Genomic DNA, 72089 nt, shown 5'->3' with positions numbered 1-72089 from the left:
TGCGTCTCTGCCATGAAACCTTTGTTTGTAATCAAAATATTAAATTTTCCCTTATTATTAATGAATTTTGAGTTACAGTTGGGAATGATTTCCTTCCCTAGATATAGAAAGAAAATCAAGTTTTACAAATAAATATGTGCCCAATTTTGAATAGTGGCAGGTAAATTATGAGGAATTAATGCAGTTCTTTTCCAGGTGGCTATCCAGCTATCTCAAAATCCCTTGTTAAAAAGCACTAATTGCCCCCTACTCATTTTAGAAACTTCACTTTTTATATACTTTATTTCCATGTGCAATTAAGCCTATTCCTTGGTTTTTAATTTTGTTTTTCTAATTGATTTTATATTAATTCATCAATATCATTTGTTTTATTTATGGCATTTTATAGCATGGTTTCATGCACTCTAGAACTCATCCTTTCCCATTGCTCTATTTTTTAAAATGTTTCCCTGGCTCCTCTTGCATGTTTGCATTTTATTTTTCCAAATGAATTTTGTAGTTAGTTTATCTAGATCAAAGAGGCCTGGTGTAATTTATATTTAAATTGCATTAACTCTATAAAATCATTTAAGGCAAACTGACATCTTTGTGATGTACATTCTAATTCAAGATCATGGTTTATGTTTCCATTTGTTCAAATCTATATTTTAGTCTTGTAGGAGGGCTTTAAACTTTTCCTCACATAGGTTCTGAACACTTCTTTTAAGAGTATGAATTTTTCTGGTCTCAAACAGGGAAACACATTCTCATTTATTTTTCAATGAACTGAGAGATTACATTTGTATCCCCCAAGCCAAATAATAGATCCTATTTGTCTTATCTTTGCTGTGGCCCAAGATAAGGATTCTCCCTTACATCTTTCCCATCATATTCACTCCATGTACAGAGAGCATTTAAGAATAATAATAACACTTTATGATCTATCTTTAACTCTAGACAAAACGTGTTGAATGTTCTAATAATTCCCATTGGAACTTGAATGAGTGTTAGTTCCTCCAGGGAGTAACTGGTTCTTTTCATGCCGTGAAATTTATTGAATCCAGTCATATCAGTACAGATGTTATAAATACAAAGGTCTCAAAGATTTGAGTCTCTTTTATTCAGAAATTAGGCAGCAGATTGATCTGAGGTCACTCTGGAGTGGTCGCCACTGCTTTCAGGGACTAGTTGAGTATTGGAAGGTTAATGTGTCTGTGGAAAGGATCCTAAAACCATCTAGATCAACCCACTTCATCATTATCATATGAAGAATCAGAGGTACCCGTTAATGCAGTGGATTATCTAATCTTACATGTCTAGGACAAGATTTGAATCCACATTTTCTCAATCCCAGGTCACTGCTCTTTCTGCTACACCAATTTAAGTGTAAGCTGTACTGGAGGCATCCTTTTCAATATCAGGTATGTGAGTGCAGAAGCAAACCTAGTTTCTGAAATGGGTAAAGTCAGAACAGTGTGGAGTTAGAGAAAGGGCACCAAACATCAAAACAGAAAGTCAAGAGAATGAGTACTTGCCTGTGTAGATTTGCTTAGTAATGGAACAATTTATTTAGAATACATACTTACAGCAGAGTTTTGAGAAAGAAAAGAGAAGAGAAAAACTTGGTTTGATGACAAGATGAAAGGACTTTGATGTGAATTCTAGCTATACATCATTTCAATTGACTTTCAGTGTATTTTGTAAAGTCTTCTTAGATCTCAGTGAGGATTTCCTAAGCAGTCTAGTTTTCATGTTTACAGCTTATTGTTTTACGTAACTTCTCCGTTCCGTTCCGTCGCTCAGTCGTGTCCGACTCTTTGCGACCCCGTGGACTGTAGCCTACCAGACTTCTCTGTCCATGGGATTTTCCAGGCAAGAATACTGGAGTGGGTTACCGTTTCCTTCTCCAGGGGATCTTCCCGACCCAGGGATCGAACCCGGGTCTCCCACATTGGAGGCAGATGCTTTAACCTCTGAGCCACCAGGGAAGTTCTCCATTATCTTGCTCTGTCTCTACATGAATTTGTTTCCTATTTTTCCTAAGTGAACTCTAGAAATAGGAAGTTTCCTGCTGCAAACTGCTTTGGTGAAAATCTATAAAATCCAGCGGTTAAAAAATAGCTGACTTCAGGCAGCAGAGTGTTTAACAGAGATTTTGTATTTACCATATACTTGGAACTATATGAAGGCTTCAGGCTTTAACCATATCACGTTCATGAGCCTTTGAGGTATATGGCATTGGTGGCATGGAACAGGATCATACATGCCTGCATAACTAAAATGGAGAACTAAGAATAAGAGGCTATTTCATTTTTATTCTGAACCATGGCTAATAGAAAATTGAAACAGACTGTTTCTCTGTATCCATTTTTTTCAGGTTGTATTCCCTTACCCCACTCATTGCAAAAACACCAGTGCCTACCCTCCTTTGCATCATTGTGTTACCACTAATAATCAATCATGATTCTCAAACATTGTTCACTCCAGTCTTTCTCTGGCATCATGATGTTTTGAAGAAGGTTGCCATTCCTTTCCCATTCAAAACTTGGCAGCTACCTATGAGATTTTTTTAAGTGTTTCACAAACTAAGGAGTAATATTCAAATAACTGAATTTTTATTTATTTTATAAAGATTGGCATCATACTTTAAGCAAATTGCAAAATCATAAGAATTAACCTGAACTGATATTTTAATTAGTTAGTTAAAATATCTGGAAAGGTCACGGAGGAAATATTTGAGCAATGTGAACAGAAGAATGATACAACAGAAAACTATTATTTGCTGGAGGGAAACCCCTATATTATTTTATGCAGAAAAATCTCACTTTGTATTTAATCACTGTGTTTTTCCTCATTCTCCTCCATCAAGAAGCCAGAGTCCTTCCTGACATCAAACTGAATGGCCTGGAATAATCAGTCGGTCATAACTGAATTCACACTACAGGGTCTTTCCAGTTCTTGGGAACTCCAGATCGTCTATTTCCTGTTTTTCTCTGTAGTCTATGCAGCCACTGTGCTGGGGAACCTCCTCACTGTGTCACCATTGTGTCAGAGCCACGCCTGCACTCCCCCATGTACTTTCTGCTGGGCAACCTCTCCTTCATTGACATGTCTCTGGCCTCATTTGCCACTCCCAAAATGATTGCAAATTTCTTCAGGGAGCCCAGAGTCATCTCTTTTGAAGGCTGCATCACCCAGATATTCTTCCTGCATCTCTTAGGGGGTGTTGAGATTGTGCTGCTGATATCCATGTCTTTTGATAGGTATGTAGCTATTTGTAAGCCTTTACGCTATTTAACCATCATGAACCGGAGAATGTGCCTTGGGCTTGTGACACTTTCCTGGATTGTCGGCATATTCCACGCTATGAGTCAGCTCGCATTTACTGTGAATCTGCCCTTCTGTGGGCCCAATGAAGTGGACAGTTTCTTCTGTGATCTTCCCTTAGTGATTAAACTTGCCTGCATAGACACATACATTCTAGGAGTGTTCATGATCTCAACCAGCAGCCTGATTGCCCTAGTGTGCTTCGTTCTCTTGGTGATTTCCTACTCTGTCATCTTGGTCACTATTAGGCAACGTTCTTCTGGTGGGTCCTCCAAAGCTCTCTCCACCTGCAGTGCCCACTTCACTGTGGTGACTCTTTTCTTTGGCCCATGCATTTTCATTTACGTGTGGCCTTTCACAAATGTCCCAATAGACAAAGTTCTCTCAGTATTTTATACCATTTTCACTCCCCTCTTAAATCCAGTCATCTACACCCTTAGAAATAAGGATGTCAAGGATTCCATGAGAAAACTTAGCAGCTGTGTCTTGAAGTCTAGCAAGACTGATCATAGCCCTTGATTTGCTTTTGCGTGTACAAAAATGAGCATTTACTTTGTTGGCCAACATTGTCATGCTAGTGCAAGAAGTCATATATTTCATGGCAGAACTGTTTTCATCATCAGTCTCATCAGTTACTGAGTTTTGGTCATATTAAGAGTTCCTCACACAGCATACTATTTACAATGGAACATTATCAAACCAATATCCAAAATTTTACCTCACAAGGACTCACTTTTTAGAATATTCAACCGTTGTCAGATGTAGGTATTTATTTGAGTATTAAGACATTCACATGTTTCAGGAAAGAGTGGATTTCCTTACAGGCTCTTATGATTAAGAAAAGGAACAAATGTGAAAGTACCAACACTTGTACACTGAAATAATAGTGGAATTCTTTATTGTTGATGAATAACATTTTAGTTCAAAGGTCAGAAAAAATACTGCAGTTTCTTGGTAAGTGAGGATGTTTACTATTTAATATTTTGTAACCTATCATCAATAATAATAATAATGTTCTTTATTTCAGTCCCTATCCCCTCTTGTGTGGATTAAACAATTTTAAAACAGTACAGTAAACACTAAGAAAATTCTTATAATCGTATTCATATAGAAAGACTCTGGAGTAATATATACCAAATCCCATCCACATTCTTGATCTCCAGAAGATGAAACTAAGATCCAAGGACATGGTAACTTTTCAAGGTCATGTTTTTTAAGGCAGAATTTAGGTCACTCAGGTTTCCCTGGTGGTTCAGAAGGTGAACAATCTGCCTGAACTGCAAGAGACCTGGGTTCGATCACTGGGTCAGGAAGATCCCCTGAAGAATGAAATGACAACTCATTCCAGTTTTCTTGCTGGGGAAAACCCATGGACAGAGGAACCTGGCAAGCTACAGACAATAGAGTCACGAAAAGTCTGACACGACTGAGCCACTAACACTTTCACTTTCTTTCTTTAGATCATTCACCTACAAACTGTTTGTTTTCTAACCAGTACGCTATTTTGGTACCATGATATTTACTGTATCATTTTGTAATCAAATGCCATATTGTAAACATTAATTTCCTAAAAGATCCTTATGCTTAAACACAGTATTGGGGGAACGCATGTACACCCAGGGGGGATTCATGTCAAAACCAATACAATATTGTAAAGTAAAAAAAAAAACAAAAAAAACAGTATTTGACTTAAGAAATCTATGAAACAATGCTCCTTCAACTTAGTTGATATACCTAATAACTAGAGACTTCAGAACATAGAAATAACCTAGTAATATCTATTCATTTTACTGATGATGAAACTAAGAATCAGGAAATAAGGTGACTTTCCCAAGTTTGTATACCTTTAAGATGATAGTGCATGGGGTCGCAAAGAGTCGGATACGACTGAGCAACTTGACTTTCACTTTTCACTTTCATGCATTGGAGAAGGAAATGGCAGCCCACTCCAGTGTTCTTGCCTGGAGAATCCCAGAGACAGCGGAGCCTGGTGGACTACCGTCTATGGGGTCGCACAGAGTCGGACACACTGAAGTGACTCAGCAGCAGCAGCAGCAAGATTATCGATAGAGTCCTACTAAGAAAGTGCCTCTTCTCTTTCTGTCTCTCTTCTCCTCTACCAATTGGACAACAGCTAAATTGCCTTTAAGAGCAATTTGACTATTGTCATTCTGAGAGTTATACATAGGAAAAATGTTAATGCTTAAAAATAAACACTTGCAACCATTTATAGTTTGTTTTCCAATTATCCAGTTGGCTGGCATTGTCAAAATTTGCCTAATATTGTATGTAATATTATATAGCTTGGGTTTAGATAAGGACAGATGTATATATTGATAGATAAATAGATTGTAAAGAGTTGAATATAAAGGTAAATAAATTATTAGGTGAATGGATGGGCAAATAGATGGATATATGTGTTTGGGTGGGTAGATGTATAGCAAGATATAGATGGATACTTACAATAATGAAGAAATGAATATACAGCTTAATATATTGACTCAAGTTTCTGTGTCTGTATGTTGAATGTATACAACTATAAATTGCAATTGTGTTATTTTTTTAAAAATCTATTTGAAAAGTTATTGGACCTGATAGAATTCAAAAGATATATTCTTACATATGTTTCTTATGATGAAGTAGAAAAAATTTATGAATAGGCTTAATGTCACTGGGGAGATGGACTAATGAATTATGTTAGTGAAAAAATATTTTTAAAACCCTGAAAATATTCTCTATGAACATTATAAATCTGTCTTCCCACCTTCTCAACTCTGTTACATCAAATCTACAAGTTGGATGAATATTCATATTTAATTCTGATCAATAGCATATGGTTTGCTAACCACAGTAAGGAATGCTCCATTAGTTGTTTTCTATGCCCAGGCTATGAATTTTGTTTTCCACTTTAACATCCTAACATGCACACTGCTAGAATTAATTATAGCCAAATAAATGTCATAGGTTCCATCACATGAAACTTTGCATGTGCTCTAGAATAAGATCCCAAGCATTAGGAATGCTACATGGAATATTAGCCCCAAAGACAAAATCTAGATAGTTGGCATAAGCACCAACCTAAGAAGTAAGAGTAAAGAATGATCCCAGTTCCCATTCTAAGCTCTCCACTGATGGTGGCTTCTCCCTCCTTGTCTCATATTTTCTATCACCAAATAGCTTTCTGAGGTGCTCTTCAATCTTTCAGTCTCATGACCATAGAGAAGAAATCTAACACTTAGTCCCAATAGTTCACTGTAAAAGATCAACCTAGCAAATGATTTCCAGAAATATTGAACCTAACGTATGATTCCATCTTCACCTCCAAGAGTCATTAGCCTGATTAAAACTGTCTACGGTGCTGTTCTATAGAGTCATGGAATGTCACTTTTTGTTTCTCTTATTTAATTAATTGGATTCCCTATTGTCTATTTACTTCCATTGAGTTTAAACTACTTCACATGTTCATTCCAATTATAGTCTAATAAATAAAATCAGAAGTAAATGTATTTTGAAATGTCAAAATACTTAATATTGTTCAGAAAAGTTAAACGTGTATATAAAATAAAATTGAGATTTGTGTTAGATTGGATGAGTGTCGAGCAATGAGCCATCAGCACCAAACTAGTTTCTTGGTCTCAAAATCCCTTTAGATGTGTTTTTCTCCCAGCAGAAAAGCCACTGCTCCTATTCAAAAGCCACACTTTCTAGTATTACTGTCAGAATTTAAGCAGATAAAATAGCATGTGAAAACAATCCAACAGAATAGAGTCTGGCACACTGGAGAAAAAGAAAAGTTAGTGTTCAAGATGGACAGGAATGCAAAATGGAACTGAAGACATAATCAGGATCCAGATGATTCATATCCTACTATACGCTGTAATTGTTGTATATTCCCCAACCATATTGGTTTTTCTTCTGTAACCCATTTAATGAAGCCTGTTATATTATAAGCTTTGGGGAATAAATATTTGAGAATAAATTCATATATTTAATCTTCATAAACAGTGGAATAACAATGTCAAAATCAACATCACCACTGGGGAGACAAGAGCTAAGTGGTATATGCCTCACCAGGGATGTCCAGGTTTCTTCTGTAATCCTTCTTGCTCCCCTCCAGGTATTATCTGACCTTAATGTAAAGATTTCACCAACTTCTGTGTTATTCCCTCAATGAACATGCACCAACATGTCATTCAGAGAGGCAAGTCTTTTCAGGGTATGGGAGCTAAAGAGATTTTGGGAAATAGCTTCAAGGTGCAAGGTGATGAAAAAAGAAGAGAATAAGAAGGAAAAGGGAATCTTCTTTCCGGAAATTGCTGGGCCAACTTACTAGTCATTGGCAAGTCAACTTACCACACAACATAAAGTTCAGTATACATGTCAAATAAGAAGATTCAAAGATACAGGAGAGATTGGAAAGAGACAAGAAAAACCAGGATATCTTTTCTTTTGCATCTACAACAAAGTATTCAAGCTTAGACTGTATATTTTACACATCCTTTTATATACCAAAATAAGTGAAAATAAGTAAACTTCCATCAAATGACTTGATAAAACTGTAAAAAGTTCTCAAAATAGAAACTGTATGAAAATTGGCCTGTTGCTTCTAGCCTTCTCTCAGTTACCCAGTGCTTCCCCATTGTCTCTGCCATATATATCTAGCATCCCAGAGTTGATAAAAAAAAGTTATAATCAATCGGTTAAGAAAGATATGGAACATTTTACCTTAGCCAAATTAAGAATTATAACCGTAATGTGTGTGTGTGTGTGTGTGTGTGTGTGTGTGTGTGTGTGTGTGAGTCACTCAGTCTTGTCTGACTCTTTGCAACCCCATGGACTGTAGCTCTGGAGAAGGCAATGGCACCCCACTCCAGTGCTCTTGCCTGGAAAATCCCATGGACAGAGGAGCCTGATGGGCTGCAGTCCATGGGGTGGCTAAGAGCCGGACACAACTGAGCGACTTCACTTTCACTTTTCACTTTCACACATTGGAGAAGGAAATGGCAACCCACTCCAGTGTTCTTGCCTGGAGAATCCCAGGGACGGGGGGGCCTGGTGGACTGCCGTCTGTGGGGTCACACAGAGTCGGACACGACTGAAGTGACTTAGCAGCAGCAGCAGCAGCAGCAGCAGCATGGAGTTGTCTTGTGGATTCTAGGAGAATATTGCTGTTTATGGTTAAGCAGGCCATTCTGCTGTTGGGGGAGGTTTGGTCGATACGCGACGCAGATACACAATGCACAGGAGAGGAGAGTAAGGAGACCAAAGAGCAAAGAAATTTTTTAATGTTTTTTCACAGTTTTCTTGCCTTGCTATAGAATGTGAATTTTATTTCACACCAAAGATGGTTGGATGGCATCACCAACTCAATGGACATGAGTTTGAGTAAACTCCGGGAGTTGGTGATGGACTGGGAGGCCTGGCATGCTTCAGTCCAAGGAATTGCAGACTCAGACATGACTGAGTGACTGAACTGAACTGAAGCTCTGGCTGCACAATCCCTTTCCACAACCACTAATATTACATCTTGTTCTCTTGAAATAGTAAACCACATTTAGCTCCTCGGTTCCCTGGCAATTTTTTAAATTAAATTTTTAAAAAAAATTTTGGCCATGCTGTGTGGCATGTGGGATCCTAATTCCCTTACCATGGATTGAACCCACACCCCCTGCATTGAAAATGTAGAATCTTAATTACTAGACCACCAGGAAAGTCTCCCCGCTAGGCACATTTATGCTTCTCTGCCTTTGCCTATGCTATTCCTTCCTTCTGACATACTTTCCTGCAACGTGGCCTTGAAATCTCAGATTCAGCACTACCTCTGCAAACCTTCACTTCATGGGAAATAGATGTGGAAACAGTGGCTGACTTTATTTTTTGGGCTCCAAAATCACTGCGGATGCTGATTGCAGCCATGAAGTTAAAAGACACTTACTCCTTGGAAGGAAAGTTATGACCAAACTGGATAGCATATTAAAAAGCAGAGACATTACTTTGCCAACAAAGGTCTGTCTAGTCAAGGCTATGGTTTTTCCAGTGGTCATGTATGGATGTGAGAGTTGGACTGTGAAGAAAGCTGATCGCCAAAGAATTGATGCTTTTGAACTGTGGTGTCGGAGAAGACTCTTGAGAATCCCTTGGACTGCAAGGAGATCCAACCAGTCAATCCTAAAGGAGATCAGTCCTGAATATTCATTGAAAGGACTGATGTTGAAGCTGAAATTCCAATACTTCGGCACCTGATGCAAAGAACTGACTCATTGGAAAAGCCCCTGATGCTGAGCATTGAAAGCAGGAGGAGAAGAGGACAACAAAGGATGAGATGGTTGGATGGCATCACCAACTCAATGGACATGAGTTTGAGCAAGCTCTGGGAGTTGGTGATGGACAGGGAAGCCTGGCATGCTGCAATCCATGGGATTCCAAAGAGTTGGAAACGACTCAGCAGTTGAACTGAACTGAATTTTAACAATTTCCTGAACAGTACCATATCTTCACACAAACAGTTCTGTCTTTGTAAATCTATCATATTGCTACATGAACAATTCCCTTATACTTTCATAAGTCTGGACAAAGTCTTTCTGTTGTTGAAACATTTAATAACATGCTATATATAAAATGAATAGATGATTGTCACCATTCATTCCCCAGTTAATATTTTAATACATCCATGTATATATGACTATAAAGCATTTCGCTATTTTTTGGACAAAAGTTCAAGAGATAAACATGTGAATGACATTGTATTGCTTTTTAATCATATACATTCTATTTAAAAACATTACAGGGCGGATTCATGTCAATGTATTGCAAAACCAACCAATATAATATTGTAAAATAATTAGCCTCCAATAAAAATAAAAATTAAAAAAAAAATTAAAAACACTCTGTTTAAAAAATCAAATACACTCTATTTAAAAACAACAGCACACTGGCCTATTGAACATTGTGTATTTATTATTTTTTCCCTTGCATGCAATCTTGGACTATGTTGCTGCTAAGTCACTTCAGTCGTGTCTGATTCTGTGTGACCCCATAGACGGAAGCCCACCAGGCTCCCCCATCCCTGGGATTCTCCAGGCAAGAACACCGGAGTGGGTTGCCATTTCCTTCTCCAATGTGTGAAAGTGAAAAGTGAAAGTGAAGTCGCTCAGTCGTGTCCGACCCTTAGTGACCCCATGGACTGCAGCCTACCAGGCTCCTCCATCCATGGGATTTTCTAGGCAAGAGTACTGGAGTGGCTTGCCATTGCCTTCTCCGAATCTTGGACTATATTTCAACTTAAATAAGAAAGCCCCAAAATATAATACCTCTTTTGAAAAACATAGATGTAAAGGGACAACTTTATTTACAGAAATACATCAAAGATTAATAATTGGCACAAATCCAATATTTTAACATTCGTTAATATTAAGTTATTTGACATATCCTATTACAGTATTAAAACCATGGCTTTAAGTTCAAGTAGGCACAACTATTTATATTTCAGTAACCCTGAAATTTTAATCATGTTTAAAACAACAGCAACAATAATAGTATAATTAGCTAGTATTCATAAACCCTTTCGAGTGCTAAGCACTCCTGGTTATATGTACATGTGTTTTGATTTTCACAACATCCCAAGTTGTTAAATATACCATAAAATGTCCACATTTTATGATGAAGAAATTGAGTTTTAGAAACATCAAAAATACATGCTCAGGGTTACACAAGAAATAAACTGGTGGGACTGGAATTCAACCTACAACAGATGGAACCTATCTATTGCTAAATACATGTCCCTCAAAGACAGAGAAACAGATCTTGTACTTTAATGGATCTCTAGCACCCAACAAGGGCCTTAAGCAGAGTAGAGATTCAGCAAATGATTATTGAATTAAAATGAAAGTTTTAGACCTGAGGTTTATATTTAAAAATAAAGATGATAATTTTTGCTAAAGAATGTATATGAGGCAAAAGTATATTTCTACCTTAACCGTTTTTCATTTGTCTAACTGACTTTGAAGCAAGAAGGAATAATTTATGATTTGGTTAAAATTAACAGTATTTCAAATTAAAAATGTGATTTCATACCTAGTCCAAATGCTACATTTTTCCCTAAAGTGCACATCAGTTAACTTCAGGTATTAAATATTTGGCTTGGTTTGTGTTGAAGCATGTCAAAACATTAAAAGTCTGAGATAAATGAAAGAAACTATTAATGCCACTTCTTTCTTTGCAAGGCAGGGGCTTGTGTTTTTCTCCTGGAACTTACAAACTGTCATAATCCACGATGACAGATTTCTTCCTGAACTCTTTTCATATACCTCAGTCAACTTAAGGAGATGCAACCTATCGGTATATTGTTATTCAGAGAAATCTCAAAGTATTAGGGAATTGTATCTAGTTTTTCCATGCCACCCCCTTTTAGCAGTGGAAAACTGGAAAGTGTTTTATTGTTTTTCTGCTGTACATCTTAAGCCACAATATTACAGACATCCTAAAACTGAATATCAAGTTTTGTGTTTGACAAATAGTGGTTGCTGCTGCTGCTGCTGCTGCTAAGTCACTTCAGTCGTGTCTGACTCTGTGTGACCCCACAGACGGCAGCCGACCAGGCTCCCCTGTCCCTGGGATTCTCCAGGCAAGAACACTGGAGTGGGTTGCCACCTCCTTCTCCAATGTGGTTAGACTTATACAATTGTTCTTCAAATGCATACTTATTAAAAATGAAGTACAGTTTAGATAGAAGTCTACCTTGGTGAGAAGAAAAAATGAAATGACATTTTGAGAAACCATTCCCATTCTGTCCATTTTTCACAAAATAGTTACAACGGGCAATTACATTTATTATCCTCATGTTACAGATTAAAAAAGGAATAAAGAGGTAAAATGACTCTCCAGAATAACACAACTAGGAAATGACAAATCCAAGATCTAATTCTAAGTCTCATGTATATTTAGAACAATGAGCTTTGCCCCTTAATGGTGATTCAGCCTCTGGCTTTATGGATTCTCTAGACTTTAGGTTCTCCAACTGTGAGGGAAATTGATTGACCAGCTGATTTTCAAAGACTTTCTTGTAATAAAAAAAATATATTCAACATAATATTTACTATACCAAATTAGGAAGAATTGTGCAATATATATCTTAAACAATTGCCATCTTTTCTTTCCACAGGCTACCTTATATTGTATACTCAAACTGAGACTAATAGTAATTGGGGAAAATTTATTTGGAAATGAAAAATTTATCATGAATTTAATAGTTTATAATTTTTCAAACATTTAGTCTGGGGTATTAATAAATTCATCAGATCTATGATAGCAAACCAGGTTTTGAAAGCCAGTCAGATTTGAGTAGTTTACTTTCTATGGTTTAAACTTTACAATTGATGTTTGATTAATTATTTGCTATATCAAGTGTGATAGTGATCTACATACTTATTGAGAAAGGTATTATTAAATCTTGTATCCTCTGAACTGTTCTCTTTTGTTCAAAATTGACTCAGAACTCAAACAGTTGTATCCACTGAATCAAGATTGTTCAACAATATTCGAAAGAGCTTCTTCATAATATAAATTTTCCACAAAAATATTCCAATGCCATGAAAAGACCTGTTATGTCCAACATTCTTAATTAAGTTCTGCAAGTGGACAACGTCAGAATACCATAACACTTTGAGTGAGAATGTTCTGGGTTAAAAGACAAAAGAGCAATATTTTATCTCAGGCTTCTCTAAGAACCTGGATCTATGTTTCTAGAATTCAGAAGTCTATGAATTCCTGAATTTATGTTCACAATTTTGATAATATGTGCATTTTTCCATAAAGATAACCTATACATTTCAACAGATTTTCAAATGGATCCATAATTGCAAAAGACTTACAAACGTTGCACTAACATTTAGGCATGATCCTTCACATCTCTCAATTTTAACTTCTGATTTTCATGAATTTAGACTAAATGACTTGAAAGATTCTAACTTTAATTTTCTATTGTTCTGAGAACAAAACTGATGATACTAAATCTCAAGTAGGAGATCTCTGCTCATTGTACTGAATATATTGGAGTAGTTTTCCCAAGAGTTAAATATTGGTTACTTAGTTTCTTCTTCACAGCTGTTTTCACTTCCTGGTTTCTCAGAGTATAGATAAGTGGATTCAGAAAAGGGGTAAAGATGGTGTAGAAAACAGAGAGAACTTTGTCCACCAGGAAGTCTGTGAAAGGCCACACATAGATAAAGATGCAGGGCCCAAAGAACATCAACACAACTATGAAATGTGCAGTGCAGGTAGAAAAAGCCTTAGATGATCCAGTGGAGGAGTGGTCCTTGATAGTGACCAGAAGAGTGATGTAGGAAGTGAGCAAAAGCAGAAAACTTACAAGAGCAATCACACCACTGGTTGAAATCATGAAGATTCCAAGAACATATATGTCTATACATGCCAGCTGGATGACCGAAGGTCACAGAAGAAACTGTCTACAACATTGGGACCACAAAAGGGTAAATAGAGGGTAAAAGCTAACTGGCTCATTGTATGCAAGAAGCCCACTGTCCAAGAAGTTGCCACAAGCCCAACACATACTCTTTGGCTCATAATTGATGAATAATGGAGAGGTTTGCATATGGCAATGTACCTGTCAAAAGACATGGAGATGAGCAGCACAATTTCAGTCCCAGTGAAGAGGTGCAAAAAGAAGATCTGAGAAATGCATCCCTCAAAGGAGATGGTCTTGTGCTGAGCAAAGAAGTCCACGATCATCTTTGGAGTGGCAAAGGAAGACAGACACATGTCGATGAGAGACAGGTTGCTGAGCAGGAAGTACATGGGGGAGTGAAGGTGTGGGGTGGACAGTACCGTGAGCAAAATCAGGCAATTGCCCAACATGGTCATTAAGCAGAAAACAGAAAACATCACAAAAAGGAAAATCTGGAGCTGAGGAGAATCAGTAAGTCCAAGTAACACAAATTCAGACACTCTGGAATGGTTGATTCCCGCCATTGATCTGCAGGCTCTGGTCTATAATGACAAAATGGTACACAATGACAGAGTTAGAAAATGCAGTACTTCTACAATTACACTTGAAGGAGTTATAATATCAGTTAATAATTAACTAGAATATTGATTGCCTAAAATCTAACTTCTAACTAGCACAGTAAATATTTTTCTTTTTGGAACCACTTAACAATCTGTGTCAGATGTCACTACAAATGGAAAACTTCTTGGTTTGATCACCATCAAGTACATGCTGGATTATACTCATCACATACCTATACAAAAATATTCTTTTCTGAATACTGGCTGAGGAGTTACATAATCCACAGAGGAAGAGTACACTCAGTAATTGGGTTCTACTTAGCAAGTAAGGTAAATAAAAATTTTCATGGGGGTGAACCTCTCAAAGTTTTCTGTTAAACCAAAAAAATGAAATTTATGTTTGATCCACTATTGTTAAAACCCTGGATTTAAATAAGAGTTTAATGTACTGATTTCAGGAAGCCTATTTCTTATCCTAGGAGAATGATAAATGATTTTTCCTTTAAGTAAATTTCTGTTTTCACAGCTACAAAAAATTCCACTTTCTTTCTAATTTCATTCATACGTTTTCAAATTGTTTTGCTAGGACTACTACTACTACCACTAAGTCACGTCAGTCGTGTCCGACTCTGTGGGACCCCACTGATGACAGCCCACCAGGCTCCCCCGTCCCTGGCATTCTCCAGGCAAGAACACTGGAGTGGGTTGCCATTTCCGTCTCCAATGTGTGAAAGTGAAGTTGCTCAGTCGTGTCTGACCCTTAGCGACCCCACGGACTGAAGCCTACCAGGCTCCTCCATCCATGGGATTTTCTAGGCAAGAGTACTGGAGCTGGCAAGTACTATTTTAACTATTAATATATAAATGATTAATTTCTTAATTCTGTAAAATTACAGATGATCAAAATGCATACCTGTAACATATGAGTTATCCTCAAGTTTTTTTCTTACGATCGCACAGAAACATTTGTTTTAAAGGAAGAGAAAACCCCTCCTCTATTTCTCCACATGTTACTCAAACAAAGCTAATTTTTTAGACTAGAAAAAGAAGAAAGAAAAATTCTAGGCCAAATCCAGGAAATACATGGATACAAGATGCGTATCAAGGCTTTTGTAGTACCAGCATGTAAGATCCTCAAAGCCAAACAAAGCAAGCAAACGAAAAAACCCACATTGATGATGGTATGTCAAAGTGATACCAGAGGCAACTGAAAGAAAAAAAAAAGATTATTTAAAGACTCAGACTCATTTTTCAAAATTGAATTTTTGATTTACAGCAGATTGCAAATTCTATCTCCTGTGACCTTCTGTTTTGCCATATTGGAAGAAAATCTGGCTTCATCCTCATTTACGTGCAAATATTCAAATTATCCTGTCAGTGTTGATAAATATTTTAGATTTGTCGGAGAACAATGTTCCACAAATCTGAAAACTGAACTATGGGAAAGTTGTTAAGAGGGTTAAAGTGTTCTTAACCTGCGGTGTGACTTTGCTCATACCTTAGTAGCCTTTCTAAGATTTTACCTCTTTACCTATGAGAATTCAATTAGTCTTTATAAAGCATTAAGCATATGTCCTGGGCTACATTCAATAACTGTCTAGTTTTCAAAATTCAATACTGCTCATAAATAATTAGCTTATTTTATTTCATGAATAGTAATAATAATAATTTCAGTAAAAATATTATCCTAGTATCAATTCAGTGATTTAGAAAGATATGGGCTTCCAAAATCATTTCATCTTTTTGAGGTTAAATTACTTCTTATAAAAATTATCTAAGTGTCTTGATAGATTAAAGACTAAAATTTCTCAATCTCAGATATTTGAATATTTCTTCTATTTCCCTGATTTAATGATGTAATTAGTCATGACAAACACAAAAATTATTATACTTAATTTAGATTTATATACATATATAATGAATATGTTATGTATTCATTGCCTGGGAAATCCCACGGACAGAGGAGCCTGATGGGCTCCGTTGGTCACAAAGAGTCGGACGTGACTGAAGCGACTAATACACACACATACACACACTGTAAGTAAATAAACAGTTGTCAGTTTTTTTCCTCCTTTATGTTCAGAAGGAACTCTAAAGTCCTCTCTAATACCTGACTGGGGGCTTCCCTTGTGGCTCAGTCACCCATCTTTATGTCTTCATATATATATATGTGTGTGTGTGTGTATTTCCTTTACTACTCTATTATTTTGACTTCAGTTCAGTTCAGTTCAGTCGCTCAGTCGTGTCCGACTCTCCGCGACCCCATGAATCACAGCACGCCAGGCCTCCCTGTCCATCTTACACAGTTATTAAATGAAAATTGTCTGCTACCTGAGGAACACGAATTACAATTGCTTCTCAAGGTCCTTATATTATTTCTGGCTTTTAATCTACCAGCCATGCATCAGAAACCAAAAATATCCTTCAAGATTCACAAACCTACTGAATCACCATAGTCCTTAGGAAACATGAAAAGCCTAGAAGTGTGTATATATATTTTCTCCAGTCCTGCTACAAAAGGCACTAAAAATCAGAGGCATCTAGGAAGATCACAGATTAGGCACTACAATCTGCTTGCAGTGGGAGTTATTAAAATGCTGAGCTGACTTTTCCCCATGTTGCAAGAAAAGCTGTGAAGTCTATCTTTGCTATTTAGTGTGGACTGACACTCATGATGAAGCAATTTTCATTAGAGAAAAAACACAACTGGGACTGGTCTTTAGAAGACCTTTGAGCAATCATTTAAGGAGCAAAACATTGCTCCTTTAATTACAGAAATATTCTCACCTTTATGCCCCAGTGTTCAACATCCCAATGTTGGAAAATCTCTCTTTTGAACTAAGGCACTTTGTCACCTGCATACACTTGCTTACTTGAAGAATCATATAAAGAAAGAATCCTGCTTAAAGTTTCTGACGGGACATTGAAAATTAGTCCAGGCTAATAATATAATGACAGCTGCTACTCAGGTGGATAAAATTTGGGGAAGGAGAAATTGGAAAGCTCAAAGTAACTGGAAGAAATGAAGGCAGGTACCTTGCAACAGCCTAGAAGAATGGTGTAAGAATTAAATTACACAAATAAACATAAAACATTCAGTAGAATGCCTGGCACAGAGAAAATGATGAATAATATACGGTGGTAAGAATAGCAGAGGTGATTATAATTATTAACATAATTTTTTGAAATGTTTATGACATAGAATTCAGGATGATACTAGCTGTGAATCTCAACCCTAAACTATAACTGAGGGTCTGGTTATATTTACTCGAAGGTCAATCTGTAGTTTGCTCTTCAAATACAATCATCTTCCCAAATTTCTTCAGTGATTTGAACTGTTCACAATTACCATAGCTAGCCTACATTCCTCCTAAGACAAGCAATGGAGCCCAAGAGAATCTTCCCTAGCTGACCATTTCCCTTTGAAATACAAAAAAAAGAAGAAGAAGAAACATTTTTTTAAAGATATTTTTATTCTATTTCTGTTCTGTAAAAAGAAATAAAGAAAATACTTAAAAAGAAAAAAAGCCAACCAACACAACAGTTGCAAAAATTCAGTAAATCCAAAATGTCTGCCCTAGTTTAAAACAAAAGTCAAGTGTATATAATAATTACTGGCTTTATCCTGGAAAGGATAAAAGGATTAACAGAAAAAATGATAGAAATAAAAGTTAGTTTAGGCCTTCCCAGACGGCGCTAGTGGTAAAGAACCCACCTGCCCATGCAGGAGATGTAAGAGACAAGGAGATCAATCCTGGGTGTTCACTGGAAGGTCTGATGCTAAAGCTGAAACTCCAATACTTTGGCCACCTCATGCGTCGAGTTGACTCACTGGAAAAGAGTCTGATGCTAGGAAGAATTGGGGGTGGGAGGAGACGGGGACAACAGAGAATGAGATGGCTGGATGGCATCACCGGCTGGATGGCATCACCATCTGGATGGACATGAGTTTGAGTGAACTCCGGGTTAATGGACAGGGAGGCCTGGCGTGCTGTGTGACACGACTGAGCGACTGAACTGAACTGAAGACACAAGGGTTCAATTCCTGTATAGGGAAGATCCCCTGGAGAAGGGTATGGCAACCAACTCCAGTATTTTTGCCTGGTGAATCTGATCAACAGAGGAGCCTGGCAGGCTATAGTTCATTGTGTGGCAAAGAGTCAGACACGACTGAAGAGACTTAGCATGCATGCCGAAAGAGCACTGGAGTTTGGGGGCATAATGAAAGTTTTCTGTATCTTGTTTTGGTGATTACATGAATTCATATCTGTTAAAACTCATAGAACTGCATACCAAAAGGGACAAAACCCAATTTTACTTTAAATCATTTGTAAAGTAGAATTTTGAAAAGCAAAACCAAATAATTCTGTACAATGACTAGTTACAAATAAAGAAAACCAGTATCTTTCTTATAAAACAATTACTTGTTAAAGTATGTCATTAAAAAAGAGTCTATTTAGATGAGCAATAGGATATATAAGGTAAATAGGAATAATGTTAATTAGAAATGCATCTCTATTGCAAGAGCCTGTGTTATTGGAAGGAGAAACTCAATACTCTTTAGTACATAAATTCCAAAAAACTCTTAAGTTTCTTTGACTTAAAATATTATTCAGAATTTTTCTAGAGGTAAATCAAGTGAAAGTACTCAGGAAGTAGAAATAGTATTTCTAACATGCAAAGTATGATAAAATGATGGTATTTAAATAACATAGAAAAAGCATAGAGTACAACAAATTAATGTAAAATATCTAAGAGTATAAAAAAGAGATAGAGACCTGAAGATATACAAGAATTCATAACATTATAATCTTTACAATATTATAACCTTTCTGGACAAAAGGGACTTTATATTTTACCTAAATTTTTAGAAAACATTTTAAGGAAAAAATGCATTTTATTAATAGACATTGATGGCAATAGTACACATGGAAAGCTATAATAAATATGATACTTTTGTTTCTTCCAAATAGTAAATCTGTAAAAGAAAGTGAGTCCTTTACTCTTAGAAACAGCAAAGAAATAATTCCATATTTTGTTGGCAGAAAATTAAATCAAAAGAATTTCACTACATATCCAAATTTATAACTTGTGACCTAGTAATTGTACTTCTATAAATCTATTCCCATAATATGCTCCATAAGAGTGAAAGGTAGTATTTAAAATATTTTTATAAAAAGTCAATTTGTAATAGCAAGATTCTAAATATACAAATGTAGAAGATTATTTAAATATTAACAAATGCTCAACATCCCTCATAATCAGAGAGGTGCAAATCAAAACCACAATGAGATATCATTTCACACCAGTCAGAATGGCTGCTATCCAAAAGTCTACATGCAATAAATGCTGGAGAGGATGTGGAGAGAAAGGAACCCTCTTACACTGTTGGTGGGAATGCAAACTAGTACAGCCACTATGGAGAACAGTGTGGAGATTCCTCAAAAAACTGGAACTAGAACTGCCATATGATCCAGCAATCGCATTCCTGGGCATACACACCGAGGAAACCAGAATTGAAAGAGACACATGTACTCCAATGTTCATTGCAGCACTGTTTATAATAGCCAGGACATGGAAGCAACCTAGATGTCCATCTGCAGACGAATGGATAAGAAAGCTTTGGTACATATACACAATGGAGTATTATTCAGCCATTAAAAAGAATACATTTGAATCAGTTCTAATGAGGTGGATGAAACTGGAGCCTATTATACAGAGTGAAGTAAGCCAGAAAGAAAAACACCAATACAGTATACTAACGCATATATATGGAATTTAGAAAGATGCAAATGATAACCCTGTATACGAGACAGCAAAAGAGACACAGATGTATAGAACAGTCTTTGGGACTCTGTGGGAGAGGGTGAGGGTGGGATGATTTGGGAGAATGGCATTGAAACACGTATGTTGTCATATGTGAAACGAATCACTAGTTCAGGGTCAATGCATGTTATAGGATGCTCAGGGCTGGCATGCAGGGATGACCCAGAGGGAGGATAAAGGGAGGAGGGAGGTGGGAGGGGGGTTCAGGAGGGGGAACTTATGTAAACCCGGGCCGAATTCATGTCAATGTATGGCAAAACCAACCAATATAATATTGTAAATTAATTTGCCTCCAATAAAAAATAAATTAATTACCAAAAAAATGGTAATTGAATAATTCACAGTTTTTGAGTATTGTAATCTATATTTACTTATTTAAAACATGCCTATAATGTTAAGAGAAAAGGACAAATTATAAACTATATATACAATATGACCCAATTTTTATAAAAATAATAATGTGTTTATACATGTAAAACTGACAAAATTTTAATATTAGATGTTTCTGCATAGTGGAATTACATGAATTTTTCATATTATTCTTTAATTTATTAGTTTGATATTTGCAAGCACCTTCTTTGTGCTAGTCAGTAGTCAAAGCAAACCAATTTTTGCTGTGATGGATGTTACATACCATAGAAGTAAAAGACAGACAATAAAATAAGCATGTGCAACATATGTCCTGTTAACAGGTAATAAGTACTACGAACAACAGTGATGCAGGAAAGATGGGCGGGGACTGTTCTGGGAGTGGGTGCTCAGGGAAGGTGTCACACAAAAGGTGGCCTTCAAATATGAGGAAATTATATTGGAAGGCTTGGCAGTATCTTGGAAAATTACATTCAAAAGCTTCTGCACAGCAAAGGAAACTATAAGCAAGGTGAAAAGACAGCCTTCAGAATGGGAGAAAATAATAGCAAATGAAGCAACTGATAAAGGATTAATCTCCAAAATATACAAGCAGCTCCTGCAGCTCAATTCCAGAAAAATAAATGACCCAATCAAAAAATGGGCCCAAGAACTAAAGAGACACTTCTCCAAAGAAGATATAAAGATGGCTAACAAACACATGAAAAAATGCTCAACATCCCTCATAATCAGAGAAATGCAAATCAAAACCACAATGAGATACCATTTCACACCAGTCAGAATGGGTGCTATCCAAAGTCTACATGCAATAAATACTGGAGAGGGTGTGGAGAGAAGGGAACCCTCTTACACTGTTGGTGGGAATGCAAACTAGTACAGCCACTATGGAGAACAGTGTGGAGATTCCTCAGAAAACTGGAACTAGAACCGCCATATGATCCAGCGATTGCACTCCTGGGCATACACACCGAGGAAACCAGAATTGAAAGAGACACATGTACTCCAATGTTCATTGCAGCACTGTTTATAATAGCCAGGACATGGAAGCAACCTAGATGTCCATCTGCAGATGAATGGATAAGAAAGCTTTGGTACATATACACAATGGAGTATTTTTCAGCCATCAAAAAGAATGCATTTGAGTCAGTTCTAATGAGGTGGATGAAATTGGAGCCTATTATACAGACTGAAGTAAACCAGAAAGAAAAACATCAATACAGTATACTAACGCATATATATGGAATTTAGAAAGATGGTAACCTTAACCCTGTATACGAGACTGCAAAAGAGACATAGGTGTATAGAACAGTCTTTGGGACTCTGTGGGAGAGGGTGAAGGTGGGATGATTGGGGAGAACGGCATTGTAGCATGTATATTATCATATGTGAAATGAATCACCAGTCCAGGTTCGACGCATGATACAGGATGCTTGGGGCTGGTGCACGGGGATGACCTGGAGGGAGGATATGGGGACAAGGGAGGTGGGAGGAGGGTTCAAGAAAGGGAACACATGTACACCCAGGGCGGATTCATGTCACTGTATGGCAAAACCAACCAATATATTAATGTAAGGTAATTTGCCTCCAATAAAATAAATTTTTAAAAAAAATAAATAAATAAAGAGGTTATCATTTAAAAAAAAAAAAAGAAAGAAAGAAAATTACATTCCAGACAGAGGAACCATCAAGTCGAAGTTACTGGGGTGGGACTGGGAAGGGTGGGCTGACATAGCCCAGGATCAGGAGGCCAGGACAACTGAACAGAAGGATTGAGATGGGATGCATTAGAATAAGGGGTCAGAGAGTAAAAAGGAGTGGGAGTTGGGGCTTATGGATAGGGTCCTATGGACTTTTATAGATCACAAGGAAAGACAGCTCTTCAACAGCGAAGTCATCGAGGGTTTTGAGAAGACAAAGATGTGACTATATTTTAACCAGATCATTCTGGATGTTCTGCTGACAATAAAATAAACTGGGACAAAAACAGAAGACCAATAAAGAGGCACAGCTATAATATAGGTAAGAGATGATGGTGGCTTGGGCGTAGGTGGTATAATTTGAGGGAGAGATGATGTCATCTGGCAGTTTCATGATGACAGCGCTAATCCAGGCTTGTTAATAGATTGGATGTGGAATATGAGAGAAAATATTTCTAAAATATTACAAATCTTAGATTTTTGGCCAGAGACTGGAAAAATGGAATTACAGTGAATTCCATTGGGTTGTGGGGTGGAGAGAGGGGTGCAGTGAACAGCAGGAGTCAGTCTGGGATGTCATGTATGAGGTGAAACAGGACTTGAAAGCAGAGCTGTGGCAGGGTCATGGGCTTCTGGGGAGAGGAGCCTAGCCATTCATGAGAAAGATAAATATAAAGATTATCAATAGATAGATGGGATATAAAGCCAGGAAAGCTGGGTAGTTAAGGAGAAGCTATCAAGAATAAAGGAGCAGCTGGTGATGTTCGGGGGGGACAAGAAAAATGGAGGGCCTAGGAAGGCAGTGATTCACTGTGTAAGATTCTATTAAGAGGTCAGACACGATGAGACCTGACTAACAATCATTGCTATCACTGGTGATCATGGCATGACTTTTTATTGGCATGACTGGGTGAGTTGGAAAGGAAAAACATTGGAAGAAGAGAGGATGAACAGGACAGCCTGAGAAGATTAAAACTACATAGTGTATGTTTCCAACTGTGTGGCATTCTGTACACAGCAAAACTATAGAGATTGTAAAAAGGTCAGTGGTTGTCAGGGGCTTGAAGGGAGAAGGAAGAGAGGCAGGGATGAATAGGTGGAACACAGGGGATTTTTAAGGCACCAAAACTACTCTGTTCAGTTCAGTTCAGTCGCTCAGTCATGTCCGACTCCATGCGACCCCATGAATCACAGCACACCAGGCCTCCCTGTCCATCACCAACTCCTGGAGTTCACTCAAACTCATGTCCATTGAGTCAGTGATGCCATACAGCCATCTCATTCTCAGTCGTCCCCTTCTCCTCCCACCCCCAATCCCTCCCATCATCAGAGTCTTTTCCAATGAGTCAACATGTTGCATGAGGTGGCCAAGGTATTTCAGTTTCAGCTTCAACATCAGTCCTTCCAATGAACACCCAGGACTGACCTCCTTTAGAATGGACTGGTTGGATCTCCTTGCAGTCCAAGGGACTCTCAAGAGTCTTCTCCAGCACCACAGTTCAAAAGCATCAATTCTTCAGCGATCAGCTTTCTTCACAGTCCAACTCTCACATCCATACATGACCATGGGAAAAAACATTGCCTTGACTAGACGGACCTTTGTTGCCAAAGTAATATCTCTGTTTTTTAATATACTATCTAGGTTAGTCATAGCTTTCCTTCCAAGGAGTAAACGTCTTTTAATTTCGTGGCTGCAGTCAGCATCTGCAATGATTTTGGAGCCCAAAAAAATAAAGTCTGACACTGTTTCCACTGTTTTTCCATCTATTTCCCAAGAACTGATGGGACCAGATCCCATGATCTTCTTTTCTGAATGTGGAGCTTCAAGCCAACTTTTTCACTCTCCTCTTTCACTTTCATCAAGAGGCTTTTAGTTCCTCTTCACTTTCTGCCATAAGGGTGGTGTCATCTGCATATCTGAGGTTATTGATATTTCTCCCAGCAATCTTGATTCCAGCTTGTGCTTCTTCCAGCCCAGCGTTCCTCATGATGTACTCTGCATAGAAGTTAAATAAGCAGGGTGGCAATATACAGCCTTGATGTACTCCTTTTCCTATTTGGAGCCAGTCTGTTGCTCCATGTCTAGTTCTAACTGTTGCTTCCTGACCTGCATACAGGTTTCTCAAGAGGCAGGTCAGGTGGTCTGGGATTCCCATCTCTTGAAGAATGTTCCACAGTTTATTGTGATCCACACAGTCAAAGGCTTTGGCATAGTCAATGAAGCAGAAATAGATGTTTTTCTGGAACTCTCTTGCTTTCTCCATGATCATCGGATGTTGGCAATTTGATCTCTGGTGCCTAAACTACTCTGTATGATACCGTAAATGATGAATAGATGAAATGTATTTTTCAGAATTCATAGAACTGCAGAGAAAATGCGAACTCTAATATAAACTATGGATTTTATTTTAAAATAATGTATCAGTATTGGTTCATCAGTTGTTGCAGATGTACCACACTAATGCAAGATATTAATGGGAAAAGTATGTATATATGATGCGGGGCAGGTGAAACTGTATTTTCTGCTCAACTTTCCTATAAATATAAAGCTACTCTTTAAAAGTCTATAAATATTTCTAAACCACTCTTGAGCTTGGCTCTAAAGAGGAAGAAAAAATGAGATAAGATGTGGAAGGAGAAAGTGACAAAAAGATTTTATTTAAGGTCAAAGAAACATATGCCAAGGGGATGCAATAGGAAGGAAAAAGTTAATGGTTCAGAAGAGAGAAAGGAGTAATGGTCCTTTGTAGGAAAGATGGAATGGAGTCTGATGCACAGATGGAGAAATCAGCTTTTGTAGGAAAAGCATCAGGTCACCCAGTCTCAGGAGAGATGCGGGTATGTGAGTAGATACACAGGTAGCTGTGCTGTGTTGTGTTTAATTGCTCAGTGTTGTGTGATTCTTTGTGACTCCACGGACTGTAGCCCGCCAAGCTCCTTTGTCGTGGGGGGAGGAATACTGGAGTGCTTTGCCATGCCCTCCTCCAGGGGATCCTCCCAACCCAGGTCTCCCGCATTGCGGGCAGATTCTTTACCAGCTGAGCCACAAAGGAAGCCCAAGAATACTGGGGTGGGTAGCCTATCCCTTCTCCAGCGTATCTTCCTGACCCAGGAATCAAACCGGGGTCTCCTGCATTGCAGGCAGATTCTTTACCAACTGAGTTATCAGGGAAGCCGTGATAGAGAGTAGGATTGAGAAGGAGATATTTCAGAAAAGAAAATGCTCTTTTCCATAATACGCATATTTTGCCGTGTGCGTGATTTGTGTTTATTTTAAATCATATTTATATTTATACCAAATCATAAGCATTTTAATTTTGATTATTTTAAAATAAAATATAAAAAATTAATCCCATGCATTTTGGTTCCAGGTTTGTTTTGGATGCTACCCATTCAGTTGGTTAAGCCATTGGCAGAGAGGCAGTACCAGGAGAGGCTTCTGTTATCTTGAGGAGATCTGATAAGTACAGAGTGGCTGTGGATCAACATCTTGACCCTGGTCCTAGGCTAACATGGTGGTATTTTTCAGACAACAGGTGACAAAGGTTGTAGCAAGAACAGCTCTCTTTGTAGTCTAGGTCTCCTGCGCTGTTCTGGGAGTCATCTCTGGATATCCAGCTTATAATCTGTTCTTCCAAACTTTGAAACTGTTTCATAAGCATGTAATTCTCTATATTAAATCATTTTTAAGTGATTAGAATGCAATAGATTTCTGATTGATACACCAAAGAACCGTCAGGATCACACTCAGTGTGAAGTCAATTACAGATGAAATCAATAAACAGTTCAGTTCAGTTCAGCTGCTCAGTCGTGTCTGACTCTTTGCGACCCCATGAATCACAGCACGCCAGGCCTCCCTGTCCATCACCAACTCCCGGAGTTCACTCAAACTCATGTCCACAGAGTCGGTGATGCCATCCAGCCATCTCATTCTCTGTAGTCCCCTTCTCCTCCCGCCCCCCACCTTTCCCAGCATCAGACTCTTTTCCAGTGAGCCAACTCAATAAACAGTTAGGAGTCATAAATATCTGATAGGACTAGTTATGAAGTCATGGCAAAAAAGACAGTGATGTTTCCACAACGTTTTTTATATGAAAATGACCTGCTTTATTTGCCTTCCTCTATGTGATTATTGAAGAAAAATTTAGAGTTTAATTCCTTTCGAAGATGTACGCATAACATTTCCCTTTTAATAATATTTTCAACTCTTTGATGTCTTCAGAATCTTGAGTTTACAGCCCTGAATCCCTTTTGAACCTTACTAGAGAAATTGCTCTGCTGTTTAGAGTGGATTCTTATTGTAATTATTTTAAAATGAAGCTCTTTATATTCACTTCATAACGCTGTCTATGTGCTGGACATTGTCAGTATCTCCAACATGAATGCCAACCGCTTATACAGTCACTTATTACATCCCAGGCAATTTGACCTTTGCTGTGCTCATCAAATATACCAAGTTCATTACTGTCTTCAGATTTTTGCCATACCTGTTCCATCTGCCTGGAAGGCTCTGCCTGCCCATGTTTGCACAGTTGGCATATTCAGTTTATCCAGATATCAGCCAAAACATCACCTCCTTTATTTATTTATTTTTTTTTATTTTTTGTAATTAATTTATTTTTTATTGGAGGCAAATTATTTTACAATATTATATTGGTTGGTTTTGCCATGCATTGACATGAATTCGCCCCGGGTGCACATGAGTTCCCCCTCCTGAACCCCCCTCCCACCTCCCTCTTCCCTTTATCCTCCCTCTGGGTCATCCCCAACATCACCTCCTTTAAAGGACCTACTTCAAGACTAAAAGTAAATTCACTACCCCCATCTCACACTTGCTACCGAATATTTTGCTTTTATTTTTAGTACCTTCAGGGATACATAACTTCTTGAAACTATACTGTTTATTTTCTATGTTATTGGCTGTCTATTTCTACTAGATTGTAACTTCAGAGAACAGTGACTTTACCTGCCTCAGTAGTAGCTCTTCCTCCCAGGGCCTAGTGCAGTCTTGACAAACAGGAGATGATCAATAAAAGTAGTGTTTGGAAAGAGAATACCTTAATTTCACATGAAATTCTCCAGTCATTATTTTCATATTCATTTTTCCCACTTTTTATCAGGCTAAGTGCTGACTAAACAGCCTTTTCACAGATGCTTTTACTTCCTGGTTGCGAAGAGTATAAATCACAGGGTTCAACAGGGGAAAGATCACTGTGTGGAAGAGAGAAACCACCTTGTCAGCTGGGAAGGCTCTGAAGGGGCGGGTGTAGATAAAGATGCCAGGCCCGAACATGAGAAATATAACGATGATGTGGGTGGTGCATGTGGACAGAGCCTTGCTCTTCCCCTCGGAGGAGGAACCATGCACACGGCAGAGGATGACTGCATAGGAGGCCAGAAGCCCCAGGAAACACAGCAGGGTCATCAGGCCACTGTTGAAGACCATCAAGAGCTCCACCACAAAGGTGTCAGTGCAGGCCAGCTTGATGACCAGTGGCACATCACAAAAGAAGTTGTCCAGTCGGTTTGGAACACAGAAGGGCAAGCGCAGGATGAGGGCCACTTGGATAATGGAATGAACAAAGCCTCCAAGCCACAGAGCCAACAGCAAGGCATAGCAGGCTCTAGGGGTCATGACAGTTGAATAGTGTAAAGGACGACAGATGGCGATGTAGCGGTCAAAGGCCATCACGACAAGAAGTAATCCCTCCCCTCCTCCAAGGAAGTGCAAGAAGAAGAGCTGAGTGATGCAGCCTCTATAGGAGATCACCTTCTTCTCAGAGAGGAAGTCCACCAGCATCCTGGGAGCCACAGTGAAGGAGTAGGATGCATCCAGGAAGGCCAGGTTGCCCAGGAAGAAGTAGAGGGGGGCCGTGAGGCCGGGGTCTGACCTGACGGTGAGGATGATGAGGACATTTCCAGGGAGGATGATGAGGTAGAAAAGTAAGACTAGCACAAACACCAGAAGCTGAATATTTTGAGACTGGGTCAGACCAGCAAGGATGAATTCTGTCACCACAGTACTGTTCTCAGTCTCCATCCTGTCTGCCTACGGTACATAAAGAGCAGAGTTTCTTGTTATTATAATTTCTCACATCTAGACTCATGTTGTTGTCTACCTACAAATATCTGACCTATTCACCACTTCAGTTACAGACAATCTTTCAACCCTTTCCAATATCCTGAGGAAACACTGAACGTTTCCCTCCTCTAGATTTAAAACAAACAAATCACCTTCCTCAAAGCTACGGTCTTGTTCCCATTCAGCCATGCGCTTCTCCAGCACTGCGGTCCACTCTCAGGGTCTAGTGTCCGATACCTTCTTGGGATTCCTGCCTTCTTGAGTCATAGGAAAAATTTCCTGATTGAGATATAACAGAACTCCAGATATCAAGATCTTTGCATTTTGGTGGTTGTACTGTGCTTGAAACTTAGCAGCTTGCTTGGAATTACACACTTTTCTCCTCGTCCACCGACACAAACTTTTGTGGAATTCCCATTTTCTGCCTGCTAGCAACTCTCTGCCTTGCTCCCTGTTTTCTCTTATTGTCGTCCTCTGACCTGGTGTCCTTGTATTGCCCTGACTCCAAGCTGGTGACCAGTTTCCAACAATAACTCTACTTTCCTCATACTTTAGAGGTGGGTTCCCACTGTATCCCTGGAGAAGCATTGTTATGTAGCCATTCCATCCTTGAACTACACAACTTCATTGCACTCTCTGAGTCTCAATTCCTTATTGCTGTTGTTCTTCGCAAAGCCATGTCTCGTTTGCAACCCTATGGATTGTAACCTGCCATTTTCTTCTCCAGGGAATCTTCCCAACTTAGGGATCAAACCCACATCTCCTTCTTGGCTGGCAGATTCTTTACTACTAAGCCATCTGGGAAGCTCCCAACTCTTTACTACCTTCTCCCAATCTCCTTCTTTCTCTGATACCAGCATGATGCCCAAGGGAGAGCCTGTCAACAAACAACAGGTCACAATACAAACTTTCCTGGAGACGTTTTCTAAATTAGTTATGTTAACACTGAAAATCACAGCACACAGGGGAGGAAAAGAGCAGTAAGATCCTAGAGTCTCATCCATTCCTTTCAAGACGAGAGAACTAAAGCTCCTGTGGGAGCAGCACTTAAGTTTAGAGTGGGTTTTCTTTACTGTTACGGTTAGTAGAAGAATGTAAGTATGTACTATTTGGTTGAAATATATAAAGAAATTATTAGCACACATTTAATCAATGAATGCTCTTTTTCATATACTTGAATAACTAAAATAAGCTTAGAAGCTTAATACTGTATAATTAAAAGAACACTAGTCATTGCAGGAGAGGGGAATCCAGTTTTAATGCTCAGTTTGTTTAGCTGTGTAGGCTCATTCCAGAAAGGTCAATGTGATGATCCAATGAAGAGTGATAATAAAATAGCATAAATATGTATTACATGTATACACTTATGAATATATATGCACATATCACTGGCTTTAAATTTTATATTTTCAAAATCCTGCATTTAATATGTATTATATATTAATATAATGGTATATAAACTTTATAAATATATACACATATATTTATGGCACATGCTCAAAAAAATTTTGTTGTCGAAATAAAATGTTTTTAAACATGAAAATTGCTAATCTACAGAAAAATACAATGTAATATATATTCATATTCTGCATAATATTTAGTAAGCACAGTTGTCTTAAGTTCTGTGAAATATTGGATATAAAGAGGAGGATAAAAACCTTGAAAGACAAAGCTAATGACTCAGTACTTAGAAAAGAAAGATAGATGTGAATAAAAAAAGAAAAACAAAGAAAAGTGAAAAAAACAGTAAGTCTATACAGTGCATTGTACATATTTTAGGAACATTAGAAATATCTGTTTTAAGTCTCTCTAGAGCTGAATACAATGGCTAATATACAGGTGTCATGACTACAGATGAAATTTATTAAAGTCTTATTTTAAAATATCAGCATAAATATGTATACAAACACCGCATACACGTGCACACATCCACATTCACACATGCACACACAGACACACACAGGGGCAAAATGGGACCCACATAGAATTATAATACAAAATAGTTTGCACACTCTCAAAATTGTAATAAAAATATTTGGTAACTTCTGAGCTTGCTTCTTAACTTTTCTCCGCCTTAGACAAACACCTATCTCAACATTCATTCCATCATCGGCCTATAAAAATACATCCAGGAAAACCAGGAATATAAGTGAAGAGCCCCTTCTACTTATTCTTAGGCTTTGTGCATCTCACAAACTCACTCAGAATTGGTCATTTTATGATGTGTCTGTGTTTGATGATGTCTTAAGACATGAGAGGATTTCTGAAGGTTTCTTTGATTGAGGGTTATAGGTTCTTCCGCTCTGCCTATTTCCTATCATTCATCTTGCCTTTTTCACTGTTTCCCAGCAGACAGGATTCCACAGTACCTGACACATTTCATCCATTTTCTTTCCTTGCCTTATTTTCATCTATATATTTTCTGGATCTATTATTCTGAAATTGTGGCTGGCATAGAACCAGAGACTATGTATCAGATGAACATTCTTCTAGGTAAGATAAAATACAATTGTGAAAAATATCCTACAAAATATAGCCCTTTTCAGAATCAAATAGTCTATGTTAGCCAGATTAGTGGGGAAAGTGTGGTCAGAAGAGGCTCAAGAAATCTAAATTCTCACCACTATATCCTTAATCTTCCTTGGCACTTCAGCTAATTAAGAGCTGTGTCCAACTCTGGCAGTGATGATACAGCAGAGGAATAGGAAGGCCAAGGGGACAGCCTCCCTCACTCTTAGGGCAGAGACACAAACAGCATCAGGCAACGCTGTGCCTGCCTGGAGGGCAAACTGTGGTCAGACCAGCTCCCGGAGCCAGGCAGAGAGAGCTTACTTCCCCATCTCTTTGAAACATTCCTCCATGTTTCCTTCCTTATTCTCTTTTCTCTTTCTCTCTCCTTTCAAAAGGAATCTCATTGCTGTCATTCCAATGGAATGAATATATTTAATAAAGTGTCCAAAATTTTGAGCACAATGTCTGTAAGCATAATGGTTAAAGCTTATAAATTAAATGCAAATTAACTTTTTACATATTACAAAAAATGTGAATTAGGTTAAAAACATCACCAAATATGTGATTGATACTGGCGCTGATGATGAATATACAAAGCACTAAACAAGTGTATGGGTCTTCAGCCAAGAAATCCATTCATTAATAAAATATCTAATGGACAGTGGCGATATGAGGATCAAAACTGAGGTGATGATGGTAATAATAACTCATGCAAGTAAGTTCAAATCAAAACTAGCCCTTCAAATATTTTATTAAAATAAATATTATTATATAAATGTGTCTAATGAAAGGGATATTGCACTAGAGCCTTTGTCAGTGTCTTTAGGATGAACCCTGGGTGATGGTAGCTATACAAATCCAAATGTCTCATTCAGCGAAGCAACTAAAGATTAAATAGCTTTCATGTAAAGTTCCCAATGCAGTCAGCTGTTCGTGCATCAAGATTTTCTCAGTTTCACAACTTCCTGTCTAACCATCAAAGTCCTATGTTGATGAATAATAGAATAGGGAACGGTTGAAACTATTAAATATGTTGAGTATGGAAAGTAAGAGATCTGGGCTAATGTTCTGCAAAACAAATAAAATCTTTAAATTATTTCTCTGGAGCCTTAGCCTTTTCATCTCTCTATCTTTCATCTAAGTTTAAAAAGAAAAGAAAATATATCAGTAATTTGCATGCTTGTTGGGTTTTTTTTCCTTTTTAAAACATTTTATTTTATATTTGCATATAGCTGATTGACAATATTGTGATAGTTTCAGGTGAACAGCAAAGCAACTCAGCCGTAGTTATATACATACATATTCCATTTATCCCCAAACTGCACTCCCATCCAGCCTACCACATAACATTGAACAGAGTTCCCTGCACCATACCATAGGATCTTGTTGGTTATCAATTTTAAATATGTTCCTTGGTTTTAAAGCACATTTCAATTCTCTGAAAGCTGCTGATCATTTCAATTATGGTAATAGAATTAAAATGTCCACCATTAAAGTATTTCTAAGCATCAAGAAGAGATGGAAGTCTATTGGGGAGAGGGTAGAAAATGCCACACTCATGAATTCAGACCTAAGCCTCGGACCATTCCTGCTCAAATTCTGACCTCTACTCCATTGCATTCCAAGGCAGCTGATGAACCAGTAGAATAGCTACAGTATTTTTTCTATTGTCCTCATATTGTTTCTCATAAACATGAGTAGTTCCCAAACTCCAGAAATTTGAAACTCCAAGTTGTATGTTGCTCTCACAATGTTGCCAACATCCACATTCCCATAAAACATTAACTGACCATCCTTGTCATTGTTCATAAATATTTGTCATCACATAGAAAACATTAGATTTTGAAATCTCCTCGAACTCTTTATGATGCACTGGAGAAAGTGCTTTGGAGATTTGAGACTGCCACAACCCTGCTGACTATCTCCAAAGCGAGTTATTATGTCAACTAAATTTGGCAAAGAAAATACCAAAGCTTTGTAAAGGGCAAATATTTCAGAATATGTCATCTAATGCCCCAGGGGGTTAATCCTGAATTCTAACACCAAAATCCTATTAGTGACTGAGATAATACAACTCTGTTGGAACCCTGTTAGTTAGGTCAAAAGTAAATAGAAAGTTAGGAAAAGTTTATTTTCATCTTAAAATAAAACCAAAAAGAGAAAAAGTGTAAATAAATGATGAGAGATTGTTGATATATATACCGAGGAAGCAAGTAAGAGTCAAGATGAGGGTGAGGCAGGTGAGGTATTGCCTCTGGCACAAAATTTATCCTGATACCAAATGCCTTAGTAATCCAGATGAATGCTATTTTAATGCAATATTTAAAAGTCAAAGTTAGTGTAGAAGCTATGAACAGAATATCACTTTTTTACAATAAAGCCATCAACATTACAGATTTTTTTCTTGTGCCTCAGGTTCCAATATGGCTCAAAATGATGCTATTACTAATTCAGACTTTATCTAAATTTAGTATTTATTTTATCATGGTTTTTAAATTACTTTTTATTTTTTAAAATATTGATTAGACCCAAAAATAATATTCTTAATAAGTCAGACAAAGAAAGACAAATATTGCATGATATCACTTATATGTGGAATGTAAAAAAGTATTACAAATGAATGTATATGCCAGAGATAGACTCAAGATATAGAATATAAACTAGTGCTCACCAAAGGTGGGAGGAAAGAGAAAAGGCACATTAGTGGTATGGATTAAGAGATACAAACTGTTATGTACAAAATAGATAAGCAATAAGAATATATTGCACAGCACAAGGAATTATAGCCATTATATTGTAATAACTTTTAATGGAGTATAATCTATAAAGGAAATCAACTGAATATTCAGTAGAAAGACTGATGGTGAAGCTGAAGCTCCAATAATTTGCCACCTGATACAAAAAGCCAACTCATTGGAAAATACCATGATGCTGGGAAAGATTGAGGACAGGAGGAGAAGGGGGCAACAGAGGAATAATTGGTTGGATGGCATCATCGACTCAATGGACATGAGTTTGAGCAAACTCCAGGAGAGAGTGAAGGACAGGGAAGTCTGGCGTGCTGTAGTTCATGGGGTCATGAACAGTCAGACACAACTTAGCGACTGAACAACAAATCTATAAAGACACTGAATATATAACATTGCAAGTGAACTCTTCTTCAATATAAAACATATACATAGAAGATAAATAATAATATCTAACTATACTTTGCCTAGTGTTTCAGAGAGTTAACTCCTTTTCTCCTATATAACAGGTAGAATGGGGATCTAATCTTTCAGATTCTTTCAAAGGGTCATTGAGCTGGAGCTTGAAATCATCTTTAATTATATGGAATTTAGCCAAGAGTAGTTTTACCTTCAGTATCTTGCCACTGCTACCGAAGAAGCTATATCTTCAATTTTGCCAGAACTGAAATGAGTTTGAGCCACAATTCTCCTAGTTTTGTTGCCCTTATGACAATTCTGTAGGCATCAACGTCAAGTACCATAATGATGGCTGAGAATATGCATCAGGCAATGTGAAGTGAAAGTCCCTCAGTCGTGTCCAGCTCTTTGCAGCCCCATGAACCGCAGAATAGCAGGCCTCCCTGTCCATCACCAACTCCTGGAGTCCACCCAAACCCATGTCCCTCGAGTCGATGATGCCAGCCAACCATCTCATCCTCTGTCGTCCCCTTCTCCTCCTGCCCTCAATCTTTCCCAGCATCAGGGTCTTTTCCAATGAGTCAGCTCTTCGCATCAGGTGGCCAGAGTATTGGAGTTTCAGCTTCAGCATCAGTCCTTCCAATGAACACCCAGGAATGATCTCCTTTAGGATGGACTGGTTGGATCTCCTTGCAGTCCAAGGGACTCTCAAGAGTCTTCTCCAGCACCACAGTTCAAAAGCATCAATTCTTCGGCGATCAGCTTTCTTCACAGTCCAAATCTCACATCCATACATGGCCACTGGAAAAACCATAGCCTTGACTAGATGGAACTTTGTTTGCAAAGTAATGTCTCTGCTTTTTAATATGTTGTCTAAGTTGGTCATAACTTTCCTTCCAAGGAGTAAGCGTCTTTTAATTTCATTGCTGCAATCGCCATCTGCAGTGATTTTGGAGTCCAGAAAAATAAAGTCAGCCACTGTTTCAACCGTTTCCCCATCTATCTGCCATGAAGCGATGGGACTGGATGCCATGATCTTACTTTTCTGAATGTTGAGCTTTACGCCAACTTTTTCACTCTCCTCTTTCACCTTCATCAAGAGGCTCTTTAGTTCTTCTTCACTTTCTGCCATAAGGGTGGTGTCATCTGCATATCTGAGGTTATTGATATTTCTCCCGGCAATCTTGATTCCAGCTTGTGCTTCATCCAGACCAGCGTTCCTCATGATGTACTCTGCATGTAAGTTAAATAAGCAGGGTGACAATATACAACCTTGATGTAGTCCTTTTCCAATTTGGAACCAGTCTGTTGTTCCATGTCCAGTTCTAACTGTTGCTTCCTGACCTGCATACAGGTTTCTCAAGAGGCAGGTCAGGTGGTCTAGTATTCCCATCTCTTGAAGAATTTTCCACAGTTTATTGTGATCCACACAGTCAAAGGTTTTGGCAGAGTCAATAAAGCAGAAATAAATGTTTTTCTGGAACTCTTGCTTTTTTGATGATCCATCGGATGTTGGGAATTTGATCTCTGGTTGCTCTGCCTTTTCTGAAACCAGCTTAAACATCTGGAAGTTCAAGGTTCACGTATTGCTGAAGCCTGGCTTGGAGAATATAAGCATTACTTTACTAGCGTGTGAGATGAGTGAATTAATTTCTCGTTTATATAAATTTCCTTAACAGTATTTTTACTTTAATTTTATGCATGGATGGTCCTTTATACCATCCTGAGTTAAGGAGGAAACCTCTGTAATTATGCAGACACGAACTCACACATCCACATGGAATGGGCAGATTTTCATCACTCTTTGCCTTTTGGCCATACATATATTTTTTAACATGTCAAATGCAACCGTTTTTCTTTTCATTTTCTATTTTAATGTCAACTTGTCTTCTCACCTCTAAGATTATAAAACTATTATCCTGTGTTTTACAAGTATTTTTTGCATTGCTTCATTTTTTTTTGCAAAGAAGCTGTGAACATACTAACAGGTTCTTCTAGGATTATCGCATTTAGATTTCCAAATTCTGATTATCAAAAGTACTCATGTATCACTTGAATTGAGAAAAAATAACTGAAAAGAGAAGAAATAACATGAAATAGCCTGTATCATTCTCGTGATTCCACACCATGGTTAATTAATGTGTTCCTTTTAGTTAGACGCTGGCAAAGTGGCTTCTGTTATCCCAATTGCCTCATTACTGCATGGATAGATCATTCAGCAGATTGATTTTATAGTGCACTTATGGAAATCACTTATGGATGCTCAGAATTAAAAAATTGTCTTCCAGTCCTTAAAAGATTTTATAACTACCTAACTTCTTATATTAAAGCCTATTTTAGGTGACAACAGAGATTTATGTAATCTCCAACAAAATCAATAATACTAAATAACACATGTACACCCAGGGTGGATTCATGTCAATGTATGGCAAAACCAACCAATATAATATTGTAAAGTAATTAGCCTCCAATAAAAAAAATAAAAAAATAAATAACTATCATTGCAATAATCAGATGGAAATCAATTGAGAATAAGTTTTAACATCCAGGGAAGATTTGTAAAACCCGTTAATCATAATCAGGAAGCTCTGAAAACAATCAAGTGAAATAATTTCATGACATTTTTTTCCATAAGATCAATTATTTTCTTTTCTTATCATGGTGCCACATTTGGGTGAAGGAGGAAAATATATGTATTTCAAGAATATCAGGCTTTTAAATTGTTCAAAACAGGACTGTAACATAACATATGACTTGTGATGATTCCTTGTCTTTAATGGTCTTTGCCCAGAATCTTGATAATGTTGTCCTAAATCATAAAAGAACAATTGTGAATGCATCACTCACCTGCTTAAAATATTAAGATTAATTCTTACTTCAAATAGAATAGAATAAAACATTTTTTGGTGTAAAAAGCATTATTTATATGACATTATAGCCATAAATAATTTAAGAACTAAATCTCTCACACTTATTCCTTACTCCAACCAGGCTGGTGTTTCCTTTATGTTCTTGAATAACAAAGCATGTTTGTTTTCTTGTTACTATAACTTTCCCTCACTGACTACAATGGTACCTGACAATGGGAAGCACTCAATGAAAAACAATATTTTTTAAATAAGTGAATGATTTTCAGCCAGAATTTCCCCTTCATGACTTCTTATTATAAAATCCACTCAACAAACCATGCGTTGACTCAATATCCTCCTCATGGAAGCTTTTACTTCCTGGTTGCGAAGGGTATAAATCACAGGATTCATCAAAGGAAAGATCACTGTGTGGAAAAAGGAAACAACCTTGTCTGCTGATAAGGCTGTGAAGGGACGAGTGTAGATAAAGATGCCAGGCCCAAACATGAGAAATATAATGATGATGTGGGTGGTGCATGTGGACAGAGCCTTCCTCTTCCCCTCGGAGGAGGAACCATGCACATGGCAGAGGATGACTGCGTAGGAGGCCAGAAGCCCCAGGAAACACAGCAGGGTCCTCAGGCCACTGTTGAAGACCATCAGGAGCTCCACCACAAAGGTGTCAGTGCAGGCCAGCTTGATGACCTGCGGCACATCACAGAAGAAGTTGTCCAAGTGGTTTGGACCACAGAAGGGCAAGCGCAGGATGAGGGCCACTTGGATAATGGAATGAACAAAGCCTCCAAACGACTGAGCCAACAACAAGGCATAGCAGGCTCTAGGGGTCATGACAGTTGAATAGTGTAAAGGACGACAGATGGCAATATAGCGGTCAAAGGCCATCACGAGAAGGAGTAATCCCTCCCCTCCTCCAAGGAAGTGCAAGAAGAAGAGCTGAGTGATGCAGCCTCTATAGGAGATCACCTTCTTCTCAGAGAGGAAGTCCACCAGCATCCTGGGAGCCACAGTGAAGGAGTAGGATGCATCCAGGAAGGCCAGGTTGCCCAGGAAGAAGTAGAGGGGGGCCGTGAGGCCGGGGTCTGACCTGACGGTGAGGATGATGAGGACATTTCCAGGGAGGATGATGAGGTAGAAAAGTAAGACTAGCACAAACACCAGAAGCTGAATATTTTGAGACTGGGTCAGACCAGCAAGGATGAATTCTGTCACCACAGTACTGTTCTCTCGCTCCATGTTCTCTGCCTGTAGTACATAAAGCAGCAGAGTTTATTGTTATTACAATTTCTTACATCTAGACTTGGATTGTTCTCTAAGTAAAAATATCTGAAAAATTCATCACTTCAGTTATAAACAATATGTCTTAAGAAATTTTTTGGAACATGTACAAAGAGACACAAAAACCTTGACAAAATGCTAGTGACTTAGCCACCAGTAAAGAAGGACACAAAGAGAGAGGCATGAGTGAAAAATAAGAGGAACATAATACAAAGGAAAAAACAAAAAAACAAAACAATATGTACAGTGGTTTGTTATGGTACATATTTTAAGAAATATTAAAAATATCTGCTTTACATCTCTCAAGAAGTGAATGGAATGACTAATATACAGGTACTACCATCCACAGATGAAATTTTTGAAAATCTTCCTTTAAAATGTCAGCATACATATGTATAGAAACACTCATGCATGCACACACACACACACAGAGCCAAAGTGAGACTTAAAATTGCGATAAAAAATATCTTGTATGGCCTCCAATTAGCCTCTCTGCTTACTTCTTGTCTCTACTTCCACAGACACTTATCTACTTATTCATTCCATCTCCTGTCTATAAAAATACACCCAAGAAACCCAGGAGTGTAGTGAAGAGTTCCCTCTATTTCCTCTTCGGTTCACTGCATCCCACAAGCTCACTCAGAGTTGATGTGAGTGATGTGTCATTTCATGATGTGTCAGCATTTGATGGTATCCCTAAGACATCAGAAGATTTTGAAGGTTTTTATAATTGAGAGTTACAGGCTCTTCCACTCTGCCTATTTCTTGTAATCTCTGCTTTTTCATTGTTTTCCAACAAAAGGATTCCATGCTGCCTGACATACTCGATCCATTCCCTTCCCATATCCTGTTCTTGTCTATGTATTTTCCTGACTGTGATTCTGAAACGGTGCTTCACATCAATCCAGAGAGTATGTATCAGGTGAACATTTCTCTAAGTAAAATAAAATACATTTCCAAAAAAAAAAGGCATACAAATTATGACCATCATCAGAATCAAAAATTATATGTTACCCACATTAGTGGGAAAACTGTTGTCAGGCTGAGGGTGCCCCTGGTGGTTCAGTGGTAAAGAATCTGTCTACCAATGCAGGAGACATGAGTTTGATCCCTGGTCCAACATGCTGCTGTGCATCTAAGCCCATGTACCACAGCTACTGAGCCTGTGCTCTAGAGCCTAAGTACTGCAACTACTGAGCCTACATGTCACAACTACTGAAGCCCAAATACCCTAGAGCCTATACTCCACAGCAAGAGAAGTCACCACGGTGAGGAGCCCATGCACCTCCCTTAACTCAAGCAGAGTAGACCCTGCTTGCCGCAGCTAGAGAAAAGCCCACACAGCAATGAAGACTTCACACAGCCAAAAATAAATAAATAAATAAAATTATTTTAAAAAGAGCACAAGAATCTTGAAAAAATGTATTTAAAAAACTAAAAAAGGAAGAGTCTGAAAGAGAAATCTAAATTCTCACCACTATATCCTTAATCTCCCTTAGCACGTCAGCTAATTAAGAGACGCATCAGACTCTGACAGTGATGACACGGTGGAGGAACAGGAGGCCAGGAGGCAGCCTCCTGCACTCTTTGGGAAGAGACACAGTCATCACCAGGCAGCGCTGTGCCTGCCTTGAGGGCGAACTGTGGTCAGACCAGCTCCCGGAGCAGAGCACTCCCCGTCTTTGAACATTTCTTCCTGCTTCCTTTCTCAGTTTCTCTCTTTTGTCTTTCTCTCCCCTATTACTCATCAAGAAGCCTTTAATTTCCTAATTTATTTTATGAGCTCGATTGTGGTTTGTTTTTCCCCTGTTAATTTATTGCCTCTCATTTTCTCCTAATTTTCTTTCCCATTTTATTTTGTTTTCTTTAAATCTCACTCTTTATCATTTTCTCTTCTTTCTCCCATTCTTTTACTCAGATCCTTTCACCCTGAAATGTGTTCACTCTCTCCACTTCTCATGTTCATTGTTACCCCATTATGGGTCATGCCTGTCTTGCTATTTTATTTTAAAGAGCATCACTGTTGTTTCCTTTCAAGCAAGAATGAGCAATGTGTATGCTCTCCATCATCTTCCATTCTAAACATTTGGTCTACAAAAGAATACTTCAATATGGAGTACTAACCATTTTCCCAGATTGCCGGAAGAAATATCAATAACTTCAGATATGCAGATGACACCACTCTTATGGCAGAAAGCAAAGAACGAAAGAGCCTCTTGATGAAAGTGGAAGAGGAGAGTGAAAAAGTTGGCTTAAAGCTCAAATTCAGAAATCTAAGGTCATGGCATCCGGTCCCATCACTTCATGGGAAATAGATGGGGAAATAGTGGAAACAGTGGCAGACTTTATTTTTTTGAGCTCCAAAATCACTGCAGATGGTGACTCCAGCCATGAAATTAAGACTCTTACTCCTTGGAAGAAAAGTTACAACCATCCTAGACAGCATATTAAAAAGCAGAGACATTACTTTGCCAACAAAGGTCCGTCTAATCAAGGCTGTGGTTTTTCCAGTAATAATGTATGGATGTGAGAGTTGGACTGTGAAGAAAGCTGAGCCCCAAAGAATGATGCTTTTGAACTGTGGTGCTGGAGAAGACTCTTGAGAGTCCCTTGGACTGCAAGGAGATCCAACCAGTCCATTCTCAAGGAGATCAGTCCTGGGTGTTCATTGGAAGGACTGAAACTGAAAACTCCAATACTCTGGCCACCTGATGCGAAAAACTGACTCACTGGAAAAGTCCCTGATGCTGGGATGGATTGGGGGCAGGAGGAGACGGGGCGACAGAGGGTGAGATGGCTGGATGGCATCACCGACTCAATGGACATGAGTTTGAGTGAACTCCGGAAGTTGGTGATGGACAGGGAGGCCTGCAGTCCATAGGGTCGCAAAGAGTCGGACATGACTGAGTGACTGAACTGAACTGAACTAACCATTTCCTCTTGAAAGAAGAAATTTATTTTCAATTTACCAAACTTGAACCACTCATTAATTACTATCCATTTCCTCATATATTTATTCTGCATATAAATGAACCTGATACAAAAAGTTGATTAAGAAAAATAAAATCTCATTACTATCATTCTAATGAAATGAATATATTTAACAATATTTTCAAAACTTTGAGTTTTGGAAACTCAACATCTGTCATCATATTGATTGAAGCTTGTAAATTATTTAAACATATATTAACAAGTTTACATATTCTGAAAAATGTCACTTAGGTGACATGATCAAATGTTTAATTGATACTTATGCTAATAATGAATATATAAACAATCAAACAAATGAATGCACCTTTAACAAGGAATTCCCTCATCAATAGAACACATTGGTTATTTAAATTACCTTTAATATCCTTCAAATGCTAGCTTTCTAGACAATGTCCTAACTGAATTTGATTTGGAATCATTTTATCTGATTATGATGACTCTGCTCAGCAATTCACTAACTCTTCACCTTGGACAAGTCACTTAGATTTCAGAAGTCTGAATTTTCATTCAAGAAATAGAATAATATGTTGACTCTTTCTGACAGGGTTTAAATATCAGAATCAGATTGAGCTGACGATTGTAGTTATAGCTCATTTAAGTAAGTTTAAAGAAGAGCTAAAAACCTGGAAAATATTTAGACATTAAATGGTACCTCCAATGAATGGACACATTGCCACTAGAGCCTCTGTAAATGTCTTTAGGATGAACCCTGGGTGATGGCAGCTGCACAAATCTGAGTGATAAATAGAGATAAGAAACTGTGGAGGTGAAAAAGACTTCATATAAAATATTCTCAATGTCATCAGTTGTTTTTACAGGAAACTATTCTCTGTTTCACAACTTTCCATCTAACCATCAAAATCCTGTGTTGAAAAATAACAGAACCACAGGCAACACAAGAAGCTCTCATATATGTTGAGCATAGAAACTAAGATCTGGGCTAATGTTCTGCAAAACATAAAATCTGTGAAGCTTTTCTCTGGAACCCTTGGCCTACCCTCTTTGCATCTTCTTCATCTGTACTTTAAAAAGAAAAAAATATGTATCAGTCATTTGCATGCTTCTTGGTTTTAAATGAGATGTCAACTCTGAAAGCTATTGATCATTTCACTTAATTATGGAAATAGAATGAAAGGGTTTGTCCACCATTAAAATAATTCTAAGTATCAAAAATAAATGGAAATCTACTGGGGAGAGGGTAGAAAATGCCACACTCGTGAATTTAGACCTAAGCCTCTGACTGTTCCTGCTCAAACTCTGACCTTTAGTCCATTGCATTCCAAGGCAGCCGATGAACCAGTAGAATAGTTATGGTATTTTTCTATTGTTCTCTCCTTCTTGTTTCTCAAAAATATGAATAGCTCCCAAACTTCAGAAATCTGAATCTCCAGCTTTTACACAACTCTCATAATGTTGCCTTCCTCTCTATTCCCATAAAACATTAACGGACCATCCTTGTCATTGTTCATAAATATTTGTCATCACGTAGAGAACATTAGATTTTGAAATCTCCTCTCTTTATGATGCAATGGAGAAACCACTTTGGAGATTTGAGACTGCCACAACCCTGTTGACTATTTCCAAAGGGAGTGATTAGATTGTCAACTGAATTTGTCAAGGAAAATACCAGAGCTTTGTAAAGGGCAAATATTTTAGAATATGTCATCTACTGCCCCAGAGGGTTAATCCTGAATTCTGACACCAAAATCCTATCAGTGACTGAGGTAGTATGACCTTGTTTGGAAGTCTATTAGAGCAAAAGTAAATAGAAAGTAAAGAAAAGTTTATTTACATCTTATAATAAAATCAAAAAGAGAAAAAAATGTAAATAAATGATGAGAGATTGATATATACATACCAAGGAAGCAAGCAGAATCAGGTTGAGGATGAAACATGTGAATTATTGCCTCAGGTGCAAAATTTACCCTGATACCAAAAGCCCTAGTAATCAAGGTAAATAAAATTTTAATGCAATGTTTAAAAGTCAGAGTCAATGTAAAAATTATGAACAAGAATATCAATTTTTCAAAATAAAGACACCAACATTACAAATGTTTCCTTTTATCTCAGTTTCCAATATGGCTCAAAGTGGCACTATTACTAACCCAGCATTTATTTAAAATTTACTGTTTATTTTGTTTATCATAGTTTTGCAAAATTAATTTTGTTTTTTACAATATCAATTAGACCTAGAGAATATTATGCTTAGTGAAATGTCAGACAAATATGTAGAATCTTAAATACTATTGAATGTTTATGCTAAACAGAAACAGACTCACAAATACAGAACACAAACTAGTGGATATCATAGGGACAGGGCAAATTAGGGGTATGGAATTAGGAGATACAAGCTCATATGTATAAAATAGATAGGCAACAGGATATATGGTATAGCACAGGGAATTATAGCCATTATCTTGAAATAGCTTTTAATGGTGTGTCTCTGAATCAGTATGCTATACACTTGAAACTAACCAAATATTGTCAATCAACCCCACTTCAAAAATTCGATTAGAATATTGTTTATTACTAAATTTTTGTCACTCCCTTAGATTTTGCCCTCACGGCATAGGCATTACTCATTCCTCTATCTTCACCATCATTCTGACCCCAAAAGCAAATAATGTGATCAAGTCAGTAATGAGTATGTAAGATTCAGCATGTTGCTGGTTGCTGGTGATGCAGACATAGCAGACGGAATATGAACAATGCTCATGAAGATATTCAAAGCCTAGTACTTCTTAGAAAAAAGAACTGTGCAGGGTAAAATGTATCACTTCCTCAAAGGTAAGTGAACTCCTAAATTGGATGTGAAAAAATGTATCCTGATCTTGGTATTTGTTGTTTACTCACTTTTTCTTTCCTCAGCTAAAACAAGGAGTGGGGAGGTGGTGTTTTTTTCACTGACTATTACCAAAATAAAAAATTAATAAAAGTTCAGAGTAATTAAATGCAACTTAATTTAATCTTTTTATATCTGGTTGTTGTATTCATTGTTTTGCTTTAAAAGGAAATCTGAGTTTGTGGGTCACTTCAAAACCAAATCACTAAACACACATTTTTGTAAACTAAATAAAATTCATAATCAAATATGCATTTGTTCTAATCTGTTTTCATCTCAAGAACATAGTGTGAGAAATAAAAAAAGAGAAGAAAGAAAAAATAAAGAGGTACAAGGTTAGAATGACCAAAACAGACCAAGAAAACAGGGAAAAGAAAGACTCATGGAGACATATGGAAAGACAATTGTAAAATTTTCAAAGGTCAAGAGACAGAGAGACACTGGTCTGTAATACACGTTCCACAAATCCACAAACTACAAAAGTAAACCAGTGATAAAGAGGCCTGTATATAGGAAAAAGAAAATACACCGGGTTAGATATGCACTTAGCTGGAGTAAGAGCCCCACTTTGAAGCAGGTTAAAGTTCTGCCCCCCAAAAGTCTTTGACTTTGAAAATTGCTTTTCCATAATTATAATCTGAGGCTTTCCTCATTTCTTAACATTCATCCCAATATGTAAGACAAAATTAATATGAAGATCTAAGCTAGTTCTTATGAGTCTTTTTAAAATGGGGTATTTTTTATTTTAAAAAATATTGAAATTATTTATCTCTATTACTGAGTTTTTCGACACATCCTTAGATTTTTCCCCAAACTCAATTAACTTATTGGGTGTCTCCCCTGAGCCTGACAGTATTGTGTCAACAGTACCGTACAAACAAGACAAAAGTCTTTTCCTTTAGAATTTTACATTCTAATTCAGGGAGACAGACAATAAGCAAACAAGCAGGAAAGAAAACATCAGATAGTAATGAGTGTGTGAAAGGAAATATAGCAGAGTGTGAGTAAGAGAGAGCTTGGGAAAGAGACTGCTGTTTTAGAAAGGATGGTCAGAAAGGATCTTTCTGAGGAGGTTTCATTAAAGTAAAATCTGAGTGTCTAAAAGAAGCCATTCCAGTAAGTGGTCATCAAAAAGAAAGATCTGTATATCAAACAATAGTATCCACCTTTTTCTGAAAAGGCTAGTAGTCTTCTCTTTTCCAATTTAAAAAGAAAGGAAGATCTGGTGTGTTAAGGAATAAAACAGGGGTCAGAGTACCAAAAGAGTGAAAAAATTTATACAGAGAGAAAATTCCTTCCCATTTTTTATCCCCCACTCAAACTTCACAATAGGAAATAGCTATTACTCTTTGTGCATCTTCCCCGAAGCATTATGAATATAAAAACTAAAGTCATTATACAGTCTTTTCTCTCTATTAATAAAAAAGTGATAAATATGCAAAAGTAGGGTTGGTTTAAATGAATTTTAATAGCTGCATACAACTCAATACTTTACAGGCGTTTAAAATATAATAGGCATGTGTAACATATACATTCATGCATAATATAGCTTCCAGAATATTTTTTAAGAAGCAATTTAAAAAACAACATATATAATACGTCCTTATATTTAGACAAAAAAGTTTAAGTATGTACCAAAAATGTGGAAAAAATATTTTATGTACATCCTCTGACCTTTATTTTTATTGTATATATTGCTGTTGTTCAGTCACTAAGTCATGTCTGACCCTGTGACCCCATGGACTGCCACACACCAGGCCTCCCTGTCCTCCACTATCTCCCAGAGCGTGCTCAGATTCATGTCCTTAGAGTTGATGATGCTATCTAACCACCTCATCCTCTGACACCCTCTTCTTTTGCCTTTAATCTTTCCAGCATCAGGGTCTTTTTAATGAGCTGGCTCTTCTCATCAGGTGTTATATATGTTTCATCAATTCCTTTCTACCACAAACTCAGTTTTTAAAATTATTATTAAAATAATCACATTAAGTAAAACTCTATATTGGTTTCTATTTAAATTTTTCAAGTCAGCTTTGTACAATAAGAAATCATAATGCGTGCATTACTCATTCACTTCTTACTAGCCATTGTTGAGAATCTATCAGAGCAAGTCATTGTGATGAAACACAAATTTAATAGTACAAACTCTAATTTCAAAGAAGGAAAAAATTTTAAACACAGACACACATAAAATAATGGTAAAATCTTTGTAAAAGAACTGTGCTTAGAGCATCATGAGAGCAAAGAGGAGTAAACACTGGTGTGGGCGCTGGAAATGTATCAAGAAGCAGGAAGCACCACGGTTCAGTCTTCACTGAAAGGTTCATCAGCAAGAGGTAAAGGAGAACAGTGTGCAAAGTCACTGAAGAATCAGACTCCCTTCCTGTGCTGAAACAGTGAGAGGCAAGATTGGAAAAGTGGGTAATTTCTAATAGATTATATTTGATTAAATTTATAATTCATTGGAAGAAATTCAGGAGATAATCCATGAGACTGCTGTTCTACACTACACATAAAGGATATATCTAACTGATGATACAATTGACAACTTCTTGGCTATGTTGTGGAGAAGGCAATGGCACCCCACTCCAGTACTCTTGCCTGGAAAATCCCATGGACAGAGGAGCCTGGTAGGCTGCAGTCCATGGGGTCGCAAAGAGTCAGACATGACTAGGCTACTTCACGTTCACTTTTCACACTCATTCATTGGAGAAGGAAATGGCAACCCACTCCAGTGTTCTTGCCTGGAGAATCCCAGGGATGGGGGAGCCTGGTGGGCTGCCTTCTATGGGGTCGCACAGAGTCAGACACGACTGAAGCGACTTAGCAGCAGCAGCAGCAGCTATGTTGAGCTATTGTTGCTGTGTCCTGTAGATATATCATGAGAATTTTTCAATATTTTTCAAAAGTATACTCTTTAGTTTTAAATTCAAAACTTAATGATGACAGGTATTAATCTGATAGATTTATTCTGGGACATAGCACAAATTTCAAACTTTTAAAAACTGAGATCATATTAAATATGTTCTTAGACTACAATAGAATTAAACTAGAAAGGTATTAGGCATATTCTCAAAACTTTAGGGAAAAACACACTCTGAATAACCCAAGAGTAAGAAAATCAAAGTCAAAATTAGGATATATTATTAATGGAATGCAAATGAGAACACAACATAAAAAATATGCCATATGTAGATAAAGTAGTGCTTAGAGGGAAATTTGTCGGAGAAGGCAATGGCAAGCCAATCTAGTACTCTTGCCTAGAAAATCCCATGGATGGAGGAGCCTGGTAAGCTGCAGTCCATGGGGTCTATAAGGGTCGGACACGACTGAGCAACTTGACTTTCACTTTTCACTTTCACACATTGGAGAAGGAAATGGCATCCCACTCCAGTGTTCTTGCCTGGAGAATCCCAGGGACAGGGGAGTCTGATGGGCTTCCGTCTATGGGGTCACACAGAGTCGGACACGACTGAAGTGATTTAGCAGCAGCAGCAGCAGAGGGAAATTTGTAGCATCAACTGATTTCGTATAAAGGGATTATAAGAAAGAATTTAAATCAATAACTTAATCTCCAAATTTAGGGAAAAAACATGAAATTAAATCCAAAGAAAGAAGAAACTAAATAATATAGGTAAAGGAAGAAATACATAAATTTCTTAAATAGAGAAAAATAAATGAATCCAAAAGTTAGTTCCTTGTAAAGAAGAATAAAATTCATAAAAATTTAGACACACTTTCAAGGGGAAAAAGAGATTACACAAATTAATAATATCAGGAGTTAAAAAACATTTATTATGAATATTACTGAAATTAAAAGAATGCTAATGGAACATTCTGAGCAGTTTCATGCCAATAAATTTGATAACTTAGCTCTAATGAACAAAATCTTAAGACCATTAATTACCAAAAATCACTCATGAAGAAACAGATAACTTGAATAGCTGTATATTTACCAAGGAAATTTAATTTGTACTTTAAAATCTTCCCACAAAGGAAGCTTCAGACCCAATTGTTCATCTGATGTATCTGCCAAACAGTTATTCAAGAAATAATCAAACTTTCAGAAGATAGATTATTAAAGGAAAATATTTTTAATATTCCCTGTATTTCCTTTTGGTATAGATTAAGTTATTAAAAGCATGTGAATATATTTGCACATATTTGAGGAATATGTTTCTCTTCTCAGTCATTTCCAATTTAGATTCATTGTGGTCAGAGCATGTATTCTATATGAAATACAGTGAGACTTTTATGGGCTAGCCTATGATCTATCTTTGAGAATGACTAATGCACTTGAGAAGAACATTTGCTTGTCACTGTTGAGCACAGTAGTCTATAAATAGCAACGAAGTCAAATTTGTAGATAGTGCTGTTCAAATATCCTGTAAGCCTTAGTCGCTCATTTGTGTCCAACCCTTTGTGACCCCACAGACTGTAGCCCACCAGGCTCCTCTGTCCATGGGATTTTCCAGGCAAAAATACTGAAATGGGTTGCCATACCCTCCTCCAGGGACTCTTTCCAACCCAGGGATTAAACTCGGGTCTCCTGCATTGCAGGCAGATTCCTTACCGTCTGAGCCAACAGGGAAGCCCATCTCTACAGACAACAGCTCACACATACTGTCAATTTTTTAAAAATTAATCTCAGTATTAGCTGTTGGATTCTCTGTTTCTATATTAATATATGTTTAAATGTCTATAGCCCAGCACATATAATGGTCTGCTACTCCATAAAAGATTTTATAAGTACCTAATTTCCCACATTAAACCCCACTATACTGAAAATAACTAGAGTGGTTTATGTAATCTCCAACAGAATACAATACCAATAAGTATCATTTTCATAATCAGATTGAAATCAGTTGAAAGCAGATTTTAACATCCAGGGAGGATTTGTAATAGCTCATTAGTAATGATCAGGAAGCTCTGAAAAACAATCAAGTGAAATAATTACATGATATTTTTCCATAAAACCAATTATTTTCCTTTCATGTCAGTCTACCAACATTGAGGGAGGAAGAATATATATGTTTTCAAGAATTTTCAAACTTTTTAAGCTGCTCAAAACAAGTCTGCAGCATAACATTTGGCTTTTAATGATGTTTTGCTGGTTATTGATCTCTGCCTAGAATCCTGATGATATTCCTCTAAATCATAGAAGAAACTATTTCAGATAAGTCAACTCTCTTGCTTAAAGTATTAAAAATGAATTCTTACTGCAATTAGAATCAAATAGAACTTTTTTTTTTAATTTTTTATTTATTTTTTATTTTTTTTTGTAATTAATTAATTTTTTATTGGAGGCAAATTATTTTACAATATTATATTGGTTGGTTTTGCCATACATTGACATGAATTCGCCCCGGGTTTACATAAGCTCCCCCTCCTGAACCCCCCTCCCACCTACCTCCTCCCTTTATCCTCCCTCTGGGTCATCCCCGCATGCCAGCCCCGAGCATCCTATAACATGCATTGACCCTGAACTAGTGATTCATTTCACATATGACAACATACGTGTTTCAATGCCATTCTCCCAAATCATCCCACCCTCACCCTCTCCCACAGAGTCCCAAAGACTGATCTACACATCTGTGTCTCTTTTGTTGTCTCGTATACAGGGTTATCATTTGCATCTTTCTAAATTCCATATATATGCGTTAGTATGCTGTATTGGTGTTTTTCTTTCTGGCTTACTACACTCTCAAACTATAAGCAAGGTGAAAAGACAGCCTTCAGAATGGGAGAAAATAATAGCAAATGAAGCAACTGATAAAGGATTAATCTCCAAATTATACAAGCAGCTCCTGCAGCTCAATTCCAGAAAAATAAATGACCCAATCAAAAAATGGGCCAAAGAACTAAACAGACATTTCTCCAAAGAAGACATACAGATGGCTAACAAACACATGAAAAAATGCTCAACATCCCTCATAATCAGAGAGATGCAAATCAAAACCACAATGAGATACCATTTCACACCAGTCAGAATGGCTGCTATCCAAAAGTCTACATGCAATAAATGCTGGAGAGGATGTGGAGAGAAAGGAACCCTCTTACACTGTTGGTGGGAATGCAAACTAGTACAGCCACTATGGAGAACAGTGTGGAGATTCCTCAAAAAACTGGAAATAGAACTGCCATATGATCTAGCAATCGCACTCCCGGGCATACATACCAAGGAAACCAGAATTGAAAAAGACACATGTACTCCAATGTTCACTGCAGCACTGTTTATAATAGCCAGGACATGGAAGCAACCTAGATGTCCATCTGTAGACGAATGGATAAGAAAGCTTTGGTACATATACACAATGGAGTATTATTCAGCCATTAAAAAGAATACATTTGAATCAGTTCTAATGAGGTGGATGAAACTGGAGCTTATTATACAAATAGAACTTCTTATCTTAGCCCGAGACCTCAGTTATTTGACCCTTACATATAAATTAACACCTGAAATCTCTCACACTTATTCATTATACTGCAACCATTCTGGTGTTTCTTTTATGTTCTTTAAACACACAAAGTGTATTCTCTTGTTATGCATAACTTTCCCCCACTAGTTACAATAAAGTGAAGTCTCTCAGTTGTGTCCGACTCTCTGCAACCCCATGGACTGTACCCTACCAGGCTCCTCCATCCATGGGATTTTCCAGGCAAGAATACTGGAGTGGGTTGCCATTTCCTTCTCCAGGGGATCTTCCCGGCCCAGGGATCGAACCCAGGTCTCCCACATTGTAGGCAGACACTTTTACCATCTGAGTCACCAGGGAAGTCCCAATAGTTACAGTAGTACATGAAAAATGGAAGGCATTCAATGAAAAACAGTATTTGTTAAATGAATGAAAGATTTGCAGCCAGAATTTCCCCTTCATGACTTCATATTATAAAACCAATTCAGAAAAACACATGCTGGCTCAATATCCTCCTCATGGAAACTTTCACTTCCTGGTTGCGAAGGGTATAAATCACAGGGTTCGTCAAAGGAAAGATCACTGTGTGGAAAAAGGAAACCACCTTGTCTGCTGATAAGGCTGTGAAGGGACGAGTGTAGATAAAGATGGCAGGCCCAAACATGAGAAGTATAATAATGACATGAGTGGTGCATGTGGACAGAGCCTTCCTCTTCCCTTCAGAGGCAGACCCACTTACATGGCAGAGGATGACTGCATAGGAGGCCAGTAGCCCCAGGAAACACAGCAGGGTGAGCAGGCCACTGTTGAAGACCATCAGGAGCTCCACCACAAAGGTGTCAGTGCAGGCCAGCTTGATGACCTGCGGCACATCACAGAAGAAGTTGTCCAGTCGGTTTGGACCACAGAAGGGCAAGCGCAGGATGAGGGCCACTTGGATAATGGAATGAACAAAGCCTCCAAGCCACAGAACCAATAGCAAGGCACAGCAGGCTCTAGGGTTCATGACAGTTGAATAGTGTAAAGGACGACAGATGGCAATGTAGCGGTCAAAGGCCATCACGACAAGGAGTAATCCCTCCCCTCCTCCAAGGAAGTGCAAGAAGAAGAGCTGAGTGATGCAGCCTCTATAGGAGATCACCTTCTTCTCAGAGAGGAAGTCCATCAGCATCCTGGGAGCCACAGTGAAGGAGTAGGATGCATCCAGGAAGGCCAGGTTGCCCAGGAAGAAGTAGAGGGAGTCCGTGAGGCCGGGGTCTGACCTGACGGTGAGGATGATGAGGACATTTCCAGGGAGGATGATGAGGTAGAAAAGTAAGATCAGGACACAGATCAGGAGCTGAATGTTTTGAGACTGGGTCAGACCAAGGAGAATGAATTCTGTCACCACTGTGCTGTTTTCTGTCTTCATCTCCTGTGCCTGTAGTACCTGGGAGAGGAGAGAGTTTGTTCCCAGTTCTTCTCCCACTAAAACCTGTGAATTCTACGTCTGTGTTACACCATTACTCTCCCACAAATGAAGAAAGCTCCTCTACTCTTCACCTGCATGCGTGCTACTGCTTCAGTCGTTTCTGACTCTTTGTGACCTATGACTGTAGCCCGCCAGGCTCCTCTGTCCACGGGATGCTCCAGGCAAGAATACTGGAGGGGGTTGCCATGCGCTACTCCAGGGAATCTTCCCTGACCCAGGGACTGAAGCCGCGTCTCCTGCACTGCAGGTGGATTCTTTACCCATGAGCCGCTGGGGAGGCCACTTCCACCCTTTATTCTTCTATAAATCATTAAGTGCCAACACCGAAACCTCGACGCCACACTGTTCTGCTTCTGTCCGGTGCTCCTGTTAACTGCTCTCTCCTGCAGCACGCTGTCCTGCCCTGCATTTGTTATGATTCACATGAGGCGTATGAACTTCTTACAATTCTTCAAATTTTTATTTGAATGGGGGGAGGAGGTAAGATGGAAACTGACAGCAAAAAGGAATGGCAGAGTTTTTTAAGGCAAGAAACATTCCATATCTGGTCTGTAATGGTTACAAGTGTCTTTTTTCTTCAAAATTTATTGAACTATTAAACGATACAAAAATTCATGCATTTACTGTATGTAAATTATACCTTAGGGAATGTTTGCCTAAAAAGTTTTTTAAAACCTGCTTACTTAAAATATTTCCTTTTTTTCTTTTAACCCATCATCCTGGTCTTGATAAAAATAATCCTGGTTGTTCTGGAGAAATTGAGATCTGTGGCTTATCTGTACAATTGTCTCTAAATTGGCAGTGTGCTTATCCAGTGTACAGGATAACTTATTGCTATGAAAATTTGAAGGCCCAGTGTAGACCACCTCAAAATGTGCCTCAATAGCATACTGATTATTTTGAATTAAAGTCACTTAAGAAATGGTCAATGCAAGGGAGACACTCTGATCCTTCTTTCTGTCTCCCTGAAAGCAGGAAAAAAATCTCTTCATGTGAAAAGTGCACCACCTGCATCCAGGGGTAAGGGGACGCCCTTGTCCCTAGAGACAGGGATTCAAACGAGAAACTCATAGAAACAAACCTTGTTATTTTTCATTTTTCTACCCCAAGCCCAGACTCCATTTAGATTCTTTACTAATTGACCATATAAAGCCTAAATTTCTTTGTCCTATTTGTTACAAAGTTATTGTTTTTTCATCTAAAAAGTGTTAAAGCACCTACTTTGGCCAGTTGTTTAAATCTCATTTCTATGAGACCTTCATGCTTGTGATTAAATTGCCTTGAGTAAATTTTATTATTAGTCCAGCCTCAAGAACTCAAGATTGATAGAGCAGAAACTTCCCCATCCTACACAAAAGCAATAACAGTAGAATTTCTATGTATATATGATGATATTCCATTATTTGCAATTCTATTTTTGAAAGTGTCATAATGAAAACGAATATTAAAATGTACAAATAAAATACACATGCTGTTTGCACATGCTAAAAAGTTGTTTATTTTTAGGATGAAACATTTTCAAAACTTGAAGACTTGAACTGGATGATAACACTGCCCTGTAATATAGAAGTATATCTACTCAAAATGTAAAAATGTCTGATTTTGTGTGTCTAAACCCAAATAGATGAATTAAAAGCAGATGTTTTTGCATATAGCTAAAACCTGGAATTATGAAAGAGGTAGTTTTCATCACATAGACACATAGATACGTGTACAAATGCACGTGTGCACACACACATGCACAAGCACATGAACTGTTTCCTAAGCAAAACTGAAGCACCAACATTTACAAACGGCACAATCCAAATTAACTTTTCCACTCTGTTCTTTCCTTCCTTTCTTTTGTCCTCTCTCACTTCCTCTTTCCCTCCTTTCCTTCATTCCTTTTTTCCTAGCATTCCTTGGCTTAAATATTTATCACTTTTTTCTCTGTATAATAAAACCTGCTGCTAGAAAAGTAAGTCAGGACTCTGTCTGTACTTATTCCTAACTTATGTGCACCTTGCACTCTGTTATACAATTGGTTATTTCATACTGTTTCAAACATCAAGACTGTCTTTAGGACATAAGGGAAAACTTTACGTATTAAAGTTTAAGGGTTGCAGATTTTTCCACTGTGCTTGGCTTTCCTGTCATGCACTTATGTTCTTCTATTGACTCCTTAACAGATCGTATTGATTACCATCTAACATCCCTCACTTCTTTCTCTAGTAATATGATATAGAAATTTAAGACCAAGAAAAGTGGTATCTTAATAAAAGTTTTATGTATTCTCAATAAAGTAATTCTAAATATTAGAGGAACAAGAGTTTTATCATTAAGATTACAGATAAAAGATTTTACTGTATTATTGAAATCAGATTTCAAATAATAAAAAAAGTTTGTTTCTGCTATAACAGCTCACCATTGCATGATGAGATAGCAGATGTCCCACCAGAAAAGCTGTAAAATGTTTCCATTTATTCCTTCTTCCTGTTCCTTATAATATGAAGATTGACAAATATATTTACCTCGCTAGCAATCCAACATTGCTCTTACACAGCAAGCTCCACCTCTTAACAGAAGGGACAATAAAATTTTATTTCCGCCGTTATTAAATTTAATTTCTCTCGAAGACAGACCTCTTAACATTTTAAAACAACAACCAATTTGTGATGCAACAGAGAATGCACTCTGGGAATTCTAAGGCTAACCAAACTATAGAACTCTTCTAAAGGGAATTTTTAGAATGCCAATGAAATCGAAATATTAGAGTAGAGATACCTTAGGTGCAAATACTCAGACATCAGTTAGAGAGACATGGTCTCTCTATTGGAATCTAAAATTAACATTCTATCAGTGACAGAAATGATGGAATGATGAGAATATTTATTAGGTCTGAATGGAAAGAAAGTCAAGGGAGGTTTATATTTTATACTGTAATTCAAAAAAGAGAAAAGTAGTGCAACTGACAGGAAATCCAAGGTGTATCAAGAAAGAAAATAATGTGGTCAAGTAGAGAGTAACCATGTTAGATTCAACATAACTTCTGGTGACAAAGGGATAAGCAGGGAGAAAATAAATGATGGTCACCAAGCCTCCTTTGAATCATCATTCTACAGAAAAAGAACTGCATGTTGTAGGACTAATTAAAACCTCAGAGATGTCCTCCATACAGAACCTATTTGGTCTTCATATTTGCTGTTTTTCATTTTAAGTTTTGTTAAAGCAATGATGGGGTTTCCTAGGTTGCAGAGTGGCAAAGAATCCTTGCCTATGCAGAAGACACGGGTTCAATTCCTGGGTTTCGAAGATGCCCTGGAGGAGTAATGGCAACCCACTCCAGTATTCTTGCCTGGAAAATTCCATGGACAGAGGAGCCTGGTGGGCTACTGTCCATGGGTCCACAGAGTCAGACATAACTGAGTGACTGAGCATGCAAATCAATGATGCAGAGCTATTTATTTTTCAATTTAATATTATTAAGCAGAAGAAAAATAATTAGGAATCATGCAGGAGGCAACATAATTTAAGCTTTAGGGATTTGATTTTGTTTTAAACAGACAGATTTTCTATTTAAAAATCTAAAATACTAACTTTATATTTAAAAAATAAAAAAAAATACATAATCAAACATATTTCATTCTAATTTATAACCAGTTCATAAAAAGCGAGGTAGGAGGAATGACAAATGGGAAAAGTAAAGTAATAAAGAGATATACAAAGCTATGAAGATAAAAATCATACATAAAGAGTAAAGGGAAATTAAGGAATAGCAATACATGCAAATGGACCCATGAAATTAAAAGACGCTTACTCCAACCTAGATAGCACATTAAAAAGCAGAGACATTACTTTGCCAACCAAGGTCCGTCTAGTCAAGGCTATGGTTTTTCCAGTGGTCATGTATGGATGTGAGAGTTGGACTGTGAAGAAAGCTGTTCACTGAAGAACTGATGCTTTTGAACTGTGGTGCTGGAGAAGACTCTTGAGAGTCCCTTGGACTGCAAGGAAATCCAACCAGTCCATCCTGAAGGAGATCAGTCCTGGATGCTCACTGGAAGGACTGATGTTGAAGCTGAAACTCCAATACTTTGGCCACCTGATGCGAAGAGCTGACTCATTAGAAAAGACCCTGATGCTGGGAAAGATTGAGGGCAGGAGGAGAAGGGGACGACAGAGGATGAGATGGTTGGATGGCATCACCAACTCGATGGACATGGGTTTGGGTGGACTCCAGGAGTTGGTGATGGACAGGGAGGCCTGGCTTGTTGTGTTTCATGGGGTCGCAAAGAGTTGGACATGACTGAGTCATTGAACTGACTGAACTGAGTACATGCAAAGACTGTATTAGGAAAACAAGAAATGAATATGAAAGGATACAGAGGCACAAAAATGTATATTGTGAAAATCACATATTAAAGTAGACAACAGATAAAAGAAAGTTATCTTAAAAAAAAAAATAAAGTTGCAGAAAAACACGTAGGAAGAAAAATTCACATTTTCGGGTTCATTACAATCTTTATTGCCACCAAAGACTTTTTTAAATATTATTTTTTCATAACAATAGACATAATCAGGAACCTTGCTTCCTAATGTTTGTCACAATACTTAAAATAAAATTAAGTTGATGATCTAACTTGTCCTCAGAACAGAGACTTTATATTATTGCTGGTAAAAATTGATAATTTTAGACAATCTTAGAAATTAAAGTCATGAACCATACTGTATTTTGGTGTTCAGTTCAGTTCAGTCACAGTTGTATCCAGCTCTTTGTGACCCCATGAATCACAGCACGCCAGGCCTCCCAGTCCAACACCGACTCCCAGAGTTCACCCAAACTCATGTCCATCGAGTCGGTGATGCCATCCAGCCATCTCATTCTCTGTCATCCCCTTCTCCTCCTGCCCCCAATCCCTCCCAGCATCAGAGTCTTTTCCAGTGAGTCAACTCTTCGCATGAGGTAGCCAAAGTATTGGAGTTTCAGCTTTAGCATCAGTCCTTCCAGTGAACACCCAGGACTGATCTCCTTTAGGATGGACTGGTTGGATCTCCTTGCAGTCCAAGGGACTCTCAAGAGTCTTCTCCAACACCACAGTTCAAAAGCATCAACTCTTTGGTGCTTAGGTTTCTTCACAGTCCAACTCTCACATCCATACATGACCACTGGAAAAATCATAGCCTTGACTAGACACACCTTTGTTGTGCAATGCCTCTGCTTTTTATATGCTGTCTAGGTTGGTCATAGCTTTTCTTCCAAGGAGCAAGCATCTTTGAATTTCATGGCTGCAGTGATACTGGAGCCAAGAAAATAAAGTCTCTCACTGTTTGCTCTGTTTCCCCATCTCTTTGCCATGAAGTGATGGGACCAGATGATCTTACTTTTTGGAATATTGAGTTTTAAGCCAACTTTTTCACTCTCCTCTTTCACTTTCATCAAGAGGCTCTTTAGTTCCTTTTCGTTTTCTGCCATAAAGGTAGTGTCATCTGTGTATCTGAGGTTATTGATATTTCTCCTGGCAATCATGATTCCAGCTTGTGCTTCCTCCAGCCTGGCATTTCACATGATGTACTCTTCATATAAGTTAAATAAGCAGGGTGACAATATACAGCCTTGACGTACTCCTTTCCCAATTTGGAACCAACCTGCTGTTCCATGTCCAGTTCTTGTTGCTTCTTGACCTGCTGTACAGGAGGCAGATCGGTTGGTCTGGTATTCTCATCTCTTTGAGAATTTTCCACAGTTTGTTGTGATCCACACAGTCAAAGGTTTTGGCATAGTCAATAAAGGAGAAACAGATGTTTTTCTGAAACTCTCTTGCTTTTTCGATGATCCAGCGGATGTTGGCAATTTAGTTTCTGGTTCCTCTGCCTTTTCTAAAACCAGCTTGAATTGGAAGTTCATGGTTCACACACTGTTGAAGCCTGACTTGAGGAATTTTGAGCATTACTTTGCTGGTGTGTGAGAAGAGTACAATTGTGTGATAGTTTGAACATTCTTTGCCATTGCCTTTCTTTGGAATTAGAATGAAAACTGACCTCTTCCAGCCCTGTGGCCAGTGCTGAGTTTTCCAAATTTGCTGGCATATTGAGTACAGCACTTTCATAGCATCATCTTTTAGAATTTGAAATAGCTCAACTGGAATTCCATCACCTCTATTAGCTTTGTTTGTAGTGATGCTTTCTAAGGCCCACTTGACTTTGCATTCCAGGATGTCTGGTTCTAGGTGAGCGATCAGACCCTTGTGGTTATCTGGGTCATGAAGATGTTTTTTGTATTCAATTCAGTTCAGTTCAGTCGCTCAGTCGTGTCCGACTCTCTGCGACCCCATGAATCACAGCACGCCAGGCCTCCCTGTCCATCACCAACTCCCGGAGTTCACTCAAACTCATGTCCACAGAGTCAGTGATGCCATCCAGCCATCTCATTCTCTGTCGTCCTCTTTTTATGTATACAAAAGTTAGGGTTCTAGAAAACCAAATAGATACCACAGTGTCTGTGCACTAAAGCTTGTGTATAATATTAAGCAAAGAAATTCAATGTTTCCACCGTGGAACCTACAGCCTCCACTCGTCCATAATTTTAACAAACACAGACTTCCAAATGTGTTATAAAAGCATTTTATTATGATGAAGGGATGGTTCATTACAAGTGAACACCTCTCCCCCCACATTCTCTCAAAAAACAGTGTTTGCAAGGAATTTGACACAAGAGGCAGAAAAACAAAAAACCAAGGAAGGTCAGTGGAATTATTTAGTATTTAGCAAAGGGGAAATATTCCGACATTCATGAATGGCCCAGTATGGGTCCTCAGTGAGTTAATTAATCATGTTAAGTAAGATAGGAACATTTACTATTCAGTTTAGAAATATTTAAATCAAAAGAAAGATAGATGATGCTGCCAGTTTTCAATCCTCAACTTTCTTTAAAGAATGGTTATTCAGAATGACATATTTCCTAGGATTTTTGAAAGCCACAGTGTTACTGTACTTACTTGGAGAAGGTGCCCCATAGCCTCCATACTAAAAACAGAAAAAGTAAATAATTGCAAATTCACAGCATACTATTCATTTACACTCACTGATAAGTCAGCTAAGAGTTTCCAACAATCAAAAGTGTCTCTATCAAACGCATCCAGAACCTTATGATTACTTAGTTTACTTGGATATTTTGCTATTATGGTATGCCATTTTCAAACATGTGGAATGATTGTTTGCTGTTAATGAAATAACTGCCCTCTTGTTTTAAAAGTAAGTGAATATTTCAATGCAGTAAATACTGTTACAAGACAGTAAGTATTTTTAATTCTCAAGGGGACACTGATACGATAATTCTGATTATTGTCACACAGGTCACGCTTTCCTCTTTGTCATACTCTGAACCTATCCCATCAAAAAGAAGAGAAAATGGCACTAATCTAGAAAGAAAGAATCTGGGTGAATGTGCGTTGATGTACTGGGAAAGCAAGCCTACTTCAGGTGTTATGAAATAGAAAGGATTATTTTACCAGAAAAATAGCGTTAAAGAGATTTATTTTTGTACCTCAATGTCTGATATATGACATACAATTAGAAACTAATAATATACACCTCATGAAGATAACTTACCTGACTTATTCCTCGGGGAAAAAAATAGCAAAGCATTTCATCGTTCCTCCCTCCTTGGTGAATGCCTATCTCCTCTGCTAACAATCAGCAAGTTACCAAACTCCTACTCTCCAAGCCAGCACTCAGCTCCTACTCATGAAACACAGACACACATGCAGCGCTCTATCGAGGACAAGCCAACATATATACACCCTACATGAACACGGCCACGGCCTGAATATTATAGAACCCACAGCAATCCTGACCCTGGTCTGTATTTGTGATTTGTGCTGTGTGCTCAGTCAGTACTGTTGTGTACGACTTGTGACTCTATGGACTGTAGACTGCCAGGCTCCTCTGTCCATGGGATTCTCCAGGCAAGAATACTGGAGTGGGTTGCCGTGTCCCCCTCCAGGGGATCGTCTCAATTTAGGGATCAAACCCATGAGTTCTTACTCAGAGCAGGGGTCAAGAGGGTTTTACTTCATTCTGCATTCACCCACCTAAGCTTCTGGATGCAAGTCTGCTTGTTGTTTTTTTGGGGGGAGGGGGCTTTTTTAAAAGATAAAAGTTTGATACATTAAGTTGTCCTACATGATGATTTGATATACATATACACAGTGAAATGATAGGGTAAACGAGTGAACACTTTGTAGAAATGACAGAGAAGTTACACATTTTGAGACAGAGCTTTCAATGACATGTGTGAAGTTTTGCTTTGATACACATTAAATCATGCCACAGTGAAATGATAAGCTATTGAATACATAATTACTTCCACATAGGTACCATTTTTTCCTATGATGGGAGCACCTGAAATCTATTATGTTAGCAAATTTTCAGTATCCCAATAGAGCATTATTAACTGTAATCATCTTGTACATTGGATCTCTAGACTTATTTATTCATTCTGCATAACTGCAACTTTGTACATTTTGACCAGTATCTCCCTATTTCCCCCACCTCCCTACCTCTGATAACTGCCATACTATTTTTAAATGGATAAAGAGATTATGATTGTGTATACACATCCATACACACATATTCCGTTCCGTCGCTCAGTCGTGTCCGACTCTATGCGACCCCGTGGACTGTAGCCTACCAGGCTTCTCCGTCCATGGGATTCTCCAGGCAAGAATACTGGAGTGGGTTACCGTTTCCTTCTCCAGGGGATCGTCCCGACCCAGGGATCGAACCCGGGTCTCCCGCACTGGGGGCAGACGCTTTAACCTCTGAGCCACCAGGGAAGCCATACACATACGTATATTATTCAGTGTTATAAAAAGGAGATCCTACCATTTGCACAAAAAAAAAAAAAAATTGATGAAACTGGAGGATGTTATGCTAACGAATGTAAGTAAGACAAAGACAGAAAAAAATATTGCATAATCTTATCCGTAGAATCTTTAAAAAGTCTGCTCCTCCTTTAACAGTATCTTGTGAATTTCCATTCTGTGTTTACTCTGCAGGGATGAAGTGTCTGGAGGATGACTTTAGAGATACCTAGGGGTACAGAGGCCCTCCCTATAAATGGGTGAACTGTGAACTCTTCTCAAGGGAGTAAATGCTTTGGGGAAAAACAATAATCTGTGAAGAATTTGTTACTAACAATATAATGGTCATTCGTGTACCTAGCCAAGCTCTCTATAGCCACATGTAGAATAGCTGTCTTGTCAATTTAAGTAACTTAGGGAGGGTTTCACATAGATCTTGAAATAGCAAAAGATTAAATGACTCAAGTTACACTCATACTAGACGCTTAAAAGAAATTAGCTATCATCTACAACCGTTGTCCATTCTCTTTGCTTAGATGAGGATGTGAATGAAGAAAGTAGTATCTCTAAGAGTAAAAGTCACCTATTCTAGCCCATCTCGATAACCAAAACCCAAAAACTCACAACTGAAAGAAGTACCTTTAGATTGTACTTCACTAGCATTGAATAGAAGGATTGTGCTGTCACTGAGAAATGGGTGAAAATGGAAGAGAAGGAAAGGTTATACTGATGAGAAGGAAGGAAGCTGTGAAAGAAAGAGGAAGTTATTATCCTGTATTTCTTCTGCAGATGAAAATAGCCCATCTTTATGGCTTACATTGCCACCAGTGGAATGTTCATTTAAAGGAAACAAAACAATAAAAAAAAAAACTATAAAATTTCAAGTTATGATTAATTGAAAACCATTTTATAGAGAAAAAAAGGCACTTTAAAGCCTCTCAAACTTGCTAATTAGGGGAATATGGTACAGGTTGGGGAGCAGAACTTTCACTGTACTGAGCCATGGGCAAGAAGAGCAAAGAAAACACCAAAATGGAGACTAGGGGTTGGGGAGGGCATGAAGGTGAGTACAGCAGGAAGGTGTTAGATATTTAGAAACTTTAAAGATATGGATGTTTATTTTTAGAGAGTATTCCACCTGAGTAAGATCTGTGTTAGAGCACAACATTCAAAAAATACATTTTTATAACAATGGAATGAGGAATAAAGTCATTATTTAAAGGCTTTTATCTTTATAACTCTTCTAATGCTTCTTACAAGCTCAATACTTTTTTGAAAATTCTCCAAAATCTTCACAAAGAGTCACATTTTAGAAAGTGTAGAATTTAAAAAAATTTTTTTTTTTAACTGGAGGAAAATTGCTCTACAATGTTGTGTTGGTTTTTGCCATAACTTAGAGCCTGTTATACAAAAGTGTAGGGTCTTAACTGACACACACACCAGTTTGAAAAGCAGCTGTAAAGAGCACTGAGCAAGAATTGAGAGACTTGGCTTCTCATTAGATCTCAGCCACCAAAATCTGTGTGATGTTGGAAAGTCATCGACCTCCCGCTGTGTCAGTTTCTTCCTAACAACATAATGGATTTTAACACTAGAATTTTAAGAAATCTTCTAGCTCTATAATCCTAAGATTCTCTGAAAATAAAAGTAGATTGAAAGTAAAGGTCCCAAAAAGTTAATTAACAACTTTTTGTGGTTGGCACTTTGGAGGGACAGTAATGTAATCTTTCTGAATATATCCATATATAAAAGAAATTTGAATTAATTTCTCCTATTCCCTAGATATTAAGCTCAACTATCTTCTTCTATAAGATAGTGAAGAGGTAGTATATGAAAAATTTTCCACATATAGATGGGTATGTGGAGACCAAGTTCCCTGAGTCTCATAATTAAACCAGTAGCAGAAAATACCAATATATACTTCTCTAGATTTCCTATATACTCTGTTGCCCACAGTAAGCTAAGGAAGAAGAAAGGCTTAGAATCAGAGAAGTGCTGATCTCAGCATGAGTGTTTTGAGGATTATTTGCTGCTTGAGCATTTCTCGTGTAATAGACTTAGATACGGAGCATCAGTGCCCTGGTTTGAAACACAGCTGACCACTTACTAGCTCCTGTAGCTCCTGTGATCTTCAGTGACTCACTTCACTCTGCCTGAAATGCCCAGTGCTGCAGTGGAGATAATAATCATATCTTGATCATAGGTATTATTGTAGGGATTAATGAGCCAATGCATACAAAACTCAGAAAAATGTCAGGCAAATAGCTCTCACTTTCTTAAATTATTATCATTATTGCTGTTGCTGTCATTGTTATATTTCCCTAGCAAAATAGCAAGTCCAGTAGAGAAACTATCATCCTAATATATGATTCCCAGAGTATTATCCTTAACATCGGTTTATACTTCTCTATTCCCAGCTACTATCCTTGGACTTGGAAGACTAAGATCAAGTTTAGGAACGAGCTTAGAGAGGAGGACAAGAACATCTGATTTCTACACGCTACCATCTCCTCCTGTTTTCCCCAGACTACGGTCCTGTGTGATTGTTGATATATCACTACTATTAAATCTACCAGCTATTCTCAGAAGGCCTTCTTTCCAAAACACCTGGAAGTTTGCTTGAATAATTTCTAACAAGCACCATAGAAATTTGGGCTCCTATAGCAGGACTCTGTTCACATCTCCGATAGCAATTTATCCATTGCATTGTAACTTTCAACTTGTGTTTTGGCCAGAGTAGAACAGACACTCTGATCCTCTTGAGGTCATGAAGCATGTCTCCTTTATACATCTCTCTAGTGCTTAGATTATTCCTAGCACACTAAGGTCTTTAATAAATGTTTATTGAATAAATAAATGAATGATTAAATCAATTTTAAGTGAATACATCAATGACTTATTAAGAAAAATTGTCAAATACTTCCAAATCTAATTGTTTTATTAACTCATTTGATGTTTTTTTGATTCTGCTTCATGATTCCTGGCTTTGTTTCCTGGAGTCTTCTTTTGAGATTAAGAATCTCAAAAGAATTCATCTCCAAGAATCTCCTGAGAGTAAGAATGGTTGATCCTGTAGGCAGGAGATGACTAAAGTATCTTCTCAGTCCCCTGCTGAGCCTTTAGTTATGAAGATCAAGCAAAAGACATCGTTTGTTCAAGCCCATGCTTAAGATCTGATCTATATGACCACCATGTTTTCCCTAAGAAATTTCATGACTTGAGGCTTTCTGCTTCTTACCACTGTTCTCTGAGTATTTTACTTAATCATCCCCATCATTATATTCACCCCAGTGTCTCAGAAATATAGTGGTTTATGTAATTATTCCAGCACCATTTTCTACCTACCCATCAGAGGTGCCAGTCTTGGTGTAGTCAGGAACTATAGACGGGGGAGAAGGTGCCTCTTTCCCCATCCACAACAGAAAGCTTTGTCTTCTATATTTTGGTGTGTGTCAGTTCCTTCCCTGATGTAACAATGAGCTAACTACCACTGCAGGTTGTGACTAAGAAAACTGATTCTCTGGAGGCCAGGACCAGCCAGCTAGGAATCAAAACCCTGAGGGAATAGTTTAAAAGTTGATCTGTATTTCACCCAAAAAGCATGGAAACACAATTACTGAATTGCCCACACCAAGTAAAATGGCTAAGGATTCAGTTCAGTTCAGTTCAGTTCAGTTCAGTTCAGTCGCTCAGTCGTGTCCGACTCTCCGCGACCCCAGGAATCACAGCACGCCAGGCCTCCCTGTCCATCACCAACTCCCGGAGCTCACTCAAACTCATGTCCACAGAGTCGGCGATGCCATCCAGCCATCTCACTCTCGGTCGTCCCCTTCTCCTCCCACCCCAAACTTTCCCAGCATCAGAGTCTTTTCCAGTGAGTCAGCTCGTCGCATGAGGTGGCCAAAGTATTAGAGGTGGAAAATGTTGTGATGTGTGATATGCCTTCTAGACTATGACATTCATTTCTAATTTTACTATCCTATAGAACTATATCACTTAGAGATACTGGGTCATTAGGAAAACAGGGACCTGTCCAAACCATTATTAATACTACATAATTTTCTTGAACAGTTTATCCATGTTTGCACTGAAGGCCTTAAATGATAACTCTATAACATTTCTAACTTTATTCAATGTCTTCGATATGTGTTTAGTATTAATCTATTCAATACTTGTCAGTCGCTGTACTAGGCACCAGGTATACAATGATTAACAAGACAGAAACTGCCCTCATTTCTCTAAATAAGTTGATTATGGATCCTTAAATACTTGTATCACTCACCCAGAATTGTTCTATGACAATTAACATTAGGTTCTATCTCAATTTTATTCCATCAGCCTGATTGCTATCTCATCTTTCTCAGAATTTTTTCCCCAAATTATCTTCATATTTTACTCTCAATAACCATACCTGATGCTTGTGTAGTGAGGATGACAAAATTTTGTTTTAATTTTTTAAAAAAATACATTCTCACTGATCTGGGGATTCTTCCACAAACTGTTGAAGATTGAAACTGGAAATGAAAAGACACAGAGCGGGGTTAAAATGTAATTTGTTCTGAATGGCCTCAAAGGACAAACAGAACAAACATGTATTTTTAGAGAGTTTCTGTTCTGTTCAGTCACTCAGTCGTGTCCGACTCTTTGCGACCCCATGGACTGTAGCCTACCAGGCTTCTCCGTCCATGGGATTCTCCAGGCAAGAATACTGGAGTGGGTTACCATTTCCTTCTCCAGGGGATCTTCCCGACCCAGGGATCAAACCTGGGTCTCCCGCATTGGAGGCAGACGCTTTAACCTCTGAGCCACCAGGGAAGCCCCACAGAAATCTTCATAAACTTTGCTTTAAATAGTTGAAAAACACTTCACTTTCTTCCAAATTTTTAGTAAAGGTACATGAATATACGAAATAATAAAAGTGTCAGGTTACCTATCAATTCTGACAAAAATAAATGATCACAAAAATAGTAGAAAAAAAAATGCTTCTTTCCATTTTTTTTTTTTTAGAAGACTTCCTAACTCCATTTCATTGGGCAAGTTAATATCTCTTAGAACTTAATTTTTCTTATCTGAGAACTAGAGATGCTAAGAACATATAGAATTGTTACGAAGTAAAATTGAAAAGCCATATGTCACAAGTCCAGCAGAGTCTGGTGCATATGAGAGGCATAAATTGTAACCATGACAATGAAAAAACAAAAGAAATAATGAGAGTGTCAATAAGACTAAAGATAATATATTCCAAATTCAAGTGAGAATAAACATTGATTAACAAGGAAACACTACCAAATTGACTGTGTTAAAAATCTACCTAAAATTTAGCATGTGGCAAGCCCTAGGACTGCTTCATGAAATAGAGACCAGCTGAAGAATTCATGGCAGTTGCCCTGGACCAGAGAACCTGAGTCATCATCCTCTTTCCCTTCCAAATGTTCTTTGAAGGAAAAACAATCACAGGAACGTAATTCCAGTAACAAATTAGGAAAAGTTAGATGCAGATCATATCTAGTCTGTACAGGTATGGCGCCATAAGTGTAAGTTGTGGGAGGAAGGATTATGACTGTAAGGCAGGCTGGAAGACTCATCTTTCTTGTGTCAGATTTGCTTAGTAATGAGGTCAGCAGTTGAGATAAGAGAAAGACAGATCAATAACAAAGTAGGAGTACTCAAATTTAAATCATGCCAGTCCCTGCAACCTGGACTAGTTGCCAAAATTGGTTCTTCAGGTATATTTTTGAGAAGAAGGTTATAGAGACATCCAAGCAGGATATAGAGTCTAAGTACTTAAGTCCTTGTTTGAGATTGAATTAGAATAAAATAAGTAGTATGAGATTAATAGAAAAGCAATTAGGAACAATGGAAAGGAAAAGTGTGAAAGTTTAAAAGAAAGACAATACATGTAGAAAAATGCTCTAAACAATTATTTTATTAAAAAGAAAGCTTTAGGCTTGCATCATTATACAAATAATTTAATTCCCACTTTTACAAACAGTATCTTTAATGTTGTTGCTTTGCTAAATATTCTTACAAAGTTTGACTGACAAACATGAGAGTAGATATCCATTTTTATTTCTAATTATATTTGAAGACTCTAAAATTTGCAATATTTTAACCAACTTTAGCATGAAAATTAATAAGCAAAATATATGCCTAAATTAAAAAGCACAAAGGACTTATATGACTAAATGACAATTTCTGCTAGAATACATGAATAATTTGAATAAATAGAAAGAGATAACATAGTCTTGAATAGACAAAAGTAATACTGAAAAATGATAATTTTTCTTAATATATAAACAGTACAAAGCATATTGAACGTATTTTGGGGATACTGAAAGAATTATTCCAAACTTCAAATCTGAAAAGAAATATACTAAAAAATCAAGATATTTTGTAATGCAAAAAATAAACTATCATGTGGCATTGTCATCAAAGTAGAAAAAACTATTAAAGGAATAATGCAGTAACCTATCTGAGAAATAATAAAATTCATTAGTCAGCACAACAGATTTTGGCCTCAAATTAACTAGGAGATGACAAATAATTTGATGAGTTGTTTTGAAGCAGCTCGCTGACCACTTTTGAAAAAGTGAAATTAGATCTTGTGCCGTATTTGCCCATGCTCGGTCACTGTAGTCTTGTCCAGCTCTGTGACCCTGTGGATGGAAGCCCGCCAGGTTCTCTGTCCCTGGAATTCTCCAGGCGAGAGCAATGGAGCAGGCTGCCACGCCTTCCTCCAGGTGATCTTCCCCACCCAGGGAAGGAACCTGAGGCTCCTGCATTCTGGTTGAGTGGCTCTGGTTCTCTGCAAAAATAAACATTATAAACCATTGTAAGCAAGTAAAGCCTAACAGGAACAGCCTTCTGGAAACATTTAAGTGATGTTAAATATAGCAGAGGAAAATATTTATATTTCTTGAGTATAGTTCATGGATATTTTTTCATCATTAACTGTCTTACCACATTATTGACTCCCATTTGATTTTCTATTATGCTTAGACCTACAGTTCCTTTCTCCCAAATGTTTTCCTTCATAATTATCTTGTCCTTTTCCCCTCAGTCTCTCTCTCTCTGATCTCACACTGCTCACCCCCACATCAGAAATTCTCTTTGATATGAAAACACTTTAAGTATTAAATAGATAAATTAATTTTTGAGGCTAAAATACAAGCAAGGAGTTAGCATTTTAGATTTGATCTCTAAAATTCCTAAATAAACCTTTTAATATAATATATACAGATCAACTTTAAAAGAATAACATTCTACTTAATCAAGTGAGAATGACTCAGTTTCTAGTTTCTAAATTAGGTTGGAAGTTTCAATGCAATTAAAAATTAAGTTAATTTTAGTGACAGAACCACATATACGTTGACTCCTTGGGTCACCAACAACCTATGCTTGTAAATTTACATTGGAAGAGTTTGAGTCCTAGTCTTTGACCTGCATGAAGAAGTTCAGCTTCACTTGCCAGTAAGGAATACATCAAACTGCACAGAGAAATAATTTGTCCTATGTATTGGACAGAATACCATGCAATCCAAAGTATTTTACATAGGAAAGTACTTTGTCCTATGTGGTAGCTCAGATGGTAAAGAATCTGCCTACAATGCAGGAGACCTGGATTCAATCCCTGGGTCAGGAAGATTCCCTGGAGAAGGGAAGGGCTACCCACTCCAGTATTCTTGTTGGAGAATTCCATGGACAGAGGAGTCTGGTGGGCTACAGTCTATGGGGTGAAAAGAATCAGACATGACTGAACAACTAGCATACACGTTTTGTGCTAAAGAGTTGAAAATTTTTTAAATTACTGAAACTTCTATCATCCTTAATACTTTTGCCTTGAAAAGTGAAAGTGAAGTCACTCAGTTGTGTCCAACTCTTTGTGACCCCATGGACTGTAGCCTGCCAGGCTTCTCTGTCCATGGAATTTTCCAGGCAAGAATACTGAAGTGGGTTGCCATGCCCTCCTCCAGGGGATCATCCTGACCCAGGGATCAAGCCCGAGTCTCCTGCATTGCAGGTGGATTCTTTACCACTGAGCAGAAGGGGCTGATAATTGAATTGCTTTATTCTGATCCTAGAACCCACAAAATACATGAGCTCTTAAATAAATGATGAAAGACACAATGATAAATAGGAAGATGACAGATAATTGATAATGATAGTTTGATAATTACAGATGGACAGAGAGATGATAGATGATAAATAGATCAGAGAAAGATAAACTTCTCATGAAAAAACAATTGCATTTAAAAAACAATTGTTCTCTTATGGTGTAAAATCCTTTGATAGGAAGATATGCTCTGTGTCCTTAAATCTTCAAACACTCTATGACACTATAACAGTAAAGCCAACCTGTACTCAGTTATCACCAGCTGGTAAGATCATAAGGATTGAAAAATATTTAGATAATAAGAGAAAACACTTATATTGTACTTACTATGTGCCAGTTATTGCTCACATTTAATTCTCATACTAATCTTATGAGATAGGCTGTCATCTTTATTCCCACTTTAGAGATGAGGAAACTGAAGACCAAAGAGAGGAAATAACTTGCCCAAGGTCATGGAGCTTGTGACTGGCATTACTACTTGAACCTAGGAAATGGGAACTCAATTTTTTTAAATCAATATTCATGCTTCTGGGGTTGATGGCATCAAAGTCACCATATCTTCTTTCTCATTGGAAAGTCTTAAACCTTCTGCATAGTCAAAATACTGTATCACTTTTCTGCTAATCATGAAGGGTTTATTTACATTTTAATTATATATAATATTTGGAGAGAAAGACTACTGTTGCAACTGGCAAGATCATCGCAACATACACAGTTTCTGTCCAACTTTGCTCAAATTTAATTTACAATGAGAATGCAATAGCAAGTGATGTGGTATTGATCACTAGTCTAGATATCATTTTTATTTGCCATGAACTGACAATCAAATAGAGGAGGTCCACTCGAAAACTTACAATCACAGTTCTCTGAGGTAAGGGTAAACAAGTCCAGGAGAGTCAGGAACACCTTTCCACACAAGGTCATCACTGAGTGGGATTTTGGAATGTGAATTAGAGCTAACCTGAAGATGACCCTGCAGGGTGTGGGCGCAGAAAAGTGGACAAGGCAGGAAGTGAATAGTGAATCGAATATATGATGCAAATATAGGATGTAAATCATCACAGCATCCTCTATGTCAACAAGCTTGATGTGATTCAGCACAGAATCCATGGATGGAAGTGTCAGGAATTGAGAATGAAAAGGAAGAGTTTCTCATGTCATAAAATAGCCCTGTGAGTTAAGTTGAAGTGTTGGAATTTATTTTGGATGACTTGATTATAAGTAAAGATTCCCAGGGTAGGAGGACAGCAGGAACAGGAGGTGGTAAAGACCACTTGGTAAAAGAGGTCTGCAACCGAATTTTCCTAGATTCAAATTCTACCTCTACTACAATTCTTGCTAGCACTATGACTTTAGGAAAGTTACTTAACTCCCTTTGCCTGTTTTTTCAAATGCAAAAGGTGGGTAAGATTAATATATACCTCATAAGTATTGTAAAGATTGCATATGTGTTCCATATAAAGCACTTATGTACACAGCACAGTGTTAAGCGAATATATAATTAGCATTACCTGTGACTGGAAGAAGGGAAGCCTGTATAGCAGCCAACTTAGGACACTAACCTTCTTATCGTGTCCATCTCCTAATTCCCATTTATATTCATTTCCATACTTGTCAAAATCTTAGAAAATACATCTACTTCTGCTACAAACCTTTCAAATACATTTTTAGCTGAAATAAGAACAATGTTTTTCCAGTAGTCATGTATGGATGAGATTTGGACCATAAATAAGGATGAGTGCTGAAGAAAATAAATGTTTTTGAACTGTGGTGCTGGAGAAGACTCTTGAGAGTGCCTTGGACAGCAAGGAGATCAAACTGGTCAATCCTAAAGGAAATCAATCCTGAATATTCATTGGGAGGACTGATGCTGAAGCCGAAACTCTAACACTTTGGCTATCTGATACAAATAGCCAAATCATTAGAAAAGGCCCTGATGCTGGGAAAGATTGAAGTCAGGAGGAGAAAACAACAGAGAATGAAATGGTTTGATGGCATCACCGACTCAATGGATGTGAGTTTGAACAAGCTCCGGGAGATGGTGAAGGACAGGGAAGCCTGATGTGCTGCAGTCCATGGGGTCGCAAAGAGCTGGACACTACTGAGCAACTGAACAAAAAAGAACAATGTAGTTTATGTCCCTGCAAGGCTTTCTTTAGGAGTCAAGCAAGGATACCCAAAGATACAGCTGTTTCATTTTTCTTAAATAGTGACTATCTCAGCTTTATTTTGAATCTACCTCAGTAGCCCATGAAATTAATCCAAGTCTAAGGCTCAAGAGCCTTTCTACTATCTTCATTAGGGGAAAGAGCACAGAAATTGAAAAACAGCTTGACTCATAGCTCGGCTTCTTACAGGCTGTGTGATTTAAGATTGTCCTCACTTCTATTAACTTCAGTCCTCCTCTGTGAGAGAACAATTCCACAAATGCTGAGGATCAAGTCAATTAACATATATAGAAACAATGTGATCTGCAAATCTAAGTCAAGATCATTTTCATGATGGAATTTCAGGAGCATCAGTATGAGACTGGTGCAAAGTCTACCTTTTCAGGAGCATTAGTATCAGACTAGGTCGAATTTGGCCTCTCCACAAAGATGCCAAAGATATATAGGTATAGGTATAATGGAATCTATGCTGCTAAAGAAACAGTGTTGCTACTATTCCACAGACCTACCTAAATCATTTCAAATAGAATAAATAGCAAGATTGCAACTCCCTAAAATTTTCTGAGAGAAAAGGCTGTCTTAGTTTCTCCTGTGAGCAATTTGCGAATGACAGAGACCAAACATTCTGGACCTTTTTCCTAACAGTAAGCTCTATCCCACAGCAAATTCTTTCTTTATACAATAGTGTCTAAACAAAAATAGAGTTGAAACATCTGCAAATGAGTTAATGTAACACAATGCAGACTATACACGCATTTCTATATTTCACACAGCAGGAATATTTATTTGTCCTTTCACTTAGTAATTGCTCAATCTCAGATGGTAAAGAATTTGCCTGCAATGCAGGAGACCTGGGTTCAATTCCTGGGTCAGGAAGATCCCCTGGAAAAGGAAATGGCAACCCACTCCAGTATTCTTGATTCGAGAATACCATGGACAGAGGAGCCTGGCAGGCTACAGTCCATGTGGTCACAAAAGTCGGACATGACTTAGCAACTAAAAAGTCACTTAGTAATTATTTATTGAGCATTTCTGGTACTGTGTTGTGAACATAAAAAGATGAATAAAAACCTATTCTTGACATAAAACCATTCCTTTTAGAGTAATACCTTTAAAAGACTTTCTCAAAGCCTTATAGATTTAT

The 72089-nt window shown here is 37.8% G+C and overlaps 3 protein-coding genes and 2 pseudogenes across 3 annotated transcripts; 1 reads left to right on the top strand and 4 right to left on the bottom strand.

Annotated features, from left to right (window-relative positions):
- The first annotated feature begins 2878 nt into the window (after window positions 1-2878).
- On the top strand, window positions 2879-3825 carry LOC148776930 (olfactory receptor 4K3-like; annotated as a pseudogene).
- A 9511-nt stretch (window positions 3826-13336) lies between these two features.
- Window positions 13337-14292, bottom strand: LOC148776929 (olfactory receptor 4K2-like; annotated as a pseudogene).
- Window positions 14293-27336: 13044 nt separating this feature from the next.
- LOC148776928 (olfactory receptor 4N2-like) lies at window positions 27337-28263 on the bottom strand. Its single transcript, XM_088840424.1, has one exon. The coding sequence runs from the start codon at window positions 28258-28260 to the stop codon at window positions 27337-27339; it is 924 nt and encodes a 307-aa protein (XP_088696550.1). The 5' UTR covers window positions 28261-28263.
- An 8872-nt stretch (window positions 28264-37135) lies between these two features.
- LOC148776927 (olfactory receptor 4N2-like) lies at window positions 37136-38068 on the bottom strand. Its single transcript, XM_088840423.1, has one exon. It carries the CDS (start codon window positions 38060-38062, stop codon window positions 37136-37138), a length of 927 nt encoding a protein of 308 aa, XP_088696549.1. The 5' UTR covers window positions 38063-38068.
- Window positions 38069-50837: 12769 nt separating this feature from the next.
- On the bottom strand, window positions 50838-51803 carry LOC148776926 (olfactory receptor 4N4C-like). Its single transcript, XM_088840422.1, has one exon. The coding sequence runs from the start codon at window positions 51762-51764 to the stop codon at window positions 50838-50840; it is 927 nt and encodes a 308-aa protein (XP_088696548.1). The 5' UTR covers window positions 51765-51803.
- Window positions 51804-72089: the final 20286 nt, after the last annotated feature.

This window comes from Moschus berezovskii, chromosome 9 (genome assembly GCF_049115385.1).
Source record: "Moschus berezovskii isolate FMDL1 chromosome 9, NW_MosBer_1.0, whole genome shotgun sequence".
Classification (NCBI taxonomy): domain Eukaryota; kingdom Metazoa; phylum Chordata; class Mammalia; order Artiodactyla; family Moschidae; genus Moschus; species Moschus berezovskii.
This window is presented reverse-complemented; position numbering and strand designations above follow the sequence as displayed.

Coding starts and splice junctions, on each gene's coding strand:
- LOC148776928 (XM_088840424.1), bottom strand. CDS start 28,260: ATGGAGACTGAGAACAGTACTGTGGTGACAGAATTCATCCTTGCTGGT.
- LOC148776927 (XM_088840423.1), bottom strand. CDS start 38,062: ATGGAGCGAGAGAACAGTACTGTGGTGACAGAATTCATCCTTGCTGGT.
- LOC148776926 (XM_088840422.1), bottom strand. CDS start 51,764: ATGAAGACAGAAAACAGCACAGTGGTGACAGAATTCATTCTCCTTGGT.